At 34.2% G+C, this 72,089-nt stretch overlaps 4 protein-coding genes across 11 annotated transcripts; 2 read left to right on the top strand and 2 right to left on the bottom strand.

The window, feature by feature from the left end:
• Positions 1-5,190: 5,190 nt before the first annotated feature.
• LOC128190790 (uncharacterized) lies at positions 5,191-12,594 on the bottom strand. Of its 3 annotated transcripts, none has more exons than XR_008244390.1 (4): positions 8,567-8,696; positions 7,585-7,764; positions 7,295-7,333; positions 5,191-5,354 (listed from the first exon to the last, which is right to left on the bottom strand). XR_008244390.1 is itself a non-coding variant. In XM_052862984.1 (4 exons), exons 1-4 carry the CDS (start codon positions 12,577-12,579, stop codon positions 5,346-5,348), a joined length of 276 nt encoding a protein of 91 aa, XP_052718944.1. In that variant the 5' UTR covers positions 12,580-12,594; the 3' UTR covers positions 5,191-5,345. The 3 variants fall into 3 exon arrangements, 2 of the variants coding, with proteins under 2 accessions (XP_052718944.1, XP_052718943.1); XM_052862984.1 differs by lacking the exon at positions 8,567-8,696 and adding an exon at positions 12,532-12,594; XM_052862983.1 differs by lacking the exons at positions 5,191-5,354; positions 8,567-8,696 and adding exons at positions 7,020-7,159; positions 12,532-12,594 and having other exon boundaries at positions 7,215-7,333.
• Positions 12,595-22,584: 9,990 nt separating this feature from the next.
• On the bottom strand, positions 22,585-27,019 carry LOC128190685 (39S ribosomal protein L16, mitochondrial-like). The gene is made up of 4 exons (XM_052862817.1): positions 26,905-27,019; positions 24,798-24,857; positions 23,471-23,637; positions 22,585-23,184 (listed from the first exon to the last, which is right to left on the bottom strand). Exons 1-4 carry the CDS (start codon positions 26,987-26,989, stop codon positions 22,732-22,734), a joined length of 765 nt encoding a protein of 254 aa, XP_052718777.1. The 5' UTR covers positions 26,990-27,019; the 3' UTR covers positions 22,585-22,731.
• A 39-nt stretch (positions 27,020-27,058) lies between these two features.
• On the top strand, positions 27,059-54,503 carry LOC128188072 (GATOR complex protein DEPDC5-like). Of its 4 annotated transcripts, XM_052858868.1 has the most exons (39): positions 27,059-27,140; positions 27,364-27,451; positions 27,957-28,006; positions 28,189-28,274; positions 28,659-28,792; positions 29,122-29,191; positions 30,854-30,997; positions 31,275-31,344; positions 31,544-31,616; positions 31,912-32,099; positions 32,421-32,555; positions 32,792-32,853; positions 33,706-33,779; positions 33,892-33,970; positions 34,061-34,091; positions 34,270-34,390; positions 35,034-35,254; positions 35,611-35,829; positions 36,281-36,381; positions 36,554-36,648; positions 36,834-37,087; positions 41,782-41,883; positions 43,203-43,347; positions 44,593-44,812; positions 45,089-45,174; positions 45,310-45,484; positions 45,584-45,666; positions 46,881-46,892; positions 47,688-47,805; positions 47,924-47,982; positions 48,471-48,542; positions 48,919-49,051; positions 49,274-49,385; positions 49,646-49,858; positions 50,426-50,455; positions 52,009-52,172; positions 53,253-53,421; positions 53,747-53,807; positions 53,947-54,503. In XM_052858868.1, exons 1-39 carry the CDS (start codon positions 27,080-27,082, stop codon positions 54,371-54,373), a joined length of 4,737 nt encoding a protein of 1,578 aa, XP_052714828.1. In that variant the 5' UTR covers positions 27,059-27,079; the 3' UTR covers positions 54,374-54,503. The 4 variants fall into 4 exon arrangements, with proteins under 4 accessions (XP_052714828.1, XP_052714831.1, XP_052714829.1 ...); XM_052858871.1 differs by lacking the exon at positions 41,782-41,883; XM_052858869.1 differs by lacking the exon at positions 46,881-46,892.
• An 801-nt stretch (positions 54,504-55,304) lies between these two features.
• Positions 55,305-68,496, top strand: LOC128189096 (microprocessor complex subunit DGCR8-like). 3 transcript variants are annotated; one of them, XM_052860556.1, is made up of 18 exons: positions 55,305-55,416; positions 56,345-56,388; positions 56,952-57,945; positions 58,258-58,400; positions 58,609-58,738; positions 58,977-59,099; positions 59,225-59,294; positions 59,461-59,521; positions 59,706-59,775; positions 60,064-60,165; positions 60,662-60,760; positions 60,869-60,948; positions 65,203-65,303; positions 65,406-65,505; positions 65,596-65,652; positions 66,012-66,095; positions 66,209-66,319; positions 67,256-68,496. In XM_052860556.1, the coding sequence occupies exons 3-18, from the start codon at positions 57,012-57,014 to the stop codon at positions 67,331-67,333; spliced, it is 2,343 nt and encodes a 780-aa protein (XP_052716516.1). In that variant the 5' UTR covers positions 55,305-55,416; positions 56,345-56,388; positions 56,952-57,011; the 3' UTR covers positions 67,334-68,496. The 3 variants fall into 3 exon arrangements, with proteins under 3 accessions (XP_052716516.1, XP_052716517.1, XP_052716518.1); XM_052860557.1 differs by having other exon boundaries at positions 55,315-55,416; positions 57,000-57,945; XM_052860558.1 differs by having other exon boundaries at positions 55,315-55,416; positions 56,897-57,945.
• Positions 68,497-72,089: the final 3,593 nt, after the last annotated feature.

The raw sequence follows: 72,089 nt of genomic DNA, 5'->3' as shown, positions 1-72,089 counted from the left end.
GACAATTATCTCGGGTGTTACTAAAACGCGAAACGGAAAACGGAAAGGAAAGCAGAACGGAACGGGAACAAAAAATATATAAGCAAGTGAATCATTGAAATAGAACAGAGTATAAACTAGACAGAAACAATGTACTTTATAAGGTTGCTCAAACGAATTTTTCATGAATATTTGGGTGTTTTAGTTTAAGAACATTAATATGAATTTCTCTAAACTATGACAATGCATTTAGCTTGCTAAAGGAAGGCTATTACATTGTCATGAAATGTTAACAATAAATTAACCATAATACCTTCTCAATTTCTTTTACATATTACTGACTAGCAGCGTAGCACATGTACATGTACGTGTAGGTATCTTTAAGCGTTTGTCACCGACTAGGGAACTTACACTTTTATCGACATTTAAAACTCTATGCTTAATAGAATAACGGGTACGTCTAATAATTTCAAGTAGAATAGCGTATAAAAACGATAGAGTTTCGTTGAGAAAATCAAAATCACGAAACACGATTGTAATCCCTAGACCGTCATGTATACTAGTACACAGTTTTATGATGCTGTCCTATAATGTCTTTCTTTTAATATCAGCGTGCGTTGCCTAAATTCTGCATCTTCTACCGTATATAATAACATCGTACTAGAATATATCAGCAATATACTTATATTCACCTTTGCCCAACACGCCGATAAAACAGAGGGATGTTAAGGTTGTCTGGTTGATTTTCCGCTTACATCGTGCCTAGTGGTCAATGCAATCACACAAATTCGGAATAAATCAATCATTATATCTATTTTTTTTAAATATTGTAAAAATCACAATTAATATTTTGCTATGAATTGTTAAATCCATTGATCAAGTTGAATAACATTAGATCAAATTTTCCATTTTCCGTTACGTTCCGCTTTCCCTTCCGTTTTCCGTTCCGCGTTTTAGCAACACCCCAATTATATCTGGTTTAAGAACAAATCATCTTGAAATTTGCAAAACCCGAATTATTAAAAGACTGAAAAATAATTTAAAAAAGTACGATAGATGATGAAACAATATCGAGTAAACGGAATGGTCGTGATCTTATATATATAAGTGTACAGTAATGAATGTCCTCTTCTGTGCATAGATAGGAAACAGAAAAGGAGTCTTAGCCAGATACTACGTTTTTCTAAAACACGAGTTGTTGTTAATTAATGAGGTTTTAATAGAAATGATTCTTTCTGATACAAAGTAGTTTATTAGCAATATATCAATTTTAAAAATCTACGTATTTGTTCCAAATCGAACACTGGATATTTAGGTGACAAATTGCACAAAAGACATTAAAATCCTTGTCCTCGATTTTTGACGCCAATTTTGTGACCGGTTTTCTGACAACGTTCATAAATCGTTTTTGCCTTTGGCATCGTTTACAGAAACTATTAAACGATAATTATTTGTGTTTTTTTTTTCTTGTTCTTCATAGAACGTGCAACGATGTTGGGCTCGAAAGGTACGAAGATTTTATCGTTCGCGTCATCTTTTAACGACTATCTATATGATTATTGATCCTTCATGGTACCTTTCTTGCGGATAAAATCGCAGGAAGCCCCTTCATTAAAATTCACTCCATTATAATTATTCGATTATCTAGAGCGCTGCCGTGTGCAGACTGGTATGCACATCTTGTATACGACCAGCCTTGTAAAATATTAACAACGATTTTTTTTTGAGGGGGGGGGGGGGTATTTAAAACAATGTGTATAGGAATGGCTATTTTTTCTCAGTTACAACTCTGTACAATGGAATGTTGCGAATAATGACTCTAAACCATCTATATGCAATAAACTATGTTCAAAAATTCTGGAAGAAAAAAAAACCCGTACGTTTAAGGAGTAACAACTCTAGCTTCCTTCTTTTATTATTGCATCATTTCATTAAAGTTTCAGAATTCAAAGAATATCTTAAATTGGTGGGTTGATATATTAAAAGATATTTTCTGCATTCGTGAAATAATAAGTTCAAAAGAGGACACGATCTCATTCCGAGCAACGAGATCTAGAATTAAGCACCAAAACAGCATTTTATGGTTTGGGTCGTGAATAACCAAGGGCTTGCTTTTCCCTCTAACTTTTTCTACAACAGACATTATTCTACATAGAAAATGATTTCTGAGGGATCTATCCCCTCCCAACTCTTAGGGGACAGTTTTAAGATTATGGGGAAAATTACCAAATAAAGCTTTCAGATTACACACGGTTCTATTCTCGCTCACCAGTAAGGTACATGTATTATGTTCTGCTATTCTAATTGTGAGTTACTGTGATTACATTAATATAACAGCAACTAAGTTTCTGCGATAATGAAATTAATTGTCAATATGACGATTACGTAATTTAGTAAACAATATTTTTTATTATTATACAAAAAAGTTCTTTGCTGACGACAATTCAAATTTTCTTTAAAGACCGAAATACTAGCAGCAAGAACCGTTTGAACATGCAAGATGATTTTTTTTAAAATTTCATTTCAAAAATCGTGTTAAAACTCGTTGCTGCCAAAAAGAGATATAAAACTATCGAAATTCGTCTAAAACGTACATACCAAAGACATGAGGAAAAAAACTGGAGTTACTCCGCTTATCCAATCCGAAATCATTCTTCCGTGTATATAAAAGGTGTAAAAAAGAAAAATAATACAACGCTCTCGACATTAGACTTTTATGAACACTTCAAAAATATTGCGATCAATAAAACTGATTATGAAGACCCCTTACCCGAACTATCCGAACCTCCAATTTTTCCAGAACTTGACTCTTGGTCACAACTGACGAAATAAACAGAGCAATTGCTGATTCAAAATTTGATAAGTCTGCAGGTTTTGATAATGTACTTAATGAATCTTTCAAAAAGTTTTCAAATGTATTTTCACCTCTTTTAACAAAACTATTCAGTGCCATTTTGAAGACCTGTTGTTACCCAACTTTGGTCACAAGGCATAATTGTCCCTATTCATAAAAAAGGTGATGTAAATAATCCAGATAATTATATTTTAAAATTATTCACATCTATCTTGAATAAACGTCTGTTGTTGTGGATTGAGGAAAATAATGTAGTAAGTGACACACAGTTTGGGTTTAAACCTGGATCAGGGACAAGAGATGTTACCTTTGTTTTACACTCATTAATGTACAAAGAAAACTCCGTATTCTAAAACCTTACTACTATAAGAAACCTACAAGCTACACCAGTATATCAGAATACTATGGTGTTCCGATGGGTATGGTGTTGCGATGGGGCCACTTCGACCTTCGCACTTTCGCCTATAGGGCGAAGATGCGAGAGTGCGAAGTTGCGATGGCGAAAGTGCGAAGGTGCGACGGCGAAGGAGCGAAAGTGCGAAGATGCGACGGCGAAAGTGCGAAGGCAAAGAAACGATATTACAATCGTTCCTTCGCAACTTCGCACTCTCGCCTTCGCAACTTCGCACTCTCGCCTTCGCAACTTCGCAAAGGGGTCTAAAGGCAAAAGTGTGAAGGTCGAAGTGGCCCCATTGGAACATCATGCAGAACAGAACTAATATGTGTATCAAATAAAGAGAGCTTAGTCTCAACATTTAGACTATTGTCTTTAACCTTTTTCCACAGCAAGAACAAACATTTTTTGCTTGTGTTGTAATTTAGATTCGAGTAGACAAATTTGCCATTATACTTGAAATTAACACCAAGATATGTAGATACGTCAACAATATCGAGCTTTATCATAAAACATTTTTCAGAGCTATTTATTTTACCACCATTTCGAAAGACAACCCTTTTCGTTTTGCTAAAATTTACCTCTAGCTTCCATCTATCTGTATACGCTTTTAGTGAATCTAACATTTTTGAAGCCCTTCTACACCTCCTGAAAATATCACCTTTTTATAGGTAACAAAACAACAATATAAACGTTTCTTGTCATTCAAAGTTTTGCTTATTAAAGGGGCATGGTCACGATTTTGGTCAAAAATTATTTTTTCGATTTTAAAGTTTACAATGCTTCAGTAAGGCTTTTTAATAGGCAACCAAAATTTGAGTGTCATTTGATGAGTCGTACAATTCTTCGCTATGTAAACAAAGCGTTTGTTAACATTTTGAATTCCAGTTTTAGACCTAAAATGGTGTTAAATCGTTAGGAACTGTTTATTTATGCTGAAAATGAATAACATGTTCGACAAACCAGCTTAAAAAGATTTTTTACTGGTATATTAAACCAATGTAAACAAAAACAGGGCACGAGCCTTGTTTACACGACGAAGAATTGTAAGCCCTGTATCTTGCTTAAAACTCAACGACTGGCACCCAAATTTCATTTGATCATTAAAAATGCATTCCTAAGCATTGCAAATAATAAAAACAGAAAAATAAAATTTGACCAAAATCGTGACCATGCCCCTTTAATGAGTACTTTTATCCACCAAGGACAGGTCGGCTCTATTCGGGCCCCTCTTCGACCACCTAGTTTACGCGAGTAAAGCATTCATGCACACATAAGGTTTAAGATTTTTACTGTATTTATGCTAAATCGATATGATAATGCTTTATATATGTAATGTAAATGCATATGAAAATAAATATATTGTTTACATGTATATATAACTTGAATAATTTGTGTATTCTCAATTTTGAGATGCATGTTCATGCATATTTAAACATTTTAGATATGAAAACATTGACAGTAGAAATTCTTTATTCTTCATTGACCAAATGAGCCATGTGGCTCATAGGCATATATATAATACACACAAATTAGCTGGGGAATGGCGGAGGATTCTACATAGTATATATATCAAATGGGTTAGCAGTGTACAACATTATTAATGAATATATAATATATACGTAAATATACGCAAGACAGATGCCATCATAAGGGATTAACATATTAAATTCTTTCTCAGATTTGAAGCTTTCAATAAATATTGACAAAGTTTCTGAATAGATATGAAGTTATCATAACTAAATAACTGTTGATTGTTTAGTTATAAACGTATCCCCATGAAGAGTTTAGTTTATTATTATAATATTATTATTATTATTATAATATATTATTATATTGTATAGTTGATTACGGCTGAATATTCGTATTTGGTTCTTTCTTGATTCATGTTTCTTTCTTAATTCACAACCAAAGTAGGGACATTTCAATAACGTAAATAAAATCTAATTAATAATAAGAAAAGCTATTTTCCTTTTATTTATTTTGCCTTTCATTTATTTTTAAACGCAGAGAAACTATCAAAACTCATTACACGCTATAAAGCATTATATTGATTATCGTGCAAAGATGAAAAGGTCACATTGATTTTAAGGAGGTTCAACTCTGCTGTAGTCGGTTTCACTCGATCTGCAAATAACAAAGATTCTCATTTATTGGTTAATAATTTCGGAGAAAATCAATTTTTAAATAACAGTGACAATATATCAGATCGTGAAGAAATGTGCAGGAATAACTTACATTAAAAAAAACTTTATAATAAATTTTTAGAGTTAAATTCGGATAAGACGAATTCCCATTCACTTTTTAATTTACTTCGATTTGTCCGTAATTCTTAATATATCTATGATTTCATATATACGTTTAACAAATTCATAATGATAAGTAAAGCAAGAAACATATCGGAGTTACTGAATAATTGAAAAAAAAAAACACCTTGCTTTTGAGAACTACCCGTTAGAACTTCAAAATGTAATTATAGAACTTATGATATCATAAACACAAATGTTATCTCACCTTTAAAATTCTTAACTTTGAACAGTTCGTAATGAAGGTGTAAATTTTGTTATTTTTCAAATTGAATTTCTCAAAATCAGTTCGCTATGTTCGTTCGTTATATTAGGATTTGTCATAAACGTAGAATAGTTGTAAAGAATTTTAGCCGGCCCGAGACCCTAAAATCGGGATAAATTCATTAATTAACTATGTCTCTCTTCGTTATAAACGAGTTTATTATCAAAACCGATTTGGTTTGACTTTTCCTATAGCGTCACGATCATTTCTGTCAGCTACGTCATGCATAAATTATACACGCCGCCGTTGTGAAAACTTTGATTGGTTGAGTTAGGCGGAGTTATCAGTACATGCTTATGCAATGCCAGAGCTGAAGGATTTCTCATAACAGTTCATTTCCCCCCAATATTATTCATTCAAAATCGACTATCCCCTATGTTAAATTCTGTGCAAAACTAAGAAAACTTTCTCTCTCTCTCTCTCTCTCTCTCTCTCTCTCTCTCTCTCTCTCTCTCTCTCTCTCTCTCTCTCTCTCTCTCTCTCTCTCTCTGTAAACGGGCGTTAAACCATAGCCTCAACTCAAGCTACGGTCCAGAGTACGGCGTTATAAAAAATATAATATTTAGAAGTTGCATGTGCTAAGCGTTCAATTCATGTAAATACCGTAAATGTGTAATATGCACATGTATTACCTACTAACTTGCCAGTCGAAGTGATAGATATGAATTCCTCGATTTCTACACCTTTCGATCGGCAATCGACAGTCAATAAAAGAATTGAACGATGGTGTGAAAGAACGAGACGGAAGTGGAGAGTGCAAGGGGGTTTGTACATGTGCGTCTTCATTAGACAAGTGTCCGATTCGTTTCTCTTCTGTTGCCCTATCACTTTCGGTGTAATATATATATACTAAAATATCCACAAACCATTTAGGCTACTGCAGATTTCTTTATTTTACCTGTCTCTGAACCGCCGATCACCAGCTCCATACATGAACAATGGTTTGTTTACATACATAAAAAATACAGTTCTTGATCCGCCTTCCGAGTACGGAAGAAGGTTGTTTAATAGGAGAAAGTTTGGGGCAAGTAAAATACAATTATTAACAGTAGTAAACTAAATGAAGAATTATTTTTTTTTTTCAAAAATAGCTTTATTTTTATATGCGGCAAATTGCCGTAAAGTTTTTTTGTACATGTAAGTATTGTATGCACTGTAGCTTTATATTTTCTAACCCAAAATTTATACATAGAGCTACAGCTATATATGTTATGTACTGTATGTATTGTTTTATCACACGTGTACACTTTCGAAAAATAGCCCAATTTCGACAGTCACGAGTACCCATGTGAATTTTTCATTCTCAGATATGTTGTTCTGTCCGTGCATAATTTAGTCTTAGTTAACCAGCAGCCAATCAGCGGTAAGCTGAATCCACCAATAAAAAAATTGTGGTTAAGGTGCGGGTATTGTTTATGTATGACGTAGCTGAAAGAGTTGAACGCGACGCGATCGGTAAAGTCAAACCAAATCGGTTTTAGTAATAAATGTAGTACCTCCAAAGAATCCGAGCCAGAACTATCCTCGTCACTGATCTAAAATTGAAAAAAAAAAATTATTATTGTTACTCAAAGTCAATAGTTTTGTACTTATCACTTTTTGAGTGGTTAAATTTTCAAAATCAGTAGTGAAATTTATTACATAAGTCATATCAAAGTTATAGAATTTGTCTTATGTTTTTTAAAACACTTTTCATTGAAATGTAGACTCTCAACATCAAAATTTATTTTAACGTCAAATCTTACGCAAAATCGCTCGTTGTATAGTACAATTCTTATCTGCTTACCTCGCGTTTCTCTCTGGTCAGTTTGTCTCCACACATCGAGAGCCCGTTGCACAGTGCCCGGCGAATCCTGCTCATTCCGTCACAGCTCACCAGACCCGTCCCACAGAAGGAGTCGGCCACCACCCTAGTCAGCGAAGTCATACACAGAACGAGGAGAATGACGACGACAGTGTTCCTCATCTGTGGAGGATATCAGTATCACTTCTTGAAGCAAATCTCCAGAAAGAATAAATACGTACTGTATACAGGGTTATTTTCGCATTGTGTAATTTTCGCCAGTTTACATTTGCAAACAGTTCCGCCCCGTCTTGAATTCGCCCAGAGACAGTTGTGTTTTAAGAGAAATGATATGAGAAATTGGAGGTCGCCCAGTCTGACAACGAAAACGGGGGAAAATACATCCCTGTTTACAGTAAATACCCCTCCCCCTCCAAAAAAAAATACAATAAATGAAATAAAAAAATATATCAGAGCTGCTCATGTTACGTGAAAAAAGCTTAATGAAAAAAATAATTTTCTAATGTGGGTAAAAATAGATTCGCTCAAAGATATCTACTCAAATATGATCCTTTGATATGAAACAGAAATTGAAGGAATTAAAAGGTATTTATCTTTAAAATGTGAACAGTTAAGTAAAGTTGTTGGCGGAACATAGTAATTTTGTTGTCATAATTATTATAGTACATTTAATAAGGAGATTAGTTTATAATTCGATGAACCATGTACATGCATATACAATGTACATGTACTTACATGCATTTACATGTAAGAGGATACAATTTTCTTTATGGGACTTTACTAGTTATCAAACTACCCCGGTGATAAAAATCGGACTTCTCCAATATGAATTAACTTGTAAATGTATTCTAGTATCCTACGGGTTTATATATCAGACAAGTGAGGATATAAACATGCTTCAAAATGAGAAAACAAAGTGTTTTGTTTTATGAACATTCTCGTATATTTAAAACAATCTACATACCTTACTGGTACACAGTGAAATGCGAACTTGATAAAGAAACAGATCAGAAATCGCGGAGTTTTTAGTTTAAGTAGACAAAATGACAATAGTCCCCGACCGTGCTTACCCCAGCTGTTACATTCAGGGTCCTTATGTTGTTCTAAATCAATCGAAAATAGATATAGGATATGTAGTATCAGTGTGAACCTAATCAGAAAGGGTGACACATCTTTTGTTATTTCACAACATTCATTTTTTTTATCTATTGTAGTGAAATCTTAAAGGGGCGTTTTGGGGGTAAACATTGGAATGGGGAAAATTTTATTTTCTTATGACTGTTCTGAAATTAATGTCCTCCCTGTTTGCTTCCAACGTATGAATTTCCTTCCATTTAGTAAGAGTTGCCTTTTTCCATCTCTTTTAATTACCCACTACATTAAGTTCTCTTATATTTGGTCTTTTATTTTACACAAGGTTTGCTAGCTCTGACTGTACAGAAGTACTCTACTAGTATATTGTTAATTGCATCGTGTGTGATACCCCCCCCCCCCCCCCCTCTGGTTGACGCACCCAGCTGTTGCCATTGATCGTCCACCACAAGACTTGGCCGATTCTATTCAATTCACGCCTATAATAACCCCTGTACCTATTTTATTTTTTACCTGTGCTATATTCAAATACGTCGCCTTTTTTTCAGGTAGTTACTGTAATTGAGGTAGCAATAAATTTGTTCTGTCTTGTCACAATGAGGGATGGGTGGTCGTAGTTAGTTTTAGACTAGAAAAATAATATCATTGATACGAAGCCCTTTGTAAGAATATAGAAAAATATTCAAATTTTACAGCTAACGTACAATTTGGATTTCTTTCTTTACTACATGTCCAAAATAGGTTAAGGCCAAAAATATCATATCAAAAATGTTGAGGCCGATATGATGGGTAGTTTGTTGATCATCAAAAGGGCCATCATGCCACTTTAAGTTTGCTTAATGTTCTCCCATACCACATTATGTGGTTGAAACTTACAGACCATTGGTAAGAAAAAATAAGATGTATAGAATCATGCAATTTAGTCTGGAATTAGTTTAAAGCTGCTTGGTCCGATTTTACATAAAATTTTATGCACGCTTTGAAACGATGGCTATGCTTAGAATATGTATAATAATAGACTTTCTAAGATAATGATTTATATGGAAAAAATTTTGATAATGTAATTACAAAAAAATCGGACCAAGCAGCTTTAATGGAGAACATACTATTACTCAAGTTCAAGTTCATTTATTCGCTCAAAACCATTTCAAACATATGATACATGAGGACAAAAATAACATTAAAATATACATATAAATTGGTCAGAGGTAAACATATATTAATATAAAGGTTATAGAGTTAGGAAAAGTTATACAAAGTGAGACTCATGGAGGACAGACTACCTCGTATATCTTTGTTATAAAAATGCACAATTTTCTCAGCAATTTCATGTTAAATGTTGTCATAAGATACGAAAATTTTAACACATTAGGTCTAGCTGAAATTTTTTTGTCTATAAACTTGTTCCGGACTTGTGATATTGCATCACATTCTAAAATATAATGAAATTCATCGGCTATACGTTTTGTATTACAGAGAGGACAAAATCTTTCATTTAATGGGATACCCTCCCATCTTCCCAGTTCAACTGGTAGATGGTGATTTGAAGTACGAAATTTACCAAGAATTTTTCTGAATTTCAGGGGTAAAATATCTAAATATTTTTCATATCCAAAATTTGTTTTAAATATTTTATATATTACTCCTTTTGATGAATTATTTATATCAGCATGCCACTTTTGAATAAATTGATCTTGTAATCTCTGTTTAACTGCCGTTGAAACTCATTTTTGGTTAACAATATTTAAAAACTGACTTTGCCAAACATTTGATAAACCACATGAGTTAAAAACATGACGAATACAATCAATCCAAGGGTTAGTACTGGTTGTATTTTCAGTCTGATTCAACAAGTACCGGTATAATATATTTGTAATGCTAGAATTAGTCCTAGAAATTAATTTACACCAGTATGATACCATTCTAGTAAATACAATTACAGATAAAGGAAAACGACCTGTTTCTCCGTAAACCATATAGTTTGGAGTACTACTTTTTAAACATAAAATGTGCTTTAAAAACTTTAGGTGAACACGTTCAATACAATCAAGTTTTTCAAAACCCCATACTTCGCAACCATACAGCAATACAGGTACAACCATTTTATCAAAGAGTTCTAACTGACATGTAACTGGTAGATTAAATTGTCTAATTTTTACTAATGCACTATTTAAAACAAGAGGCCAATTGGCCTTAACGGTCACCTGAGTAGCATATAACCCATACACAAACTTGTCGCGGAGTCTCATATATGCATTTAATTAGTTTTCATTCTGGAGTAAAAAAAATTATAAATCTGTAATGACGACCACCTCCCTGCCTGAAATCTTTCAAAAAGAACTATGAAACCTATAATTTTGGTGAAAAACTTAAAGATATGGTCTACAAAATCATGAATTCAGTTTTCCTTTCAAGTGTGTGGGAGTAAAGAAGATAATTTTTAAACATTATATGCATTAACACATATACATCCATTTTGGCCATGTCCTAGAGTCAAAACCCATAATCCAGCGGACATGAAATTTGAAATTTTAGTACAGGACTTACTGGTAAACATAATTATGAAGTCAGTTTTTTTATACAGATGTGTGAGAACAGAGAAGAAGATTTTAAAACATTATATGCATTAACACTATATTGCCCCCCCCCCCATGTCCCGAACCCCTGACCCAGGGGCCATGAATTTCACAATTTTAATAGAAGAGTTAGTGGACATCATTACCATGTATTCAGTTTTTTGCCCACATGTGTGGGAGTAAAGAAGAAGATTTTCTAAGATTTAATACATTTTAACTATATGGCCATATTGGCCCCTCCCTAGAGCCTGAACCCCTGACACAGGGGTCATGAATTTCACAGTTTTGGTAGAGGGCTTCATGGACATTATAATCATGCATTTAGTTTTTAACAAATATACATGAAAGTAGAGAAGAAGAGTTTCTAAGATTCAATACATATTTACGATATGGCCATATTGGCCCCATCCCAGAGCTAGAACCCTGACCCAGGGGCCATGAATTTCACAATTTTGATAGAATATTTCATGGACATCATAACCATGCAACCAGTTTTTCCCTCACATGTGTGGGAGTAGAGAAGAAGATTTTTGAAAATTTTGCTTTTTTTTGCATATTTAGCCCCACCTGTGGTGCCCCGGGGGTGGATTTCACAATTTAGATTCCTCTTACCATAGAGATGCCTCACATCAAAAATGGTAACAATTGGACTTGTAGTTTTTAAGAAGAAGTTAAAAATGAAAAATTGTTAACGCACGACGACGGACGAAAACGGATAGCAATAGGTCACCTGAGTTTACTCAGGTGACCTCAAAAAGAAATCTACATACATACAACATTAATATTTAAAGATACAGCAATATTACAAATTTGTTCACATTTGGTCTATGAAAATACAAATATAGTTTTTTTTCTTATTCTTTAACAATGCAATCAATAACTTACATCATTTCTTTTGTTTCTAAAGTACTGGTATGAAATATAAACGGAATTTGAAAAATTAATGATGATCATTTGCTTTTATTTTGTGCTAGTTTCACAGAACAAATACAACGTGTAAGTTACTTCTTGCTATCACCTTATCTGGGCAATTCATCCCGCCGGAACTAGTTCACGTCTTCGAAAAAAAAAATTACCATTTTGTCTTGCGAAGAACATGAGTGGTTAAGTTCATGAATGATAATATGTTTATAAACAAACACGAGATATCATTATTGTCATTGTTACTTTCTTTAATTTGCTACCGTGGGAGTGCGTTATAACATACTAGTGTTTTGAATTGTCTGAATCATTGTCCAAGAGAAATTAGCAGCTGTCTCACCGGAAGTGTAGCCGCTACAGTAAGCTGTGTCCAAATGCAGTCGATCATTCAATGAAAATACCAAAATCTCAAAAACGGGATGGTTGTCAATTCCTATTTTCGAAAGACCGGTGAACCCCTTCAGTTGGAAGCAAGGATGCTCGTCTGGTCGCACGATACGGTCTACAGTGTTGAGGTTTGTAATGCACAGTACGTGCGGGGATTTCCCGACCCCTTCCCCGACTGTATTGATTTCACACTCGACTTCTTCCCTCATGATTCTGAGAGGCTTTGAAGAATCCAATGCGCTGGTCATGTCGGCGGAGCATTTTTTTGCAATTCTCCAAAACAACGTTTGTGAATCTAAATTTTCCTGTAGAGGAACTTTGACGAGGAAATACAAATGCATGGCTGCAGTGCCTGGGAAAATGGGAAAGTCCTTCATAGGTTCTGTCATATAACGACGCATATCCACCATAACATCAACTGGAATATTGAGGATTTTAACAGTAGGTTGGAGTGATTTTTTCAGTCGTTTGGCGAATGCTATAGACGCAGCGGCCATGATGGCTCCAGAGACCAAAATATGTTGTTGCTTGCAGTTTGAGAGAAATTGAAATGATTTCGTTCTGTCCATATTCAATCGCAACGCCTCGGTCCGTTCTGGCTTCGATCTAAGAAACCCGATTTCAGAGAAGAAGCATCGCTCGTAGGCGGTTAAAGCATCCATAGATTGTTTAATATCACTGCGTGTTGGTACAAATATGGACCTTTCTCTCCATGATACAGGTTTTAAAAAGTGTTCAATTGGAGGCAGGATTTCTCTTTGTTCGAGATCTTTTGAACTATTGAATTCCTCATTCAGTTGAATGTTTTGTAAAATCTCTAAAAAATCTCTCAACAGGCATACTAAGTACATTCCATCTATTAAACTATGATGAAAAGACAATGCAAATGAAAAATTGTGCAAAAAACGATCTTTGTTACGTATCTGGCAACCGGAGCAAACATCGCCATTTTCTTGAATTATACTCCTTGTTTTTTGTATGATGATTCTCCACAAGGGGCCATCAGCTAAAAACTTCTTTTTGAGTGCTTCTTTCAGGAGATCTTCTGTCGACAAATACGACACACTGCAGTCAACACTACGGGAATTCCTCTCGACGAAATGAAAGCGATGTTCCGTGTCTTCGTCGATGAACATGCGCAACATTGGATGCTGCATTTGAAGACGTTCCATTGCTTCACGAACTTGGGACAGAGTAACACATTGAACACAGTCAAGATGGACCACCTGGACACACATATCGATGCCTTTCTTGTAATACGTGTGATACATGGTCTCCAATCTACCCAGGGTACGAACTGGAGCACGTTTAGCTCTACCCCCGCTCATTTCTCTGCCGTCTATCATTTCATTTGTGACAACCAACTTCTTGACATTCATTTAAATAAAGCTCCCAGGCATTATAGCATTATCATGACGGTCCCTATCTACCCCCGCGTTACATAAGATTAAAACATATACCAAAGCAAGTAAACAATGTGTTAACGCTGTGGGTTAAATATTGTTGTTTATTGGTTACGGTACTAAACCATCGATGTACATCACAGTTTATCTATCCATTCCCTTGATCTGCTAGCTTACTCAGTTGTATTTACGGGAGTGGTCTCAATGTATCTTTGTTTAGTGGAAAAGAAAATCGTATCACAGTGACGTTGCCTTTCTTTTTTTTTAATTGCGAATTATAACTTTCCAACAAATCTCCTAATCTTATGTTGAAAAAAAAAAACCAAACAAACATTCCCCTCCATAAAAAAATACCCCTCCCCCACCAAAAAACAAAACAAAAAAACCCCCAAAACACCTTTGGTTGGACGGGTTATTTCCTTGTTTTTTAATTGTTTAAATTTCCACTCGTGTTGAATAATTCTAGCTGTGTTAATAAAAGTTAATCCATTTTCAGAAAAAAAACTGCTGACACTTGAGCACACCTTGTTTTTGACATCTTTCTAAGAATACGCTCTTATTGTCAAAAATCATCACATCATCATACGTCGTTTTTAAATATTGTTTTCACACACTCTACCAGCAATAGTTTTGAAAGATAAACAGAAAAGATTTAATCGTTTGTCCTAATTTTTATCAAGGAAATGTGTAACAATCTATACAATATGTAAATGCAAAAAAACATTTTATAAGGCAAAGCATATTTAACCCCATTGAAGTGAAAATAGATCTTGACCAAAAATCAAAAACATTTGAAAATAGCATTCTACTCTAATTTATCATTATAATCTACTGTCTCCCCAAATGTTTATGTAAAGGAGAAAATCCGAAAACTGTCCATTCTGTGAGAGAAAGAACTGTTCGAGGCCTGAAGGGCCGAGAACAGTTTTTTCTCTCACAGAATGGACAGTTTGAGGATTTTATCCTACTTAAAACATTTTTTCTATTGTTAACTTAATAAACTGTCTCAGGTGTTGGCATGAATGATTGCTAAGATTACGTAACACTCTTGATTGTCCATTTAAATACAACAACAAAAGGGGTGAAAATAATTGTGTATTGTTGAACTTAATGGACAGTGCCAGGCAAGTTTATATTTAAATGATACTTAAGGTGATTTCTGACTACTCTCTGGGTTAAACTCAATGAGAAAAGATGTCTTCATCAGATTGAGATTTGACGCAATCAAAATTTAGAGATTTAGAAGAAAGTGTAAATACGGATGGCATTTTGAGTGACATTTTAGACACGGTAAATAAAAGCAGTAAACCACCGACACGGTTTGATTTAAGACTGGATTTGTTCACAGATGTATCTGAAGAAGAATTATTAGAGGCTAGTGAGTGAAATAATTCATGGAAAAGAGGGAAAGGGGGAATTCAAGTGATGGCCAGTGTGGAAAAAAAGATGAAAATGTGCGATCCCTTTGATTCCAATCGCACTGCACCTAGTGAAATAAATATTGCCGCTGGAAATATGTCTTTCTCATTCAAATTCTGATATGTTTCAGGAGTCACATTTACAGAACCATTCACTGAAATGGTCAGCATATTTGTTGTGCATGTATGCCTTTCTCCATAGATGATAAATTCATATTGTTGTAAAATAATATTTTAAATACTAATGTTGGTATTTATGTTTATATTTGAATTAAGTAAATTTTCCTAACTGTTGAGGACCATGGTTGGGTATTGGTTTCAACATTTAAAACATGTACATTAAGTTACCTGTAGCTGTACATTAAGTTGGACAATCTATAAAGTGTAATTAAACTCGTCATACTCAAGTGTATGTTTGACAACAAAGTAGCTCTGACGGAATCCCTTAAAACAAATCGTTTTAAAACAAAGGTGTGTTGCAACGGTAAAATATAAATATGTAATTAAATGAGACTAAGGGGACATGATGCATGTCTTCTCAGAACTTATTTCATTTCGTGTAAACAAGTGCGCACCTGTGCTGATCCCAACAAAAAACTGCTGAATTGCACACGGTATAAAATCTGCGTCATTTATAACAAAAATCATTTCCGCCAAATAGGATACAAAATTTAATTGTTTCGTTCTGAGCTTTTTAAAATTCTGTTTTGCCTCTCCTGAATCGAATATAATAATGTCATTTATCAAAGAAAATCATAAAGATAAAAAAAATTCTGATGATTTTTTCGTGTTTGTAGATTAAAATCGTAATTGTTAAACATAAAAAGTGGCCACTTAAAAGCATCGCGATTAAATCGGTTTTTTTAATGGATTCTCCTAGCCCTTTGAAATGGATATTTTATATCCTAAAATATAATATACCTGTAATATACACCCTATAAATATCACTTTAAACTCATTCTACCGTGTGCACCCAGGGCATGTATTTAGGTGAACCTGCGTAATACATTAATTTTGTAGTCACGACTTCTTCACGCATTTTTCGTTGATATTGTGCAACTGATCAAAGAATATAATGACGTTATTTCCCAAATAAGTTTAAACATTTTGCACGAAATAAGTGCATTCGCGGGTCAGGATGTCACCCCCTCCCCCTTTCTTTTATTACAGGAAGGTTTGTAAATAATTAAATTTACATCGTAAAGTAATCACATTTACGCTTTGGAAACCCTTATCACCATAAGGCCATTGCAAGTTTTTTCTTTGTTTAGCGTCCACCCAAAACTCAAAAACCTATCTTTCTATCGGGTAAAAAAAACACAAACCTTAGAAAAAAAACCACAACTTTAAAATTTCAACAAAATAAAATTTGTTATATATTTTGAAGTATTTTTCTTCATTTTGTAACAAAAATAACAAATACCTACTATATGATTTCCATTTTGAATGTTGTTATATTTGATTTCTGATCTGGATCCTGAGCCCGACATAAGAAAGCAATCTAATTTTATGAACAACAATTGTGTGTATTTTTTCAGTTTTACATCTAAAAACCAATCCGTCCGCGGACGCTAAACATAGAAAAACTTGGAATGGCCTAAACCTCCAACGAAAATGAGTTTTCAGACTGAAGCTACTAATGTATCAAATATAAAGATTTCTCAATAAGTATTCACATACTTGATGTAATAAGCAGATGTGCAGCTATCTGACTACGAGGTTTTTGTCAAGATCCCCTAAAAGTTCCACACATATCCCACTTTGTCATGAACCCAGTACAGTTCAGCCCGAAATATTTTGATTTTAGGTTTTTCCGTCACTTTTACATAATTTTCAAACATGAAAACTTTATACTAAACTCTAATGTATGAAGCAGTCCCGTTCTGGGTACTGCTATGAATAAAAATTCAAATTTTTGAAATTATTTACATTTGTCCCCTACCCCTATTTAAATGAAACATTTTTAAAGTTACAGCTATACAGCTGTCTGGTCCATATAAGGGAGCTTGTTTTTTGTTGTTTTACTTTTGTAATACGCCGCTGTCGCATCTCTTAAACAGCGAAAATTAAGAAGATGGAGTTTTGGGGAGTCATAGTCAGAAAATAAAGAAGTTAAGCATCTAGCACCGAGAAAAAACAAATATAAACTACTTTGTGGTAGCCCTGATAACTCGGCGCCTGGTGAGATGTCGTAGTCCTCAATCACAGATTCCCACCAGGGCTACGTTCAAGATGGTAGCAGCTATCCACGGGCACCTGATGCTATACATTTTTATCATATTGAAAAATATTACCATCTACATAATATTGCACAAGGTGTATTATTACTAGTAAAGAATATATAGCGTCAGGTGTCTGTGCAGCTAGCCTAGCTGCTAGGTCGAAGATACTAGTATCAGGTACAATGTATAAAATTACTGAACAGACCGCTATTTAAGCCGCTGGATCTCTGATTTTATGTTGTAAGTACATGTATTCAACTTAAGACTTCACATATCAACATCATTTGTTAATTTCAATCGGAAATACTAGTACATGTATACATATTTTCAATTCATAATAACTTATGGGATGAACAAAATTATATAAAATTCATGTTTGTGGTAACTGATGTAGCCATCTTTACTTTGATCAGGTCTAGGCAACCTCCGTTTTTGGAGGATAGCTCAATTTCAAGATGGCTGCTGATTTTTACCATATATGGAAAGTCACTTTGCATTGTGGGTGAAATTATCCTCCATTTTTGGAAGATAGCATGGGTATATTTCAAAGGCTTCGTGCATATCTTTAATGAGAAAATGCAAGTATCACCGGGGAAAATAAGGTGATTCTATATATCCGGCGACAATAAAACTAAAATGCTTTAGATGGTAAAAAGCACTTTATTTGAACTTTAGGTCGGTATGGGTGATTTCTGGGAATCCAAAAACTACACCCGAACAATCCGAAACCTAATCCCTCTCTGTCGACAATGGTGTATAACACAATATAAATAAGAATTGAAAACAATAGAAATTAGCACTTAAGCACGAGTGACATATGTCATAGAGTAAAACCTCAATATGAGTGAGTCAATTAAATCAAAGGTGGGGTGTAAGAGTTAATAAAGTAATTAAGCAATTATAACTGAAGTGAATTATTGTCTTGTACAAAGGGAAAGGTATATTTATGAATAGATAACAGTTACTCAAATTTCACTCCATGATAATTCCCACGCGCTTCGAAAAATGAGACGTCCTCGTCTAAAAATCATCGGAATGATTTGTAGGGAATGTGCGGTCTGTATCTCAGCGTCGTTTGCTTAGGTCTTGGCCGGAATATGCAAAATGTGTTCTACATTGCGGAGATCCACAACTGCAACACGGCATTCTGGGCTGAACCATATTTAAAACGAACCTTTGTCGTCGGTCCCCACACCAGGAAAATATTCCTAGGATACGAATGCAATAAATCGGTCGCTTAAAAGAACATATTAGCATAATGGCAAAGAAATCCACACACGAAACACACAGAACGAGAACAAGTGTTCGCAGGATGACGTCATCCCGCTCTTGTTACATGCTGGATGGAATCCAGGCGTAGAGTATGTCCGTGCAAGTCCTGGGATGTCCAAAACTCGAAAAGCAGCGACGTTGGTATATGGTCGTAAAAGGCGGTTGAATCTTCTGCTCTTGGGTTGTATTATCGGCGTTTGTTGATGCTCTTGGAAAACTCGCTCGGTTGCTGGTACGCAGGATCTAACTGCTACAAAGTATATGTAGCAGTCCCGGGTAAAATACCCGGATTCTCCACCAAACTATCACCGGGGAAAATAAGGTGATTCTATATATCCGGCGACAATAAAACTAAAATGCTTTAGATGGTAAAAAGCACTTTATTTGAACTTTAGGTCGGTATGGGTGATTTCTGGGAATCCAAAAACTACACCCGAACAATCCGAAACCTAATCCCTCTCTGTCGACAATGGTGTATAACACAATATAAATAAGAATTGAAAACAATAGAAATTAGCACTTAAGCACGAGTGACATATGTCATAGAGTAAAACCTCAATATGAGTGAGTCAATTAAATCAAAGGTGGGGTGTAAGAGTTAATAAAGTAATTAAGCAATTATAACTGAAGTGAATTATTGTCTTGTACAAAGGGAAAGGTATATTTATGAATAGATAACAGTTACTCAAATTTCACTCCATGATAATAACTATCACCGTGCAAAATTCACTGTTTAATTATAACTTTATTTTGGACTTTTCTTTTAAAATTCAACATCTGTTTCGTAATATTTTCTCACATTTTATTTCTTACAAAGTTACTTATTTATTTAGTGATTGACATTTTTCGGACTCTTAATGTGATTTCAAAGAGACAGAGTGTCATGTCTCAAGGACTGTTAATCTCTTAAAACAACATTGTGCAATTATCAGTTTTTCATTTCTTGGACATCAAAGACTCATTGAGTTTATTTAATTATTTTATATCTGTAAACCTTTCACTCAGCTTACTTATGTCATCACTTGTCAATTTATACTTATTGTTCAGATTCTTATAAATAGTTATGTACAATTGTCAATCGGCAGTCTGGAATACGGTGGCCAGCCTCGGCCACGTCCGACTCACCCAGAGTCTTGAGTCTGGAGGTCATTACTGGCCATATCCGACTTGTTTGTAAAATGTCTGTCTGTTAAAATGTTTTAATGTTGCCATCGTTGAATCTCGGCCAATAAATACGGAATCCTTCATCACTTGGTTTATTTCTCTGGAACTGTATACTGGTGGACCTTCGGGAATACGGCAAACCTACCCTTCGTTTTTACCTTACGGCCAACAGCGCGCCTACACCTTATACCTTATACCCTTTACGCCAACATTCCCTCACCCGGTTCGTACTGCACACGACCGATACAGTTGCAGAAGAATTCTCTAGCACCGTAAAATCTACGCGGTCACACAAGCACCAGACCATATGGGAATTAAAGTTAAGGAAATAAACTAATGATTGTATGCGGCGATTTGAAATTCTATGTATAGTATTTTCACAATATGCTTTGAAAGTGTGTACTTCCTGTGTTCAGTTTTACAAATGACATAGACTATTTACATCTGTTTCATTTAATAAAAATCACAAACTAGTGATGTTTATTCCTCATTAAAACATTAATGAGTTCATTCACATTTAGAGACACATAATAGATATCTTGATCTGCTATATTGTATATGTACAAAGTAAATGTTTGCATATATACCTTAGGAACTTTGTAGCTCTTATTCTAATTAATTCACAGGTTATTAAGTGTCATTTAAATTTAATCCCTTCACACAAAAAGACATTTTTGAATTTTATTAATCAAAATGATTCCATTTATAGATATTAATTATCCTGAATATTGAAAAAAATGTGAGAGTCTTCACATTAAATATTTTTCTTTAAAATCAGCCCTGCAATTATTTAAACTTAAATATTTATTAAATATTATCAATAAATATACTTACTAATAGCTAAATAAGGTGATATTTTTATTGTCTAATAATTATATTTTATTCATAGTTAACTCCCTTTGTAAAAACAGAATTAATTGCCCTTCATCAGTTCATGTTAATCTGAAAAGATCCACCAGGGGGCGCAAACATCTATCCTCCAATTTTGGAGGATAAAATCTATCCTCCAAAAACGGAGGTTGCCTAGACCTGTTGATGCTTAGCATAAAAAAAGTTAGGCTACGGATATCTACGTAGCGGCTGGGCTAGCTTACCGTTCAACAGCCTAGCTGCTACGCAACCTTTTGCAGCAGCTACGATCTTGAACGCATCCCAGGCATTGCGGTATGATACAAAGATGTTCCAGGCAAACTGCCGTAATGTAGTCGAACACGTTCGTCAATGACTTTGCACAAAGGCATGCAGTACGATTCCGGCGGGTATCTAAGATGGTCCATAGCTCAACGACAAAATTACACAGAACAATTTCATGAATATTATTAGGAATGACCCATAGATGTTTAGGTGGTTCCGTGCGCAGAGGATGTTGAATTGAGCAAAGTCAAGGTCGGCAATCATTCGGTCGCTCCTAGAGATGTACTAGATAACGGAGGACTCCAATGATGTTTTCCACCCTTTCTTATCCAAACTGTTTAGGTACGGAAAAGTCATTGAGAAATGGAACATCGAACCGGTACCCCATCCATCATTTTAAAAAATGAGGTGTGGCAAAGTTAATCTCTCTCCCATGTTTTTGTAACGTTTTTGTGTTCGATACAAGAATCGGCTGTTCAGCCTGGGCAAATAAAAAAGTGAAGGTTTTGAAATATGTGCAATTATTATCCCTGCTCTTTGAACTGTTGAATGAGTTCCGGGGCTGCAGCATACTAACCAGGCAACAAGCCAATCTCTCTCTCTCTCTCTCTCTCTCTCTCTATATATATATAAACACACAATCGCGAAAGCCTATTTCAGGCATGTAAGAGTATATATGTTAACCTTTCAAACCTGTTTCTGTTCTGGCTTTTCCGTGTTGATTTATCAGCCGTCAAACACAGGCGCTCCGAACATCCCGATTTTCTCATATTATATACCCTTTAAGAATCAGGTGACAAAATGAGAATCGAATGGGATGGCGTACATGAAACCAGAATCAGCACAATACTACCACTAAAATGTTTTTGATTATAACTCCGCTACATTTAATTTGGAAAAAAACCCCAATCCCACTTGAGATAAAGTCATTTTTGTCTGAATTCTTAGAAAAGGCTTTGTTTTTTTTTTTAATGAAGAATAATCATTTTAAATTTTCTGTTCTAAGAAAAGCCTTATTTATAACAATAAGATGCAACATTAATTAAGTCAAAATGAAGTAATGCACAGGAACTGAGGACAATAAAATAATAATGAAATAAAAGATTCTGTTGACTTACAACATCTGAAAAGTCGCTGTTTGACATTAAACATGATTCAGGTGTATATTTAAACCAGCCACATTTCTTGGAAATTTAAAATAGAAAACTACTCTCAGTTGCTTATAATTGTACACAATTAATTCTAGAGTAGCATTAAATTTTACTTAAATCAATCTGATTAAAATAAGATCTTTGATCCGCTCTGACAAATGTGTAGCGACATCGAATTTGTCAGAGCGGATCAAAGATCTTATTTTAATCAGATTGTACTTAAATATAACTAAAACTGAAAGTTTTGGTACATTTGATCAATGTTTAATTTACCATAGAAAGGTATAGTACAAACTGAATAAACTACAACACTGCAATGTTTCATGAGAAAATAAATAAAAGACCTGGAATTGATACTGGTAAAACAGATTTATTAGTTTGTAATCTATTCAATATTTACCAGACCATTTTAAATCATATGGACTGAGGTCTTTTTTAATTCCAAGAAAATTGTTTCTTGCACAATATCTGAATGAAAATGGGTTTAGATTATTTGTTGCAATCCAGTTCTTTTGCTCCGCTTCTTTCTGTAGAATTTCAGCACTGATAATTCGTGCATCAAAAGGACACTGAGCAGCCACATGGCGTAACATTTTGTAAACTTGTTTATATTCAATTTCTCCACCCACTTCCAGAAGAATCCTTCCAGCTTTCACAGGAGTAACATAATGGGAAATGGAGCTTTTCCCTTTTCCCATACGTTTTCCAGTTCCCTTTTTTGTTACAGGTTTCCATGGCGGTTCTATACGCCATTCAGCAAACATTACATTTGTTAATTTACTATTGATGTACAGTCTCCAGGCATCCATGTGTTTATGACTCAGGTATCCTCCATCTAGAGCCTACAATAAAAAAGATCATCTTTAAACGACAAATACTTCTAAATCTTAGCAGAGCTTGATTAAGAGCTAAGACTCAAAATTGTGCATTTATAAGAAAAATCCTTCAACCCTATTGAAAAAATCATATGCAATCTTATCTACAAACTGCAGCAATTTACAAATTTAGCACATGTGCAAAGGAAGAATTATCAAAATAAATAAAGATTAGAGCAAAATGAACAAAAATGCCACATCAATCAATCAACAAGCAGGCATTGCCATGTTACACAATATGAAACTGTATGACCTGTACTCCGTATTGTCCGTAGTTCAGCTTGTTGTGGATCGGCTCCGGTCCCCGGCAGTATTTGGCCTCACTCCTCTGCTGTACAGCCAGGTTACTCGCTGTGTGTAACACGGGTGGAGGAACCTTATCCATCATTCTCAACTTTTTCTTCTCAGGAATTTCAATATCTGTTAGAATAATGATCGGGAATTCCAAATCTATATCATATTGACTCGAACTAAAATTCTATTTAACAGTGAGTTAGACCACAAACTGACTTCGCTGTAGTGCGACTTAAATGAAATCAAACTATCTTTAATCTGACTGAAATGAAACCATGGTTCAACTAATGGAGAGACTCTGGTCAAGGTAGTTAAAAGAATGCATAGGAAAACAAAACCTCCAAATTTTGCTTTTATGAACCAGCATAACATGCTTTCTGGTAAATTTGAGCACACATACTTAAGATTTAACATGTTAACATTATTTTAACAAGACACAGACCAATGTGCGTTCAAACATGGACATGTGCACCATAAGTTTGCCTTTCTAAGGTGGTTCAACTCTAGTTAATGTTCCAACTAGCCCAATACGACGTGATTTTGAATGACAGCAGTTATCAATGGAATTGAAGGTAAATTACTTGACCAATTTTATAGAAATAAACAGGTAGTGAAAGTAATTGATGCACAGGATCATGCACAAGACAAATAAAGGGTCATAACTCTAAATGTTAAGAACTTCCTACGCATCGTTTGACCTCAGAATGTTATGTGAAATGAGGCACTACAAAAAAGGGACATAAAAATGCTTGGCGGATCTAGATATTAAATATAATCCTATATCAAAATGATATTGTTGATGACACCTGTGAATTCACATTATTTTCTCTTACAAGCTTTTTAGATTGTGCTTGTGTCTGTCTAAATTGAATTAATTCATGGTCTTTTCACCTTCTTGCTGAAAAATATGCTGAAATGTTTATAATTGATGCTCATGCACTGTTGAACGAAAAGCTGAGCTAGCAATATTTATTTATGGAACATCTAAAATTATGAATTTTGATGATAAATTTAGAATTTTTAGATTTTACATAGCATAATTTTTACAAAGTTCATACTTTTAACCTTGCAAGAAAATTCAGTTATGGTTTTGAAAAATTTTCAATTCATGGTATTTGCGCAAAATGAGCTGTAGTGTCTCTTTTAACATTTCTCTTAATTTGTTCATTTAATTTATAATTAATATTTGTATTTATCTTTAAACAGTTTAAACATAACACCAAGAGCATCCTTTTTTATTTGTTGCTGGATTTCTCCTATTTAATTATTTCACCAACATTACTTACCGTCATAATTTGGTGCTACCTTTATCTTCATATATGCTGCACTTTGAACATAACTATGTGCTGAAAAAAAAGAAGAATGATCCCACTGATAAACAATAAATAAACCATGCATATATGTTGTTTAAATACATATGCTATCAAATAATTATTCCATCTCTATGGTATAAAGATCAAAAATCTTTTATCAAATTTAACCATCTTCTTAATGTTTTTTTTTTTATGAGAATTAGCTTTCTGTATAAACGTTTCTTCTTATAAATGAAAGAAAAATGATGAAGCTCACATAACCCATGCTCCCCAATTACTTGACAATGGTACACATAATGGATGGCAAGGTATGCATAAAATATGGGGTCCACAAAAAAAAAGAATCGATAAAGGGCATAACTTGCGAAAAACTTCCTGCAAGTATGCACATCCTTCTATTCTTTTGTCTTTAACAATTAAAATCATTCTAAGTTTAGATGGGCCTAAATTTCTAGAAAAATAAAGAAATCAATATTTCCTGGTAATATGCACATCTAGACCTTGTGTCCTAAATACATACAAAGTTTCAAAAAATTACACACACCAATTTAAAAGGAGTTGTGCTTACTTAAAACAGGACTGAAAGACTGACTGACGAACCAGTCAAAAACCTTAATATTGATTATAGCCCTCAAATTTCATTGCGAAGGGTATAATAAAACAGGTAGTGAAAAATTATTGACTCATCCTGGGGACAATGAGCTGTTACAGTTTTTTAACCACCAAACTCAAAATCCAATAAATACATATCATCAAAAGATGACGAAGTATATATTTGTTCCCTATCATATCGTGGGTTCTATGGTATCACGTTAATTCTGTTTACGTCTCTGCGTACTGGCACTGTACCAATTATCGGCTATAATTTTACGTTTTCTTTTCGTGTTTCCTTATTTCTTGATAAATTTGAATAAAACTTGACATATTTTAAATGGTGAACTCCTAGTTTATCAATCTGTTAGATTATATTATCATTTAGAACCCAAACATATTGTTTTTGTGCTATTTAGCACGCTCCGAATTTGCCGAGTTTTTACGATTTACTTGACCAGTTATCGGCTTCGTGATAATAACACAATAAAATCCCTTTACATGTTGATTTTATATTCTGCGAAGTTTAAATTGAATTATGTCCCTTGCAGGGTCAGCCTATAGGTCGTAGGGGTTATTATACATAAACGAAACTCATAAAATTATCCGTTTATCATCATACGTTAATAAATAAAAACGTATGCTGTTCAATACATAATTGTGCAATCAGGCGTTCAACTGCACCATGAATCTCTCAGAATTTAATGAATTTCTTTTGTTTAGAAATTTTATATGTATTGATATTATATGTGAAATCAAAGAAGAGATATAATAATGTATCACAAAGAGGTCATATTCTATTTTTAACTTATTACGTCACTTTCCCCATAGCTGAAAGTGCAAAGATGTAAATCAGTGGTAAACAATGATCGTTAAAGCTCATGTTTAAAACATATTCAAGAACGTTTTCAAGCAAACTTACTTTTCTTTATTCGAAACAGACGACTGAATTAAAAAATCTCGGATAGTCGCATGCTATAAACCCAAACCCTCAGTTTAGCCGATAACTGTTCTTAGCCGATAACTGGTACAGTACCAGTATAGTAGCACACATTGAAATTGACATTTGACGTCAGGATATTTCTTGACATAGTATTAAAAAAGAGGCACACTGAACATCTCTGAGGTATATAATAGAGGAATCTCAAAATAACATTAGTTTTGGGAAATATTTCCGTATTGAAAGGTTTTTCGACAAATTAATTTAACTATAAAAACTGACTCTGAACAGTTTAAACTACAACATATGCAACCATTAAATGATAATCTTAATACTGAGTCAATAATTCCAAACATTACTTTTAAATATATTGAATTAAAATATTATTTTGTGTGCGATATGTACATAGGGCATTATGAAGAAATAAGTTTTGTTATTGTTTCGAATTTCCTCGGGATGCATTTATCATAATCCTGCATCCTATATTAACGCAAATATAAATTAGGTATTAAACGGAAATGATGATTAAATGACACTGTTTCTACATACGCTTCGACAATGATTTTATCACCCAAGCAGCGTTTGTGTTATAGAAGTTTAAGAACACCTTCGTCGACATCGTGACCGACATCATCGGCCGAAAACTTAAATCTCAATCTTGAAAACGCTTTTGTTTAAATATAGAGCAAGCAGAAAACAAACGTCCAATCAACATCGATGGAGAATGGAAAAAACATTGAACTTGAGAGTCCACAAAAGAAGTTTTAATGAAAATAGCAATTTAAGTGAGATATTACGGTGACAGTGAATTTGTTGCATACCTTTTATGTTAAAGATGCATTGTGTATGCGTGTGGAACACTATCTATGCCACAATTATTGTTTTACCAAATGTTTAATAAGCACTGTAATCCACATCCACTGTTCCAATTAATGGATTATTAGATTCAGGGGTTAAATTTTAGCTGGTTTTTGATTGCAGTAATTGTTTTTATTGTTCATTCTCTAGATGAAGAAATATTAATCAATCAAAAAGATGTACCAGATGTGATAATCGGCGATGTCGTGGAAATTTATCACATTGAAGATGAGGAAAGGTGAGATTGAAATTTCTGAAGATTTCCTAAAGACAGATATCAAAACTAGTACTTTTGTCCCTCGTCCAAAATTGAAATAAAAGAAACAGGTTTCTTGTTAGTGCATAATGTTATGTATAGGAGTTACTGTCACCCATTGATAATACGGTACACAACATGTACATGTACAAGTGTACCATATATTTGATGTACTTAAAGCATCTGGCCAGAGACATAAATAACATATAACATGTTATTTATGTCTCTGATCTGACAAAATGGTAAAACCTTTACAGACATATGAACTTTTGTGCAAAAATTTTAGAATTTTGTTCTATCATAAAAGAAATATGAGCATGCATTGTATAGTCTATCAGAAGGAAGAGAAAAAAAAATCATTTTTGTGTTTCATTCTGATATATTTAAATAGTTTTGAGAGAGATTGTCGGGCAATCTGTACTATGGATATTTAATTTGTATTTTAAACTTAGTTTTTTTTTGTCTAATGAATCAAAATATATTTCAGCCGCCTACTTTTGCAAGTGACATCATTATCTGATGAATTTCAGCAAAAAGGTAATCACATTTTTTATAAAGATTTTGTATGATTTATCTGTATATGTTTTTTTCTAAAAATGGTTGATTGTCATTAATTCATTTCGAAAGGATTATTAAGTTGTGAGAACATGTATCCAATTTTTCTGCATGCATTATACAACAATAAATTTTCAAACCACTAATTTCATCTATTTGATCAGGGACAGTTAGTATTGAGCAAAGTATTGCTAATACTTTCCAGCTGAGAGCATACAAAGATGTCATTGTCAAGAAAGTGGACCCAAAGGTAATACATTACAGTTATGTACATGTGTTGTACACTTAAATACTGTGGTTTCATCAATATTCGTTGAATACCAATTTTCGTGGATTTCGTTATTAAGTTGATCGACGAAATTAATTAAGTGTTCATTGAAGTGCAATTTCTATTAACATTTTGTATTGATAGGGTCATTGGCCACGAATTTATGTCTTCTTGAAACTGTGATTTTCACTTAATCCACGAAAATTGATACCCTTGAAAATTAATGAGACCACAGTATTGCATTTGTTTGACTTTTGAAATGTACCTGTAGTTTGACCTCTTACAGTAGAATACACTTTTGACCTTGACTCGTAACCTGACCTAGTTATTATATTATGTGTCTGACCTATCTGTTATATATTGTAGGGTGTTGCACTGGATCTGGTGGAGATGCTATTTAAGGATCAGTACTTTAGCAGAAGCGATTTCTGGAGGCTGAGAAGTGGCATCATCGGCACCTGTGTGTACCTCAATAAAAAGATTGAACATGCAGAAATGAGGTCAGTGTAGATTTACCCCCAACTGACTCAATATGTCAATCAATAGCTTGGAAGATAGGAATATCAATACAAGTTCATTTTCAATTTTTCTTTTTTGAAAAATCATTCCAATTATCTGTAAATTTAAATTAAATAGCCCATATTAATGTATATACCTGCAAAGATGATTTATGTACAGTCATGTAATTGTTAAGATTTTGAATAGTATATCATTCATAATGTATCGATCATTCATCTCTTTTTTTTTTAACTTTAAAATACAAACACAGTAAGTAGAACCAGAGTGCCAATGTGCATACATGTACAGGTACTATATTTTTCTCTAAAAGGCAACAAGTGATGGAGATGTGGTCTAAAGGAGAGAGAGTCATGTGTGGAACCATCACAGAGGAAACACGGGTATGCCCATAACTTTACAGATCCTTATTGTCTTTCTAGGGTACGCCCATTACTTTACAGATCATTATTGTCTTTCTGCGGTACGCACATTACTTTACAGATCATTATTGTCTTTCTGGGGTATGCTTATAATTTACAGATCATTATTGTCTTTCTGGGGTACGCCCATTACTTTACAGATCATTCTTGTCTTTCTGGGGTATGCCCATTACTTTACAGATCATTGTTGTCTTTCTGGGGTACGCCCATTACTTTACAGATCATTATTGTCTTTCTAGGGTAGGCCCATTACTTTACAGATCATTATTGTCTTTCTGGGGTACGCCCATTACTTTACAGATCATTATTGTCTTTCTGGGGTAGGCCCATTACTTTACAGATCATTATTGTCTTTCTGGGGTATGCCCATTACTTTACAGATCATTATTGTCCTTCTGGGGTACGCTTATTACTTTACAGATCATTATTGTCTTTCTGGGGTATGCCATTTACTTTACAGATCATTATTGTCTTTCTGGGGTATGCCCATTACTTTACAGATCATTATTGTCTTTCTGGGGTACGTCCATTACTTTACAGATCATTATTGTCTTTCTGGGGTAGGCCCATTACTTTACAGATCATTATTGTCTTTCTGGGGTACGCCCATTACTTTACAGATCATTATTGTCTTTCTGGGGTAGGCCCATTACTTTACAGATCATTGTCTTTCTGGGGTACGCCCATTACTTTACAGATCATTATTGTCTTTCTGGGGTACGCCCATTACTTTACAGATCATTGTTGTCTTTCTGGGGTACGCCCATTACTTTACAGATCATTATTATCTTTCTGGGGTACGCCCATTACTTTACAGATCATTATTGTCTTTCTGGGGTACGCCCATTACTTTACAGATCATTATTGTCTTTCTGGGGTAGGCCCATTACTTTACAGATCAATATTGTCTTTCTGGGGTACACCCATTACTTTACAGATCATTATTGTCTTTCTGGGGTACGCCCATTACTTTACAGATCATTGTTGCCTTTCTGGGGTACGCCCATTACTTTACAGATCATTGTTGTCCATCTGGGGTACGCTTATTACTTTACAGATCATTATTGTCTTTCTGGGGTATGCTTATAATTTACAGATCATTATTGTTTTTCTGGGGTACGCTTATTACTTTACAGATCATTATTGTCTTTCTGGGGTACGTCCATTACTTTACAGATCAATATTGTCTTTCTGGGGTACGCTTATTACTTTACAGATCAATATTGTCTTTCTGGGGTACACCCATTACATTACAGATCATTATTGTCTTTCTGGGGTAGGCCCATTACTTTACAGATCATTATTGTCTTTCTGGGGTACGCTTATTACTTTACAGATCAATATTGTCTTTCTGGGGTATGCCTATTACTTTACAGATCATTATTGTCTTTCTGGGGTACGCCCATTACTTTACAGATCATTGTTGTCTTTCTGGGGTACGCTTATTACTTCACATATCATTGTTGTCTATCCACGGTTGTTGTTTAATCTACCAATCAAAAGGAGTTGATAGTTATGTAACTTTTATCTTACAAGAAAATATACACTGTACAAGTAGATCCTGAATTTGTTTGCCAAATACTAAGAGTTGATAGTCTCTATGACTTTTTTGGTACAATGTAGATTGTGTACAGATCCTCGACGGCTGTTGTCCAGATCTTTATCCAGATGAGTAGCGAGATGTGGGACTTCGACATCCTGGGAGAGGACCTTTACTTTGAGAAAGCTCTCAATGGTTTTCTGACTGATCTCTTTGCAAAATGGAAGGTACAGAAAGAAGACTGAAGTTGTTTTAGATGTGTTGTAGATCATATTTATTTTGTCATGTGCATGTATATTGCTATGTACACTGTATCTATCAGGAACACATCAGTTTTATCCCAGACTGACCTGTATTTGTAAACTTTAACTTTAATGTGTGATGTTGCTACTGTGGGAAGTTTCAAGACTAGTAAAAAAGTTTTCGTAAACAAAAAGTTATTTTTGGTACGAAATATTCATCAGATTTATAAAAAAACTTTGACGGAAGTTTTTTTTTTCTCAGGAACAGAACTGTCAGCACGATGTCACAATCGTCTTGTTTTCAAGAACCTTTTATAAAGCTCAGTCACTAGGTAAATTTTGTGTAAGGATTCTGTTTAAGGATGTCATTAAATGTTCTAAAACATATTCTACACAAAATGCAAAATAATATTAATTGATTCTGTATACCAGACATTTATAAGCAGTGCAAGCACTACCGTATTGACCTAATGGGTCCAATATCTTTTCTGGCCATGTCATTTTACTATTTGCTTCTATTTGTCATTGCAGATGAATTTCCAGAATACATGAGAGATTGTATTGTGTGTGATTATAAAGGACGGTACTATCAGGACTTTTACAGGTAAACATTGAAGTAGACATGCTTTAGATGAATAAAGTACAGATTTTTCACATCTTTTCACACTTTCACTTTCACACCTTTTCTTTTTTTGCTATATTTTTATTTTATAAGACTTATCTGTTACTGATTTTGTAACCAGTTACCATCATTCCGACTGATTAATTGGTTAACCAATCAGAGAATGTCATCCCTAATATATTTCTTTTAATTCCTCTTAAGAAAACATGATGTTTTAGTCTTTCTATTTTGGGAAATAATTCCCTGAGTTATGATGAGATATTTTACGTGTATGTAGAATTGTGGTTCAGAACGAGCGATACGATGACTGGACATCCACCATGATACTGCTCCGTAAGCTGTGTAACTCGTACAAGGATAAGATCTTGAACTACCACAAACAGAAGGGCCACAAAGCCCCCGCCGCCTACAACTCAACCGCCGCCCAGGGCAACTTCCTGGAGACCCTCAATATGTCCCTCAACTGTAAGTGTTCATCAGATCTATGAACAAAGGGTTCATAGAGGTTCCCTTGTCTGTCTGACAAGACTTATATACATGTAGTATGGACTATGGATTTTATTAACAAGCATTCTTATTCTTTACGTGATGAAATGATAGAATAGCAGTTGTGTGTGCTTGAAGTTTCTGAGTAAATACATGCATATATAAGAAAATATCAGTTTGAGAGTTGATATTATTACTGTGTTACCCAAAGTTATATTTGCCTTCTGTCCATTAGATACATGTAGGTAAAGGTAACAAAAGATAAATATATTTAATTAACTCCTCTCCATTACTCTGCAGTGTTTGAGGGCTACTACATAGACAGGAACTTTGATCGGACGGGGAAGGTTGCCGTGGTTATTACACCAGGAGCTGGTGTGTTTGAGGTGGACAGGGAACTAGCCAACATCACTAAACAAAGAACCATTGACTGCGGTAAGAGAGCACCATTGTCTTGAAAAGTTAGATATTTTAATAATTGTCATTTATGTATATACTTGTTTTATAAAAGTATTTGTAATCAAACATTTGTCCCCACAGTAGTGCATAAGCAAATTAAGAGGTCTAAAAGTGATATTTATTCAATAAAGAAATTTTATGCAGCTAGGACATGTATTTGTTTCCTTTATTTCAAGGCAATGTTTAATACATATATTTCTGTCTCGTTGCAGGGATAGGGAGCGACTTGGTCTGTATGGGGGAACAACCTCTTCATGCTGCCCCATTATTCAAGGTACACTGTATATTTAATTTTCATGAGCAGCTTTGCATTGCTGTTGTGTAGGTTTTTATTCTTTGACCTCTCTATAGATAAATACATGTACATGTATCAGTAGATTGTATTTTGTATAGATGAATATTTACAGGTATACTCTATGTATATAAATTGTATATCATCTTTATTTTATGTAGATACTGTGCAATCATTAGAATTCATGGTGGCTTAATTTTCGTGGTATTTGTGGATAGCCCTCTTCTACGAATTTACATCATCAATGAAAACAAATTTTTAAAGAGTTAGTTATCACTGAAACTGACAACCAATGCATTCAAGAAATTATATCCCCACGAATAAGCAATAAAACCCACAATCCATGAAAATTAGTCCCCACAAATTTTAATTATTCCACAGTATACATGTAGATATTCTCTAAAGTAATTTATTTCCATGTATTCTCTCTATATCTTCTTTTAATAAAGGTATTTTCTATTGAACTATTATAAATACATGTACATGTATACATGTACTTTATAAACATCCAGTATTTGGATTGTTCTATAAAACCATATTCAGCGTGTTTAGTTGGTTATGAATATTCTTTTTTTTAAATACTGTACACCAACATTTATTTGCGACTTCTTTATTTCGCGATTTACTTCCGATAGAATGGTTCGTGACAACTTATGTTCGCAACTAGGCCTTCTCCAGACCAGTCTTGTTATAACACCAGTACGACAACGAATGATTCACGGAAGAAATATTCACAACGATGATGTCCTCGCGAACCTCGCGAAAAATTCTCGCATGCGGATAAAAGTTGGCTTACAGTATTCATTCACTGGTTTTCTCTCACTCTTCTTTCAGTTCCACAACAAGCTTGCCAAAACATCTCTAGAGGTTGGAGATGATTACAACATCCCTCACTGGATGAATCACAGGTAAGCCCAGAATGGATGTAAACATTTATCAGGTTATTGTTTGTCTGAAGCACAGGGTGTTCTGGCTAATCAATTTCTAAATATTTGACTGGATTTTTGTTGATCATTTCAGCTTTTACATATCAAAAAGTCAAATAAAGGCACGTCTGCAAGGCTCATTCATCCCAAGAATTAAACCACCACCAGAATTTGTAAGTGCTTGCTAGATGTTGCTGATTTCCAGAAAATGAATCAAATATGAATTTTGTTGAATAAGAAAAGAGCATGATCTTTATTTATAGAATGAAACCCAAAGAAGACCCAGTGAGAGAAGTTAGTACGCCAGCTATTTAAAATTCAAAGACTTTTTATATATCAAATACATATGTAATTTGAGCATTGTTTACATGTTTTCCTGGTTTATGGTAACATTCTCTGAGTTATATATTAAGTGTTAATTTGATACTATTTCACTAACCAGTAATTATAAAACTATTTATATAATCTTCAGAGTTGTTGGCCCATTCTCCAAATAAACAGATTCAGGATGAAAACAATATTCCATTTGTTGATTATGATGAATACGATGCTCAGATCTGGAAACTCCCCACACCCAACTCTACCAGGTTTGGGTATGTACACAAGTTCCATTCCTACTAATTTTTCTAGCAAATCATAGGACAATGATGCTGGAAATGTAAACAATTTTGTTCGTGTGTGTGAAAATTTTACAGGAATTTTTGTAGCATATTTGTTACTGCAAACCAGCCTACACTTGTCTTTGTTTGTTAAGGATTTTAAACATAGTCTTGATACTGTAAAAATTCATTACCACAAGCAACAGTAGACATATTATATTTGGCATGTACGATATTTGGCGGAAAATAGTTTTTGAACAAGTTGGTGTAGATTTAAATTTGCTTATTCCCGAATGTGATTTTTCTTATATATATATGCATTGCATCTAGAGATGTACTTGATTTAGCGGAAGTTGCATTCCACCAAAAACGCTAAATAGAATACACAGCCAAATGTAATTTGTAATACAAATGTAATACAGTATTTTATCAGCACTTAGTCCATAAAGAAGTTGTCGCAAATGATAGTTTGTTAATCCATACCAGTAGTTTCAAGTTTTTATCCTAGAGATTCTACACTACCATAAATTTTCGTAGAGTAATTCTTCATTATTTAAATTGTAGTAATAAAAAGTGTAATTTAATTCTTAACCTACTCTTCATTGATATATACTCTATATGTATTCAATCTGTGCAGGTCTTTGAAGTTTTCCTACCAAACCAGAAGACAACCACAGACCATGGCAGAGGCCAAGCAGATTAAAAAGCCAAGAAAGCGGAACGTGTCCGATGACTACCCGAGCATGGCGGTGGAGAAAGGGGAGAGGAGGGGGTCCCCGGCCATCAACATCCCCACCCTGTCACGCTCCAGCAGCTCTGAGGACATCTCCTCCTCTGTTGGGTGTTATCCAATCATAAGTATGTATAATCGACATAAGTAATATATATCAATACACTTGGATGTAAAATGCCCAAGACTATATAAATACCACTTCATGTACTGTAACTTGTAGCACAATAAGCAAATGTACGGGCAGTTAAGATTTCAGCATTGTCTTTATGATAATACTATTATTCTATCTCTGAATACATGTATTTCTTTCATTCCTTAACAATTCCTTAAGACCTAAGTACATATGCACAAAAACCTTTGTAAATATTTGTCCATGTATTTGCTTTTTTCATGAAGAAAATCATGAATATTTTTATATTCATAGAAAAATCTCAGTGACAATACAATTTGAAAAAAAATGCAAATATTTTTGTAATCGCAGAAAAACCCTCCAGCAAGGAATCGAATGAATCTGCCGAGACGGATGATTCTTTCTTTATGCGTAGAATTGTTGGTAGCGCAGAGTCTCCTGTTGGCTACTCCCGGAAACACATTCACCAGGCCAAGTCACGCCGTGCTCTCATCAACCCATTCGCTCCCTCCAGGATGCAGTTCAAAATGACCTCAAACAGACGGAGATGGGTGCATGCCTTCCCCACAGGTCATTGAGTTGTCCATATCTAATTATCCATTATCTAACAGAAGATTTTAATTTCTCTACATTTGACTGACACAATTATTTTGTCTTTATGATTGAAACTTCATTTTTGGGAGATCATTGCAGTGTTTAAATGACAAACAGTACTTACATGTGTATGAATATATGGAGGTACTGAGGGTGATATCCATTCTTCTTTGTCAGTTCTTTCTAGTAATTTTTGGCCATGATAATACATGTATTACCTATATTACCAATAAAATGAACATTCTTTACAATGATTTTGAAAAAAAGAATATCTTTTTCTAATATGCATGCAAATATACAGTTTTTTCATGCATGCAAAGTATTATTAATTTATGTATCAAAAGTTTTTGTATCAAAAGTGCATTGTATTTGTACATTACATTCTCATATCACCATTGTTTATACTTTCTGTTTTTGTACATTTCAGATCCTCAAGGTGCAGCAGTACAAACCCACCATTTTCACATCTATAATAAGAGAGAATCTTCAGCCACATTAGAGAAGAAGCTCAGCAGAGACTCATTGAAGGTACACAGATAAACTGTCACTAGTCCTGTGAAATTGCCCCTGACCAATATTATCTCTCTAACTGGGTGTGTTCATGGTACCAGTAGAAGTTGTAGTAGGATTGCTTGTGATGAATTGTTGACACATGTAGTCCTGTAATAATACCCTGTTTAAAATCTGGCCTTCATTTCAGATGTCTCAGTTGTCCATGGATATGAAGACACAATCCTCTTTCAGCAATTTTGACAGCACTGAGAAGTTCAGTGAGAAGTTCTCTGAACCCTCCAGGTAGGAACAATGTCATTTCACTATTTCTTTATAATTACAGTATTGGTACATGATGTATCAAGTGTAAAAGTAAGTGACTGTCAGCATGAATACAATAGTTATTGTATCATCAATAGTAACTTATTTTGCGACGCCATCGATATATCATAATTGTGCAACATTTTCTGTTGTATCCATATCTTTAGTCTAAATCGCATCCCGAGCGGTCTCGTGTCGGAGGATAAGTTTTATGTGGGGTCAGTGGATAGCTCCCCTACCAGTAGTGTCCAGAATCTGGAGCGACTGTTCCAGGGTTCCTCCCTCACCTCTACATTACAGCACAACAGTGCTTCTGACCAGGGTTCCCTTGGAGGACGAGGCATGAAAAAGGCCCGGGAGAACAGGTCTTACCTGTGGGGGCCGACAGGTGAACAGGAGTGGAGCCCGGACATGACCACAGGTAGTCACGTATACCTATATATGCCTACTACACTGTTTCTTGACTGTCTAACAATGTACATGTACCCTTTACATATTTTACCTGTTACATATCTAGGCAGTATGTTGTAGTGTAATACTGGTACTTACAATGGGGAGTATCTTACTTTTGAGATTAAGTAATTCTCTTGAATTAATTCAATGTAAGGAAAGGAATATACATGTAGCATGCATGTAATTTAGAATACTGTCATCTTTAGAACATTTTCTTGATGTAATTGGTATTTTGGTTGACACTGTAATCAATTTCTTTCAACTATACAGTCCACAATTCTTCATTGCTTCACATGGAGAACTAAATTCCATGTAAATAAGAGTTTTCATATGTGATTTGGAAAGAGAATAACAAGTATAGAAGGTGTAGTTCTTGTGTGTTGGAGAATGATGCATATTTCTTGAGATAGGGTGTAGTCTTACAAATCCTTTTATTAGGTCTGTCTGTGTCGTGAATGTGTGATGAGGGATATATATATCAGGTATACATATGTAAAAAAGTAGAATATACGTAATTAATATAAAAACACACTGACTGCCTTGAATCATTTGAGTTGATTATAGTGGTTTGTTTCATTCCTCTTGCAAAATGTACCATAATGTAGAATTGGTTGTTAGATATGAATTTGAATTTCACAAGAGTAGGTACAGGTCTCCTTGTAGTCACAATACTGCTGTGTAAAGGTGTAAAAGGACAATATGCAATTCTTACATATCCATTGTTTAAACTTAAGGGTTTGATTCCTTTTTGACATAGTGTTTATTGCATGTGGGTTAGACATTGATTTTGTGGTGACATAGGTGTGATTTATAAGAAAATTTTTGCTTAAATAATATCTAAGCATGATTTAAGCAGTTTTTAAGCATATTTCATTACATACATGTACATGTTCATTCATTTATTCCCTGCCTTGTTTCATTTTGTTTCTAGCTGTCAGGTTTTTCATAGTTGTCATCCTTCCTCTTCCTTCCATATGACATACATGTATTTAATATTACTTATAAAAATCACATTTTTAGGAAGTATATTGTACATATATGTAATTTCTAGGACATCTTGTGGATCTGTGACATTTGTATATGGATAGTTTTAAAATAACTCAATTTTATTTGCTAATCAAGGGTTTTTAACTCACCTGAGCTGAAAGGTCAAGTGAGCTTTTCTGATCACTTTTTGTCCTGCATCTTTCTGTCCGTCCGTCTGTAAACTTTTTACATTTTTGTCTTCTTCTCCAGAGCCACTCGATCAATTTCAACCAAACTTATCACAAAACATCCTTGGGTGAAGGAGATTCAAGTTTGTTAAAATAAAGTTCTACCTCCTCTTTTAAGGAGAGATAATTAGGAGTTCTTAAAAATTTGTCAGTGAAATATACGTTAAAAAATATTCTCCAGAACCATTTGGTGGCCGCAAAAGCTAAAACTTGTGTGAAAACATCCTCAGGTGGTATAGATTGAAGTTTATTCAAATCATAATTCCCAGGGGTAGAATTGGGTTGCAGTGATGGTCAAAATTTTACAAAGGAATATATAGAGAAAAATCTTGTGTGGAAGCATCCTCATAAAGTGAAGATTCAAGTTTGTCCATATCGAAATCTTCACAGGTGAGGTGGAGGGTGTCAAATTCTTACATACAAATATATAGAGAAAAAAATTTAAAATCTTGAGAACCATTTGCCTAGAAAAGCTGTAACTTTAATAAAAGCAATCTCATATGGTGTAGATTCAAGTTTGTCAAAATCATTATTTTCAGGGGTGGGGTCCGGCCTCATTAGGGCGTCCAAGATTACGCAGGAAAAATGTGTAAATTACTTTCAAAAAGGAGACATGGTGACGCACAAACCCATGATATACTAAATATTGAATGTTTTCACCATTTCCTTATGTTTTTTATATCATATGGAAAGATAAAACTTTTAAAAAATAACGATGTTCAAAAGTAAATAAATCCGATTAAAAAGAGAAAATATTGAGTTTCCCTTCCGCTTTATAGTGGAAATGTAAATTTTTATGTGTTGAAATTGTTTATAAACTTGTTCGTTTAACTTTACAAAAGTCTTACTTATTCTGCGAATGGTTGAGTTATTTGGTCGTTATTTAACCATATTATAAATACAACCGGTACTGCTACGTTACATTTTTGTAATGGCATTTTGTTGTGGCATATATCATGAGCGAACGGCCTCTCTGTGAAACCTGACTTCAAGAACTGTATATCTATTAAAGTGCACAATCTATAAATGCATGTTTCTTACTACACATATCAAATAACATCAAGTTCAAATTCTTTCTCAGTGTGAAATCCCAATGTAACTATTTTTAAATGGGCATGTTTACATGTGTGATTCTGGATAAGTTTCAACAAATTGTAAACTGGTAGGTGATGACTTATAATGCGTGAAACCGTCGGTATGATGAAATTTTATACATTTCTACCTGTTTCCGTTGTTATATTAAAAAAGTCAAACATCTTTTTGTGAGTCACCAAGTCACTTTAAATGTTATTATGTACATTTATGGTAGTACTTATATACAAGTATCTTGACATATTGTAGTTTCTTGAATATTACGGGTAAGACTGTGGCACCTGGACAATTCTTGGGCCCCACAAGGGGTTCAAAGTTTGATGAAGGTTAATATTTTAATATTATCTTGAGAACTGCAATGCTCAATATGTGATATGGCTATGATATTACTATGATATAATCCTGTTACAATAGGAGCTTAATATTCAACATGAAAACACCCAGAGAAATATTTGATAATCTTTCAATACAGAATCTATTCTACGACATTGTCCAGATATTTTGTATATGATTTCATAAAGCTGATTTTATTATGGCTATTGTTGCTCAGGTGAGCTATGTGGCGCATGGGCCTTTTTAAAATTTTTACCTTTTTTGCCAACATTTTATTATCAAATAATCTCTGCTAGTGAAGATGTACTTAAAAGGGAGGGACACTTGTGTAATTCTTATAAAAATAAATTTTAAAAAGCAGTGAAGGATTCAGAGAGATGATAAGATTTTTTTAATGTGTATCTTGCATCTCTATATATTAACAATGTATTGATCACTTCTTGCGATAATAATCATATAGTTTGTTAAAGTTATAAAAGTAAACCTATGTAAGTAGATGAATTGTGTGCACATATATCCAACAAGAATTATGTATCAAGTTCAGCTTTATCATTGTATATGATGATTAGAATCTAGATTGTGTTTGATCAACATATATATACATGTATGTACTTCATATTCGGCAAACTGAAATATCTCTTTACATGTACATGAAATCCAGTAATTATTATGTGTGTTCTTAGTGGGTTTCACGTGACTTGCATGTACAAGGGTTTATCTAAAAGTTTGTGAGCTATTGCTATAAAATTGATATAGACATAACTATAAAATTTGACATACATCAGATAGACAAAATATACACTTACTCTTGCACATATGTAAGAGAGACACTTTTTGCTTCTCCTGGGGTTTGAATCTGGGTCCTCTGGCATGTCAGTCCAGCGCTCTACTGATTGAGCTAAAGGATTAACCCTTTAGCTTGGTTGGTAGAATGCTGGACTGGCATGCCAGAGGACCCGGGTTCAAACCCCAGGAGAAGCAAAAAGTGTCGTTTTTGACAATATGAATCAATCTACCCGCCTAACATAAAACAAAGATCAACGTACTGCGGGAGACATATAATTATATAAGTAAAATAAACAACCAAATGTTGTTATATTCTTTTATTAATTTATAAACAATATTCAAAACATCGTAAAAATTGAATTAGGCGAATTGTAGAAAGCTGAAATAAATAGTTATATTTGATATTTAATTATTGCAATAAAAACAAATTTAAAAATAACTCACTACCACACAAACAATGTCCATTAAATTGAAATTTTATTAAAGATTTTATTAATGAGAAAAAATCGTCTTGCCTTGACGCCGCATCCCAGATAACCTCAAAACCATCAAAAATATTCTGTTTGTATTACAGCTGAACTCTACTCATCAAAGGCATTGTCTGTATTTCTCTTTCGCCACCACTATCCCTACAACCTCTATATAAGCTGAAGACCTCTGTACAGTTTAAAGTATATTCGCTGTAGAGGTCTCACCTGACGCACATTTAACATCGCCATGTTATTCAGTCGCAATAAAAGTATAAAATTTTCCTCACTTTTTTCAAGCCATGAAAAAAAGGAACATCAAATATAGAGGTCAATACGTACATCATTTACACACAGAAAATGCATCTTTTGTTCTATGGCGTTTGTTCACAAAACTTTTGATAACCCCTCGTAAATCTCTCCTGGTTTGAAATTATGAACTTTATTTCGAACACAAGTCATTTATTGTGTGCACTTGATACAAAAAAATGGTAGAAGAAAAAATGAACAACAACTATATGCTTGGTACCTGTATCTTTATTTTTGAATGTCAAATACAATGTATTACTTTCATGTGTTGCTCATGTATATATGTATTGCAAACATATATTCCAATGCAAGCATGTAATATACAGGTTTCCAAGCCCCCCGACATCTGGCTTTGTCCAGCAGTGTGGAGGTATTTGAAGAACCCAGATTCTTCTGATCCTCACTAACATTATGCTGATGAACAATATCAAAAAAAATTTTGTGTGCTATGTAAATTTCAGGCCAGGACTGGTTTCCTGCTCATGGTTGCCAAACTGACTCGTGTCTCGTCAAGCCAATACTTACTGCAGATATACACTCACAAAATTTCTGTGCTGGAATAAGTATGACTCTTCTTCATGTCCTCTATACAGCAGACGGCACTGTAGTGTTTGTACTTCATTTTATTAATGATGTCGCATATCGTTGCATGCCAAAAAAAAGAAGCATATATCGTCACTATTTTGACAATTTTATCTATTAATATATAATGAGATTTAAATTGGCTTTAAGTGAATTTCTAATTTTATTTTTTGTCATTGTTATTTCAAGCATTTGAAGTGCATATATCGCTATGAGAGTTTAGTTTAGTAACAGTTTTGATTTCATCTTTGCTTGGTGTGGCTGAGTGAAACATTATCAGCTTGTTATCGATAATGATTTATTTGGAGTAAAGGCAAACTAGTAACAGTGATATATGAATTGAATGAATGTATAAAATAAGTGTAAAAATTGCAATGAATAACAACAAGAAAATAACAACCAATCTCAGCTTTTAACTGTGTTGCTTCTTAGAGTAGGAAAACAGGTGTAAATGAACTAATACATGTATGTCTTCGGCTATGATGGTAGATGTACTGTAAGATACAGAGAGGATTTTCTGTGAAGCTGTCAAAAATGTTACACACGCATTGATGATATGTATGACCTCCTAAATGACCCCTCTGGTTTCTAATTAACTGTTATATAGGTATGCATGATGTGTTTACTTGTTCACTCTTCTTCTTTACTAATAGAATGTCAGTGGTGTATTTTTCTTCCTGTCCCTTCTCCTATTTGCGTAATGAATTTTTTCTTTTGATTCAACATTCAAATTGCCAGATTTTAAAAAAAATGTTGAAAACTAGTGTGTGATAAAAGCAGTGATATATATATAAGATATTTAATTAAATCTGAAATGTGTTTGGAAGAAAAATGTCTCCATAGACATGCATGTAATAACACATGTCTATTCAGTCAGTTAAAGTTGGATTCAAATTTAAGGTTATAAAAAATTATCAATAAATGAATTTTATGTAAATCACATGTAATTTTACATGTTAAATACATGTATTATACATTTACATGGATAGAAGATCTGTTATTTGAAAAGTTTGGATCTCATCTAACTGACTGAATAAAAGAGTTTGTGCATGCCATTAACTACCTATTTCTTCTGTCTCTTTGCAGTGGCTGCCTATTTTCTTTGCTTTCTCTTTGTTTGAAATATCTTGAAATAACATACAAATCTATTTTGTCACAGATTTGCAAGGCTTTTAAGCATTTATCTGATTTTTTTTTTTAAGTTATCAGACAATAAGACTGCTTCTGTTTCATTCTTTGTGAACTGTTAATTCCTGTCCTGGTCAGCTCAGGGAAGCTAACTTTGTCAAGTTTTCCGCAGGCGTAGACTGGAAGTCACTGACTATGCCTGCCTCTCTCCCAATCACCACGGATTACTTCCCGGACAAACGCAGTCTGGAGAATGACTACACTGTGTCACAGTACACGCTGATTCCAGAGGACGTCAATAGTGAATACTACTCAAGGTAATCAAACCACTCCAGGTATTCAAACTACTCAAGGTATTCAAACCACTCATGGTAATCAAACTACTCCAGGTATTGAAACCACTCCTGGTATTCAAACTACTCCAGGTATTCAAACCACTCCAGGTATTCAAACCACTCCAGGTAATCAAATTAATCCATGTATTTAAACCACTCCAGGTAATCAAACCACTCCAGGTACTCAAACTACTCCAGGTATTTAAACCACTCCAGGTACTCAAACTACTCCATGTATTTAAACCACTCCAGGTAATCAAACCACTCCAGGTACTCAAACTACTCCAGGTATTTAAACCACTCCAGGTACTCAAACTACTCCAGGTATTTAAACCACTCCAGGTAATCAAACCACTCCAGGTACCCAAACTACTCCAGGTATTCAAACCACTCCAGGTAATCAAACTACTCAAGGTATTTAAACCACTCCAGGTAATCAAACTACTCCAGTTAATCAAACCACTCCTGGTATTCAAACCACTCCAGGTATTAGCTAAACAACTCCAAGTCATCAAACCACTCCATGTAATCAAACTACTTCAGGTAATCAATCCACCCCAGGTAATCAAACTACCCAGGTATTCAAACCAATCTCTAGGTAATCAAACTACTCCAGGTATTCAAACCACTCTAGGTATTCAAACTACTCCAGTTAATCAAACTACTTCAGGTATTTAAACCACTCTAGGTAATCAAACTACTACAGGTTTTTTGGGAAAAGTTTAAAAAAAAGAACAAAATCAAGAGTTTTGGGTGATTTAGAATCAGGATCAGGAAATGGGGCTTTGCCTTTTGGACTTATCAAAATTTTGATAATAATGTCTAAATCATTACACTTCGTCAGGTGATTAGAAGTGTATGCAAAATTTTGTGTAATCTGCAACTGGGCAAAAAAATGTTCTTCTGAATATTGAGCCAAATGTACCAGTTCATCTGTTGATAAGGGGTTTACAAATTCAAATTAAAGTACATTAATTGATAATAAAACTGGTCACTTTATTAAAGGATCCTCTGAAATAAATTTACGAAGCAGTAACACATAAATATAATGCAGTTAACTTCAGTTAAACATAAAAGATGAATAAGAGGCAGATAGATTTTACATTATTGTTTAAATCATTGCATTTTGAAGCAATGCATTGAATTTGAGATGCATAATCCAATTATGACAATTAACTTCCCCACTTTTCTGAAATAAAGATGGTCTTTGTACCAATCTTTCCATAGTCCCCCTGTGACAGAAGATGATAAGTTCTACAGAAGGCAGCCGCTATCAGTGACAGAACTGTTCCGAGAGTTGATCTCTCAGAGGCTAGCCCAGGGTTTCCAGATCATCACCAAGAAGAAGCCCCCCAAGCAGCCCCTGGACACCATGTCTGTGGGGGCGAGTCCTCAGTTTCAGCACACCTCCAGTCTGATTCGGGCCAGACCCAGATCTGGGCCACAGGTCAGTGGTTAAGGACAACAACAGGGAAAGTAAAAAATGTAGACTGACACACTATATAATGTGAATCAATGGTAATCAGTAATAATCATGAATGGATTATTATATTATGTTAATCAGCAATAATCTGTGATAATCATTGGATTATTACATTATGCCTGAATGCATTACTGACAGAGGAAGTAAAGAATGAAGCATTTAGACTTGAATACATTTACTGTACGTAGCATGATATGCCTGCAGTCTTTTAATCAGCTATTGTTTGTTTTTGTTTCACAGGAGGAGATTTACCTGAGTATAGGACTGATATTCCATAAGCTGACCCTCAGTGGACAAACCATTCAGGTCACTCAATACAGACCAAGGTACACAATTGTTAAAACTCTTGTACAGAATGTCTTGCAACTTTCTGTTTTTTTATCTGTAAAGTTTATGTACATGAGATTTCATAAATGTTGTAAAGCGATAAGTGATTGGTCCATTATTTTGTTGTTTCGTAGACATGAACAGCGACAGTTGAAGTATCTGTACCACTACCGATTCCAGGTCCCAGACTCGCCCAGTTACGACGTCTCTACCAGCCAGTTCAAAAACGAAAAGCTGGAGAATTATAATTGGAACTATCTGGATCAGTACATCTGCACTCGGGGCGAGGGCGATTATGGACTTTTGGATGTAGGATCTTAATCAAAATAATATATATTTAACTTACATATTCACAATTGGAGTGTTAATATCCTTTGTGAATGTGAAATTACCAATACATTTTTTTAGCCCCTGAAGTACTGGAGATCCCGATTTTTCCTGCTGCCATGCAACAATCCAGCAACCAGGAAAATTATTGAGGGAAATGATAGGCAAGTTTATATGTACATTAAATACATCTACATGTACATGTATGCATAGGAATCAAATTTGGCTCAATTAAGCAATATATTTTAAAGGTAATAAAATGTTGTCGTCATGTTACATTCAAGCTAGTACAATGTACTGAAATCTGTCAAAAATTGTTTCCATTTACCTGGTCAACTATCTTGGTGTGAAGGTAGTGAGCATTGCTTAAGGTGGAATAACACACCTGGAAAAAGTCACTCAAAATATGAAAGATATATGATAAATAAACTGTACATATGTCAAATACACAAAAATTTTCAGTTTTGGGAAGAAAAAATGAATATGTAAAAAAGATCAATTCAGCAAGTAACAACAAAATCCCAGGCGTGATTTGAACTTGGGATGTACGGATCACAAGCCAAACACTTTATCCACTCAGCTATGGAGTAGGTTACCAGTTGCCACTGATAAAATCCTTTTGATAAAATAAAATGATGTTTCTATCAGATGTCAGCCATTTTGTGATGATGTGTTATTCCACCTTAAAAATACATAACATCATACATTTGTGTTGTTTTTTCTGCAATGAATGCTATGAATGAAACACTTACCAAAGAATTTTTCAAGCATTTTGCATTTAGATCTCCTCGTATTAAAATTATTCAGTAAAGTGAGTTTATGTTTGTCAAAATATGATATGATAACAATGAGCAAGTTGCATAGTTAGAAGAGGCAAGAAAAGTGTCATCTTCCTTTGTTTTCAATGTTGCTAAAATTACACAAAGTGTGTGTATGGATCAATTTAAAAATTGTTCATGTACATTAAGAGTAAAATTTAAAAACGTAAAATAAGCATTAGTCCTATTTTAACAGTTATAACTTGATTCATCATATTAGGTGTTTTAATTTGCAATGAACAATTAACAAGTAAAAACAGTGTAATAAATTTGTTATTTTTATTATCTCAATTAATAATGAAGTCTGTTGCAAATTGCATTTAAAATTGTCATTCATCAAACTGATGTTAATAAGTCATCTCTGAATGCAATATTTGTGTCAGGTGGATTTGAAGTTTGTTGAAATTTTTAATAACTTTGGATCTTAGAAAACAAATTAATATGTAGAATAATGTTAATTAAAGAGTTGTATTAGTAAAATTTGATTTATGTGTAGAACGGTATACTGTGTTTTGTTTCGATTTGATTTTGATCTTAATGTTTCTATTCATGTTCAATAGCATATGGCCTAGGTCAGTGTTTTATAATAAAACTTTGCTTCTGGCTTCTCCACAGAAGTGTATCAACTCTTTTTGCACAACTGTATATGCCATGCACATGTACATTACATCCCAAATTATAGATTATATTTAGCTATATGCACACACCTAGGTACATGTACATACATACACATATATATGATACAATATTGCTAGAAAAGAAAAAGTATTTTGAGAAAGCTAAGAATTATTTGAGACTGTGTGCATATTAGCTTGCTCATGAAAAAAAATTGGCTGTGGTCATTGACATTTCTCAAGATATTTTGAAACAATTATGAATTGAATAAAGCTTTTCTAGCTTACATTGAACTATCACCTTTTAAACCTATCTTCATTGCACTTCTATATTGCTAATAATGAAATATGATTGTTGAAGATTAAAGCAAGTTGTTGTTTCAAAAAATATGTAATCTTTATGTAATTTTTATCATGCCACACAATTTAAGAGATAGCAAGTAAGGATACATGTATTAATATTCTTAAACCACAATATCTGATGTAAAAATTTTGTTTGATGCAGTTTGGTTTCACAGGATTTTTAAATAAATGGAATTTTTAAGGAAAAAAAATTGTGTATTTTTGTTTAAGATTATAAGTTTATCTATGGGATAATTTTTAAAAACTGGTCAAAAATTTTTTGTAGCACTCTATCTACATTACTCAACTTCCTGGCTTAGTAATTATGTGATTCGAATACCAGTAAATAAAATTCACCAATGAGATTGGTAGGCTGTATTTTCACACTATGGCATACATTCTCTGTTGTAGGTGTGATATATACCAGACGAGGAGCAAACAGGAACTTCAGCAATTAATCAGTGGATTTGTCCGCTTCCTGGAAACTCTGAACAAAATGCGCAGGACAGCGCAGACCCGGAGACAAAAGGTGAAACAAATAACAAACATGTATCTGCAGATATTAATATCCAAAACAGTCAACAAAAAAATTGTGAACAAAATAAAACTTGTCTATGACTGATACTGTGAATGATTTTTTTATACAGCACTCTGGAGACAATGTTTCTAGTACACCAACATCAGATCAGCAGACGTCACAAGCCAGGTAAGTAGTGGAGGCTGAGTATACACCTGGTGAGGTGTACAGGAGCTATTACAGAGGGGTAATAAAAACAATGGGGGAATGAATACATGTACTAAATGGAGGTTGGAATTTTCAAAGCTGATTAATGTTTAATTGGTCATCTTTGTTCTTCTCTTTGAATGAAATCTAGTGTCTCTCATCACAATTAATGTCCATGACTTGAGCAGATGTAACAGATCGGTTGAAATGGCAAAGCTTGCCTAACCTGTAATTTGTGTGATAAGTTTCTATAGTTCATCCTTAGAATCAGAAGATGAAACAGTTACGGCCATCTTTTTTCAATAAGCTTTATGAATGTTGTACTTCAGCAATGATTGTATGATACATGTACTGACTTTTATTGACTAAATCATTTTGCTATACAAATGTGTAAAAAAAATGATATATATTATATTATAAGAAGTAATAGCAAAGACTTTCCTCAACTTTATGTTATCAACTTTTTACAGTCAGAAAGAGGCTGTTCTATTATCAGTGACCATGGCATCCTCTAAACTGATTGAGGCAATGAAAGATCCACAGTAAGTGATGCTGACCCTCAGTAGGTATAGAACGTATATAACAGAATGTACACTATATGTCAGTCATGTTCTCTTATTATTACCGGATTACTTCTGATACATATACATACAATGGCTTTCTAAGCACTGTGTTTAAAAAGGTATTTAGTGACTTATTGTACTATCATAATTGCACTTAATTACATTAATGTATACTTTACAAAGTGTGATGTTAAGATACCTAAGACATCCAGCACAGAGGTTCATGTGTATAAACCTATGGGACTGATCCCCAATGTGTATATGCACCTATGTGATTGACCCCTGGTCCTGTATATATACCTCTGTGATTTACCCTCTGTCCTGTGTCTTATTTCTTGTTTTCTGTGTTTAACAGGACAGGACTGTCCATGCTGCCTAGACAAACTGGACTCCCAGAAAGCTGCTTCATCGCCGAAGAAGCTGTTGACTGGTGTATACAAAATATTCAGGAGGTCAAGGACGTTACCAGTGGCATAGGGCTCATGCAGGTCAGGGTCAATTTCTATTATATATACAAAGACTTACAGAAAAATAATCAAACTTTCAACAGACCATGTACTTGTACATAAGGCAAATTTAAAGAAGCAAATTTTCATAACACTTATGTAGACAAAGAAATTATTTGACTGAGGTGACTGGTTCAGGTTCAAGCTTTGAAGCTTTTTGTTTTCTCTTATTAACTTTTTTCTAGTCATTTTAAAACATTTCAGAGACTACAAGATGAGCACTACATTTGCCACTCCTCAGGAAACCCTCAGCACAAGTTCATACATGGCTTCTACCTTTACAACATTGTGTCTCCAAAAGATAAACCTAAATCAGGTACTCTTTAATTTAACTTTTATATATTAATTTCTTTAATTTTTTTCTCTCTTCCATGGGGTTTAAGATATAATAACAAGATCTTATTTCAAAAGCAACTGAGTATGATTTCAAATTGGCCTTTTAAACATAGTTGTATTAAAATGTATCAAATGGTATGCAAATGTACTTTAATCATGTGTTAGTTTGTTCTTATAATGTCAGATAATGTGCATGTTGGTGGTTTAGATATATTTATGTTATTTGTTTGTTTTTTAAAGATATGTATGGTCCCAGCTACAATTACTTGTTCCAAAACGAGTGGTGCGAGGTGTCTATACTGCCAGTAGTGAGGGAGAGAGCGGAGGTGCCGTTGTTTACGATGGATGAGTCACCCTGCCAGGTGTCTGAGCTCTGGGTCAACCAATTAACCAACGACTGGCGGGTCCTCTCGGGGATTGACACGGGGGCCCAGGGCTGGGGCCAGCAATCAGGTAGGACTAGTGGGAGTGTGAGACTTATCATGTTGTCATGTCTTGTTATGTGGACTTGGCGCAAAGACCATCAACTGAGAATACACCCAAAGTGAAATCTGGAATTGATTTAGCATCTGAAGTTTTGTTCATCAATTGAACTTTTTTTCTGAAAGAGAGGGGGTTCTATGCCTACCCAAAATATTTTACAAAGGGTAACTGTTTGAAAATTATCACTAATTTAAAGTAAATCGAAGAAATTTTTTTTCCACAGTTTATGGTGTTGAAGCCGTGTCTATATGTAAAAATATAAACTAAAAGTAGGGTAAATTTGTGCTATATTTGATATATTTTGCATGGCTGCCACAGGGAAAGGATTTCCTGTTCACATCCTAAATATTCTACATATACTTTGATTCTGAACAAAACTTCCATGTATCTGTATCTCTAAAGAATCAAAAAGCCAATTTGTTGTACCAGCTAGTTTTCATTGTATATACTCTGTTCATGTATTCAATCTTAAACTGCTCAAACTGTTGAAGTTTTTAACAAAAAGGCAAGCTGTGTTACAACTGAGTAACTTTCCAGGTTCTCGGGTTAATCTGTGTGCAATGAAAGGTAGGTAGGCCAAGACACATATTTCTTTTTACAGTATGTTCAAACTTAGCCTATCTGACCAACTCTTCTGCAAAATTCTTTTTTTAAGCAACATATCCAAGCTTTTGTAGGGTGCACTTATCTGTATTTTTCTTGTTTACAGTTTGGAAAAAATAATTAAATCAGTTTATTTTAAAATTTTAGTCCTTCTCAGCACCTGATTTTAATTTTATTTCAAATCTTTTAATATCTGCATATCTGAACTGAAAATTCAGTTATCATTTGAGTATGCAATGAAACTTTCAATTAAAGTGATATGGTGACTCCAAAAAAGGTCTGGTACTAGTAATTCACTTCCTGATCAGAGAAACCAATGATTAGATTAATGGAAAATGTTCATTGTACATGTATATGGGATCAAGTTTTGAGACCCATCTCTTCACAGCTTAGGGCCCTTATAGCTCATCAGTTTACAAAAAGAATTGCATTCGACATACATGTAGAAAATATGCAAGTCACGTGGGATTGAAAGTGACTTGCAATATCTGTAGTATTTTAGACCAGTCTTTTGTCATGTTTGTGCATGCAGGTTTTTGAAGAACATGTAGTAGGAAAAAACATCATTTTCGTCCTGGAAAGGCAAAAAATTCTATGCAAGAAATGAACTACGTTTGAATAGGAGAAAAATGGTATTTCGAAAGTCATTGCATGGTACCAGGTATACCAGTATATGTCACCGTGATACTTTAATTGATACTCTTGAATTTTTATATTTGAAATATGTAATCCTCTATATTCATATAATTATATACATGTACATTACACTGTAATGCATTCCAGTGTGTAATATATGTGCATTCATGAACATGTAATACTAATTTCTGTACAAATTAATAAAACTGTATTTAATATATTGTGATTTTTCAAAATGATAAAAAAAAAAAATCAGGAATATGTCTTGATTGGTCAGATAGCTATTTAAGTGGGTGTTTCTGGTGATGTGGTAATGGTGCATTTGCATGTAATTAAACCCAATGTATTCAGGATGCTACATTACACATGCTTAGGGAATTCTTTGACTATAGTAATTTACACAAGATGGAAAGAATCGGTTCCCCAATTTGTTGCTTGAAAGGTGAACTCATGCCATTTAATATTAAACATAATTATTAATAATTAACTTAATCTTATGGACCATCTAGACTTTGAATTAAAAACATTTTTTTGCATGGACCTGGAAAAAAAAGTGCCCAAAGATGTAAATGCTGAATTTATGTAGTTCATTTTTATATCCCCCAGGAGATGCAATGTAGTACTGAGGAAAAATTCACTTTTGTTTTCTTATATGGGGTAAATAGAATGTCAATTTTATGCAAATATTAGATTGTATAAAATGCATTTTCTCCTTGTTATGTCAAATTATATAAATTTTCTGTGTTTCATAAAATATATTAAAATTCATAATAATGAGTACTGAAATGTACTTGTAGTTGATATGTGAAGAATATTCAAGACATATTGATAACTATACTAATATTTTTCCTGTCTTGAAATATATAAACTGACTGTTTCAGCCACACTGACTCACAAGTATGTTCAAGTTGATGTGGATGGAAACAACAAGAGTGATCGTCCTGAGTGGGCGTCAGCCCGTTATCATGCCTACTACAGCCCCAATGCTGCTTTTGAACTACAGTTACAATGGATGGTAGCCACAGGGCCCATTCTCCAAGACCTGGTAAATATTTCAACAGATCTATTGCTCTTGACATTTTAAAACCTATTTTTTTAGGGGTTTCGAGTTACTTGCAGATGGTGAAATATTTTATTTCCAATGTTGTACAGTGGAGCCTCAGTTATCCGGACGCTTTCGTTCCCAAGTTAAATCGTCTGGATAGGTGAAGCGTCCGGATATCTGAAATGTGTCTATTGTTGTTATGATTGATAATGTATTTGTATGCAATGGCTCCCAGTGTTGATACTAGTTTTTTTGCCTTTCATACCATATAGCAACACATGCTAGCGTGAACGTTTTTTAGGAGATAAAGAACTCTGCTTTATTTTATTATTTTGTCATGAAATATTAACCGGACAATAATGATAACCGAATCTAGCTGAATTCTTTCTGTCCAAGTGTGATATGTGTGTGATACACTGTTGTTCGCAATTTTCCAATTTTTGAAAGAGATTTGGGAAGTCAGTGTATTTATACAAGCTACTCATGAGGGTCTAGCACGTAAAAAAGGTGTAAAACTTAATTGACAGGGGTAATCTTTTGTACTGAGTAGGGTATCATCAAATTTTACCGTCCGGTTAAATGAAGCAAGATTAGTAGTAAATTAGTGTTTTGTGGTAAAAACAGACCGTCCAGTTCCGGAACGCGAAATTCCCGATAAATGAGACAAAATAATGTATAAAAAATCTGTTCCCAAATAAAATCGTCCGTAAACTGAAGCGTCAGGTTATCTGGCGTTCGGATATCTGAGGCCCCACTGTATCATTTATATATATTATAATGCAGTCACACTTCGTTATCTCGAACTAGATGGGACTCTTTATAAACTTTGAGATATCCGAGTATCTGAGATATCGAGAGTAAAATACTTAAGATTTCTGAAATAAGTAGTTGGGACTTACAAATCACTTCGACATCTCCATTGTTTTCAAGATATCAGTGTTCGAGATATTGAAGTTCAGCTGTATCAATCATACTGAGCAGAATGTGCAATATATATGAAAGATCTGCTCTTAAACATAAATGCAACACTCAACTTATATCTGTATAATGTTTATTTTACACATATTCGTGTTTAAATAGGTGACCACATGGGGACGGAAGGCCCAGGCCTGTGGCTTCCACTTGTTGCCTGTACCTGGTGACCCCTTTGCACTCCCCTCTGCACCAGACTCTGACCCTTTGAGAGGTCCTATTTTCGTCCCATTGGACATTGCTAGTCTTTCACAAGGAGGAAAGCCAGTTTTTCATGGTACATGTACTTAGTAATTTCATATTTATTATTTAAGACCTGCATATGAATGTATTATATTAAATGGGTTTTTAACTTGAAGAAAAAATTTGATAAATCATGCAATTCTCTATCATGTTAACATTAATGTGAAATTTGGGGGTTCATTTCATTTAGTAGGTCTTGACTGAAGTAAACTTTTATCTTTGCATGAAAATACTTGCAATTTAAGTGGACTTGGCAACTTTTATTATGCACATATATGTATTAACCTTTGTCAGTTTTCCTATCTTGTTTAAAATCATTAAACTTGAAAACAACCATTTAAGCTTGCTCTTTTTTGTAGATTTGGATCAAGTTGCAAAATCCAAAAAATTACTTCATTTTCAAGATGAAATTATCAAGAGGTATACATCTTCAATACTAATTAACTTTTCAGTACCAAAGATATATAATTAGAATAAAGTATAAAAGTTCCTTACTTTTTAAGATTTGATTGAAATTTTTCTGTAGATATGTCAGTCAATTGTCAGTTATTCACTTTAGGTATGGCTTTATGCCCATCAATGTGTGTGTGTCAGAGACACATCGTCACTACATGTCAGATGAACAGCAGCAGTATGTGCATTGTACCGGAGGAATGTTTATCCTGATGGAAAGCAGTCAAGTCACTTCATCGCCAAAAGTCATCAAAATTTCTAGTCGTGTCAGCAAGAAGTCTGCAGGGGAACTCCGCAAGGATTATATTGCCAGACAAAATAGCAACACCTCGAACACCGAGGTAGTAACACAGAACAAAGTGGGCTTCCTGTGGTCTTGGAATTTCATGTCGTCCAAGCGATGGCGGTCCCCAAACACAGGCGACGAGATCTTCCAGGACAGGATGTTGGCAGACTTCCGTCAATTCTGTGCAAACGAGAACAACAGACTGAAAGAGTTTTGGAATGATTTCAATTTAATGTTTGCTTTGTAGTGACTGTAGTGCAGTTTCTGGGAGTTGGTGCAATTTATAAAGGTGCAAATTTAAACATTTTGCTATTCATTGCAAGTTTATTAAAATGTAGTGATATTATACATGAAATAAACAATTTATCAGAACTTTCTGCATATGAATACACTTTTTTCTCAAAGAAAAATTGGTTTCCTTGAATTGGCTTGAATGTGTATTCTTCAAGAATCAGAAACACTTATTTCAAGTCAGTGATGAAAGGGTGCGACTTGCATAACTATTAATAGTTAGTTAATAACAATTGTATATCTGCTTGATTTTAAAAACTTTTTAAATCTTAAAAATTGAGTGATGTTAATATAAAAGGGTTACATATTTTCCCCATTTTTGCTGGTTTTAAAATTTAACAGCACTCTATTATATCAACATTTACAGAGATAAACATCTTCTTTGATCCATACAAAATATATCATGATAGCTTAATTCTACAAGGGCCCAGAATCTCAAAATTTGGTGCATGATATATTTATAGAAATAAAGACTCTATGGATTAAATTATACTTGATTAAAGACTAACAGAACAACTATATATACTTGGTAACAAGTATTTAGAAATATTTTATGCTCCTGCTGCACATGGTATTATATGTAATATTGAAAGAGGCAACTTCTTCTTTGAAGGGTCACGAAAAATAGTAGTTTTTGTGGAAAATACGTTTAACTAAGTTTAGAGTTGATTTAACCTTGACCTTTGACCCTGTGACCTTAAACCAAATGGAGTCTTCCATCTTACAGTTGTTTCCCCCGACCAACGAACGAAAGGAAGGATGTAAAAGATTATGTCCCTATTATAAAAGGAGCTACTGACTGAGAAACTACAGATGTTGATAAAATGTAAAGTAAGCATGCCCAACAAATGCACCACGACTCGTAATTTGCAGCGCGTTTTGAGTACGACTTACTCATTATGAATCCTTGACGTCACTTCCTTAATTTCCAGAACGAGATGCGAATGAAAATATTATAATATGTGAAATTCTCGGGAGAAATCAACCCAAATTTCTCATGTATGTTCATTTTAGCTTATTTACTTAATTTTTGGTCATTGCCTGGCCAGGTAGATATGAAATATGACGATGTATTTGATGTTTAAAACAGGGCTGGTAGGGTGTTGCAAAACTCACATGGCGTTACAGAAGGTCGCTGAAAAAATGTCTCTGCTAAAATGATTTATAAGAAATAGAATAAAATACCGGAAAAATTACCTTCAGACATCACATATCCTTTCTTTTGAGATGCACACACACGACTAACGCGTGCTCTTTAGCCTGGAAAATAAAAATGCGCATTATTTGGGTTTGACACAGCCCACTTTATAGTGATTTTTTTTTAACTCTCATTCGTTGCTCAAATGCCAATATGGTACATCTATTTTAATATTTCAAACAGGATTCAAAAGTTATTTGTTTTTATTTTGTCTACTCTGGGAAAAAAATGCATCGTGTTAACTATCGAAAAGGTGGGTCATGACCAACCTACATGTAGATTAATTAATTCATATGCACAAGTTTCTCCAAGGTTGCAAGGGAGTTCGTCAAGTTCTAACAATTGTTCACCATATCTTAACTTTAGTGCATATCAATATATGTTTCAATTTCAATTGAGCTATTTATCTTTATGCCAAGTTTTGTATGAGCAGGGATGTAATGATGTATATACTACGTGGTATATAAATTATTCTATTTGTTTGCAAATTGTGACTTAAACTTATCCAATGTTTAATGTAGATTGAAGGAAGTGTATTCTAATTAACTTTTTACGAACAAAAAAATTGTGAACTTTTGATATAAACCTCTGTCATTTGCTAAGAATGACACTCCTATATAGTATACTGGTATATTCCCACCTAGATTATGAATTGTACGCGTTTCTTAGTATGCACGTTTTTTTTTAGACTAAGTTGAACTTACATTTTGATATGCTGGTTCTTTTCAGGTTAGCAGTTACCGGTATAAGACTGTTGAAGTTGTTTGGTGCAGGTAATGGGCTGAAATACGATTAACACCTGTTTTGTTTTTAACAAAGAAAAAGATGTGCATACAGCATACGTCTGTTTAGTTTAGAAAACTGCACTTAGTGATACATTATAATCACTTGCTATGTACATTGTACATAAACTCATTATTACATACACATTCAGTATCAGGCCTTTATGAAAGTTATGATTAAACAGTAACTATTGTCAATGTTCAGAAAACTTGCTGTAATCAGCTTGTCAAGAATATATAATCCCAGGACAAGGAAAAATGGAATTTAATCATGTGTAGTGAAATTGCTATACTTGTTGGTACTGATTTTATTTGAAATTCAGTTCATTAGTTCATTTAATCATAGCATGTCATCTTTCATTCATCTTAAATATCATGCCTTGCAGATTTGTACTGGCAAAGTTAGGGAGAGTGATTAAATCTCTAGCTGTATCAGTACAATCGAGCAGTGCATCTTCCTCAACTTCTGATGGCTTTCATATTTCTTTTTAATTGGAAGAAAAGCACAGTTGATTGAATCGGCCAAGCTGCAATCATTTGTTTCTCTTACTCAGCTTGTTGATGGCCTTCGTAGATAACGTCTCTATTGTCAAATTTCCCAGTGAAAGCTAAGGATGGAGGAATTTTGCGAAAAAGAACCACCTACATCAACTCGAACGTCCAATCCACATTGTGATAGGTTGGACTTTGAAAATGATGATGGTGGGAGTAATGCTGCAGATCAGTCTTTTGAGCTCAGTGATGCTCAAGACTCGGACTCGGAAGGAGATCTGGAGGAAGGCGAGATTCAGTCAGAGGCAGATACAAACGAGGAGGACTCAAAATTTCTCTGTGGGGTCAAAGGTAGTTCAGATAGTGATATCAATAAGAAACCTCATATACCAAACTTTAACATAGTCAAATATAAACAGTCTGATGAAAATGACAGTCCCGCAAGTAGTAGCATGTTGGACTCGAGTACAGACCAGTTTAAAACTGAGTCCTCTGATATGGCCCCTGATAATTATATCAAGAGTGATATGGAGTCGAGCGATGGGGAAATCTATTCAGCGAGTGAGGATAACCAGATTTCAGAAGACAGGGAACAGTCAGTTGATTTGTATGACATTGTGTTTGATTTCAAGTCAGAGAAAGATCAGAGTACTGCTGATTCCTTAGATGATACTCTTACAGAGGATGTTAGTGAGAGTGTGGGTAAAAAAAGAAAACACACAGACATAGAAAACGATCATAGCAAAAGTCAAAACAATGAAGGGGGCCCTGTTGCCAAAAAATCAAAAGGAGACCAGGCAACAGTGGGGGGTAGCAGCTCAGATGGTGGAAATCTCCAGGAGAATGGCTTGACACATGAGTTTGATGTTATTGATGAAACCAATGAGGAGGGAGGTGACAATTATGAACAGGATGTTGGGGATTATGATAGTGATGAAGATGACTTGGATGACAATGAAATTTATGCATGGTTAGAGGAGGGTGTCAATAAAAAGTCAGTCAAGCTTGATGATGAAGACGAGGGACCATCTCAAAGGGAGAAACTTGTACTACAAGGTACAGTACCCATTGATCTTAATATGTTGTCAGGGTTGTCTCTAAAAATTGAAGTAGAAGGAGGAAATGAAAAAGTAGAAGGGGGTCTGGGGGTCTTGCTTATAGCTACATTGTGCTTGAAATGCAAAAAAGCCGGGTAATTAAGGCATTATAGGCGTGGAAATTCCCCGCCTCCCAGGTCTTAGAGACAACCCTGTGTTGTACATTTATGTTTAATCAGAGTTGTAACTTTTGCTTCTATCCCATGATCATACCTAACAACTGTATTAAGAAAACATTATTCTGTGTGCATTGTGAGTTATGTTTTTACAGAAAAGGGAAGTGACCCCTTTGACATGCTGCCCGAAGGCTGGGTGTTGGTCACACATAACAGTGGTATGCCGGTGTATCTTCACAAGCAATCCAGGGTTGTCACATTTTCCAAACCATACTTTATAGGTCCAGGCAGTGTTAGGGTAAGTCTTAGAATGTCACTGTATTGGCACATCATGTTTTTTTTTTGTTTACATAACTTTACAATTTCTTTGAGTATTACATCAGTTTGTAGAAATATGTAGTAGAATACTGGTACTCATTTAAGAAAAAACAACAAGTACGTGGTATGCATCACTTGAAGGATATTGTATGGGAGAATACATTGTATTACTCTATTGATTTCTTCAGAAACACAACATTCCTGTGAGTGCCATTCCATGTCTGTACTACAGAAGGGAGAAAGACAGAGAAGCCAAGGAGAAAGCAGAGAAAGAAGCTGCTGGCGCTAATTCCACTGGTCATAATGGAGATAACACCAGTAAGAACAAATAATCAGCTGTCGGGCTTAATGTTGATTTTATTTTTTATCTGTAGCAATATCATATGTTATTCATTTCGAAATCAATGAAATTTTTATATTCACTGAAGTGAATTTTAACCAGTTTTAAAGATTAAAGAACACAGTGGAAATAAAATGAATTTAAAAAAGCCTTTTCATTTTTATTCTTTATATAAATCATTTATAATTTGACCTGATTAATAATGTATTACAATAGATGCAGAAAGTACAACAGAAAATCAATCTAATAAAAAGTCGAGTGATCCCTCCCAGCCTACATTAGCCAGTCTACCTGTAAAGATAGAGTATGCTGAGGAAAGAGAGAAAGAAAACTCGCTAGGTACAGTTTAAATATTCGGAAACTCCACAAAAATTTCTATTTTCTATATACATACCGTATGAGATGTGAAAAAAATTATATATAAAGTTAATGATAACACCTGGTTGAATGAATTTTTTTCCCAGAACCTGAAGAGTTGAGAAAATACTGTGAATCTCTGTTTGAGTTTAGGAAAATTACAGTCAACAAATTCAAGTAAGTCAGCCTTGTACTGTGATTACAAGCAACAAATAACAAATATTACTCAGTAAAAAAGATTTTACAAGATTTCTTAAAAGAGTTTGTTGTCAGAATTTTTTTCTCATCCTATTTTTGATAGTTTTAGAATTAAAGGTTACATGCAGATCTTAAAATTTTGTAGAACCTGGAAAGATAGAAGAAGACACCTGAACAATGTTAAAAAACAGTCCCGACCTGCTCTGGTTTGTATTGTTCTGGAGGTTGTCAAACTTGAGTCGGAGTAAAAATTTTATTGTTTCGACAGGTTTTTTTTTTGTCAGCATTATTTATATGTGTTATTACATAGTGAGTTAAATGTCTTTGTTTTGATTCAGTTTTAGTGAGTTATGCTTTATTGTTTTGATTCAATTGTGGTATATATTTCAGCCGTCCAACACCAAACTCATTACCTGTAAAGTCCCCACTGACAAGGGAGATCATAAACCAAGAAAGAAAGGTAAAACTTATTCTGCCGGTACAGACCATCATAGTAGTCAACATACAACAATCATATGTAATATCTAATGAATTTTTACTTTGATTGTTAAAATCTTAGTACCGGTACATTGTGAGAGTGTGAAGGGTTTATCGTGTACATGTAATAAATTATTCATCTTTTGGCTTTCTGATATTCATGATTATTATATTCAGTTACTGGGTTTGTTTTCTCACTATACAACTTTATATTGACAAATAGTTTGCTGTATGAAGCAGTGTCGTACATGGTTATGTTTTTGTTTTGTAGAATTTGTTCTGAACCCCACAGGGAAATCCTATGTGTGTATCCTGCATGAATATGCACAACACACACTACGAGTACAGCCCCGCTATGTTTTCAAAGAACTTGGTAAGATCAAGCATGCAAATTCACTGAATTCATGTATGTATATTTGTTGTACAAACTACAGATATATTTAGCAGTAAAACTGCATGATTTTTATGCCAATCCTTGTACATGTACATGGCTAGGCACTCCAGTGTTCATTATGTTCATTTTCTGTTGGACATTTTTATCAAACTTGATACTTTCTGACAATGACCTCCCCTGTGATCTTTAATATTCCTTATATTACAAATACCTGAGTATCTTAGAAACTATTGCTGTATAATAGCTACAGTATATTTTCGAAGATGATATCCGAGAATTCAACTGTGCCATAATTTTTGGCCTTAACCTGCAATACATTGAGCATCATTATATATTTTACAATTGGTTTAGATTGTAAAATTAAAACCCAGATTTAGTGTCAAAAAATGTAACATTGGGTAGGGAACAAATTAAATAAAATTCATTTGTATTCCATTGCTACAAATATTTTAAGTGGATTTTTTTCCATTCACAGAAAATGCTCAAAATCCTTACAGTGCTACTATTATCATCAATGAAATAGAATATGGCACTGGCTTTGCAGGAAGTAAGCGAGCTGCCAAAATGGAGGCAGGTAAGAATATGAACACAGAAAAAACTCTTTTACATTAAAAATAAAATGAAAATTGAATTTTTCAGCATAAATCTTATTTGGAACGAAATTGAACCTTTTCCTTTGCAGCCAAAGCAACACTGAGCATACTTATTCCAGAAATGTCCAAGTTGATTGAGAAACAAGTTGAAGAGGAAGAGGATCTCTCGGTAACTTTTTCCCCGTTAACTATTTTATCTATTTGATATGCATAATTTTCAAACATTTGCCATGTTTTGGCTCTAAACAGTTTACATACTGGCAGATCATTAGTCACATCCTTGAAAGAATGATTTCACATTTTGATTTGGATTGTTTTTCATGTTCATGAATGACTTTGTAATATAGACCGAAAGGCCTCTACACTTGTCACAAAAAGCAGATTGATGCTTCCAAGTTGTTGATTTCTGCAATGTGAAATCATCTAAATTGACAGATTTGTTTGTCATTTGAACATTTCAAAGCAACTTGGCCTCATCATTTATCATCGGAGTTTACACGCTGTAAAATGATGGTTTGTTTCATTCATGGATATTGCATGTTATACCCTAAGCAGTAGTTTTCTCTATCATATAAGAGATATTTCTATTCCAAAAATGACGTACAAAGTCTACACAAATTTTACATAAAAGGATAATACAGATTCACCTGATGTCATAGTGGGTATGATTGTATTAGACTGATGTTTGCTAGAAATAGTTTGTTAACTGGGTTTTCCAACGGAAAAATCCGGTTATTAAAATGGTGAAAATGGTGGGCGGCTGCCAAAAGGGTACCCTTATTGTACGGATAACTCCTCCTACAGTTTTCAAGATAGGAAGTTGTTCTTTTGCAGATCAATTGTACATATATCATAGGTGTGCATATTGCTAGGATTTTGATTTCTGATAATTTATGAAAAATATACCAGCTTTTGAACTTAGTCATTTTTTGGCAAAATATTGCATATAGGGTACCCTCATTGTACGGATAACTCCTCCTACAGTTTTTAGCTCACCTGAGCTGAAAGCTCAAGTGAGCTATTCCGATCACTTTTTGTCCGTCGTCCGTCTGTCCGTCCGTCCGTCCGTCTGTCCGTCCGTCTGTCTGTCCGTCTGTAAACTTTTTACATTTTGAACTTCTTCTCTAAAACCGCTTATCCAATTTCAACCAAATTTGGCACAAAGCATCCTTATGGGAGGGCGAATATAAATTGCAGAAATAAAAGTCCGATCTGTATTCAAAGCGGAGAAAACCTTAAAACTGTAGAAAAAGGGGGGTGCATTTTTAAAAATCTTCTTCTCAAGAACTACTGATTCCAATTCAACGTAGTTTAGCATAAATTATCCTTATGGGAAGGAAAATATAAATTGCAAAAATTAAGGTCTAATTCTGTTTCAAATCTGAGTTATTACGAAAATAATAATAAAGGAAAGTTTAATAGCCTCGGATTCGGCATCCGGTAAAATGGGTAGACAAGACTTGGCCTGGGCAAAACAAAAGATAAGCAGTTATCAATCTGCCAATCTCATTGAAATTTCAGGATATTTGATGGACCAGTATATTTGTATTTGCTGTAAATATTGCTGCAAAATAATGCGTATTTGGAATTGACGATTGCCGATCTGCCCCGGCTTTTATTTTGCCACGGCCCGGTTTTGCTTACCCATTTTACCAAGACTCGTATTCCATACTTCTAAAACGAGGTTCTTTGTTTAAAGCAGCCATGACATTATACGAAAAAGGGTCGATCTGACTATGATGAATTTGCTTGTTGTGCAACAGTTCGCGTATGAAGGGAAATTTTTGAAACATGAAAAATATATTGGTGCCGATTTTGTGAAGTAAATTGAGGCTAAATATTTCAATGCGTTGACAGTTTTCACACATGACGTTGATGTTAGCTTGTTCTGATTTTCGTTTCGTTTTCATTATTTATGCTTTGTAACCTGGAAACTGTCGTCTGTATTTCGTGATTTTTACGTATCAAATCAAACAGAGACTTCGGTAAATCAAACAGTTACGTTAACTGTTTACCTGCGCAAATTAAGCAAAATCTGATGTAGGAGTACTGAAATACAATTCATTCTATCGGTAATTCGGCATTATTTTTTGCGTAATGGTAGATTAATGCAATAGGTTTTTGTTGAGATGCTCGGCATTTTCTCTAGTTTATTCAGTTTAAATAGAGTTTGATATCGCTTACGGAAATATGTAGGTATATACATGTATATATATGATTCATTTCGAAAAAATAAATTGTGTTCTTTATTTGTTATGCATGTAGTACATGTTTCTTGTGTTTAATTGTTAACAATTTCTATTTACTAACCATTTTTGAGTGTTTGCTTCGAATTATAAGCAAGATACAGAGATTTGCTAACAATTCTATGTTTGTACACAGATCTTAAAAGCTAAAGATTAAATCAAAGTACTGATAGTACTGAAAAGCGCTAACCCAGCTTCTGTATGTATATAACAGATATATGTATATAGCATTTCAGCTTCTGTATACGCACTATATTTCCTCATCACTGCATGACAGTCCCTGCAATGATGTATGTAAGCCCCGTACATTAATTTCACAATAACCCGTAAATTAGATTCACAATAGCCCGTGCAGTTATGTGCATAAACCCCTGAAACTGGTTCCCTAACCAGTTTAATTGGTGTATACTTTTGCTTAGAGGGGGCGGTTATTCGATGCACCGGAAGTTGAAGTTGGCCAGGAAAGCTGACACTTGTGTGGATGCATCCTTATGTAGTGAAGATTCAAATTTGTGAAAATCATGACCCCCGGGGGTAGGTTTGGGCCACAATGGGAGATCGACGTTTTACATAGGAATATGCACAGTTAATCTTTAAAAATCTTCTTCTCAGAAACTAATCAGCCAGGAAAGCTGACACATGTGTGGATGCATCCTCAGGTAGTGTAAATTCAAAGTTGTAAAAATCATGACCCTCGGGGGTAGGGTTGGGCCACAATGGGGGATCGAAGTTTAACATAGGAATATATACAGTAAATCTTTAAAAATCTTCTTCTCAGTAACTAATTCGAAGGCAAAGCTAGAACTTGTGTGGAAGCATCCTCAGGTAGTGAAGATTCAAAGTTGTGAAAATCATGACCCCTGGGGGTAGGTTGGGGCCACAATGGGGGATTGAAGTTAAACATATGATTATATACAGTAAATCTTTAAAAATCTTCTTCTCAGAAACTAATTAGCCAGGAAAGCTAAAACTTGTGTGGAAGCATCCTCAGTTAGTGTAGATTCAAATTTGTGAAAAGCATGACCCCTGGGGGTAGGTTTGGGCCACAATGGGAGGTCGATGTTTTACATAGGAATAAACAGAGTCATCTTTAAAAATCTTCTTCTCAGAAACTAATCAGCCAGGAAAGCTGGAACTTGTGTGAAAGCATCCTCAGGTAGTGTAGATTCAAAGGTGTGAAAATAATGATCCCCAGGGGTAGGGTGGGGCCACAATGGGGGGGGGGGTCAAAGTTTAACAAAGGAATTTATAGGGTAAATCTTTAAAAATCTTCTCAGAAACTAATCATCCAGATGATTCTTTATAATTGTTAAGACTTTGGCCCCAGGACAATTCTTTGGCCTCACGAGAAGATTGAGAGTTTACTGTACGTTTATATCCCATATATAAACTATTGTTAGGGATCTTTTTGAGAACTGCAATACTCAACACATGATATGACTATAAAATCATCCTGTTAGAAAAGGGACTAATGATTATAAACATAAGAATATCCAGGGGAAAATGGATTTTATTTATACAGGATTTACATGAATTATTGTATATTGTCCAGATAGTTTGTATTATGACTCCATTGAGCTGATTTTATCATACCTATTGTTCCTCAGGTGAGCGATGTGGCCCATGGGCCTCTTGTCAAGATAGGACATTGTTCTTTTGCAGATCAGTTGTACATATATCAGAGGTGTGCATATTTTGGCAAAATGTTGCATATAGGGTACTGCATTTCACTGGAGACAGGTTGACATGGATTATGGATACAGTTCACATAAAAGAAAACCCGGTTTGCTGTCACATTGACAGCTTTTCACTTGTTTTGGCAAATGGAAAATAAACTGGCATATATATTTTCCTCGAATCTTTTGTACAAAAATTGATGAAAAATGTGGACTGAATTAGCATTTGGGGATGAAATCAAACAAGTTTCTTTTTGTTTACATTTTTAACTGTACGTGACGAACGCACATTGTATTTTTGTGTAACCTAACACAAATTATTTCTATATACTACAAATATTACTATCTTATAAAAAAGATTGATTATGCTGGTGTAAATAGGCAAAAGTCTATAATTATCCAGGATAATTAGTTTGTATGGAAAATTAGTCGATAAAGTCAGACGAATCAGCTTAAAGTCAGTAAAGGACAAGGACATTATGTTGTTGTTTTTATTTTCAGTTTTTCGATGATATTAAGATTGAGGACCCAAGAGTTTATGAGTTGTGCAATAAATCTGGTCAACCTAGTCCATTTCAGATATTATTAGAGTGTCTCAAAAGGTGAGTTCTGATTCTGTTTTTCTGTTACTCATTTTTAACGTGATATGGTTTGTTTGTTTTTTCATGCAAATAATTGACTTCCCTTTCTGTTCATTTTCACAGGAATTATGGCTTGGGGGACACTCAGTGTAAAATAGATGTTAAAACCTTAAAACATCAAAAGAGTGAATACACGCTTTCTGTTGGAAAACATTCTGTTACTGTAAGTCTTTTTTAAATATCTTACTCAATGGTTGATAGAAAGATATTGGGGTTCATCCTTTCCTAAAAACATGTTTTAACTGCATTGCAGGTGGTGTGTAAAAACAAGCGGGAGGGCAAACAGAGTGCTGCTCAGGCCATGCTGAAGGTAACAGTGCTTGTCTGTATCAGTGTTATACACTCTGTTTAAAGTCAGGGAGCATGGCGACGTCCTTCACTCAAATAACCTTCTGTGATGCTCCTTTTTGTCTCAAAAATAAAAAGAATTCCTAAATTCATGTATTTGTTGGAGGTCATGGTTAGGTTGTGAGGCTTAAAAGTTTAAATTTGATACTCTTATTTTGTTGATGCTCATGTGTTCATTCACATGACCATCATATTTGAAGAGCTAGTGGAAGGTTTAACTTTAACCAGGCTATTACTGGTAGTTATTGTATGATCCTAAATTTTGAATATGTTAATATTACTTATTTTCATATGCTGTGCATTGTCTTTTTTTCGGAACAGCAACTTCATCCACATATCTACAGTCTCGGTGCTTTGTTACGGTTGTATGGAAGATCTTCCTGGAAGAGTGTCAAAGAGAAAAAGGTTTATTATTCGTTAAATCAAGTTTTATAAGCACAATTTTCAATAAATACCTGTTTATAGTTGCATGGGTTGTAAAATGTAATATAAATGTAACAATCTTCTATTGTTTGTAGAAAGAAGAGCATGCAATTACTGGATTGCAGTCCCAAGTTCGATCAAAGAGGCCAAATGAACCACTGCTACAGAAGTTAAAGGAGGAAATGATGAAAATTCAAATGCAAAGGGTAAAGTTATGTTGCAAATGTAGGACTCCAAAGTGCAATGGTGCTCCAAAACCTGATGGTCACGCCAAAGTCCGATGGTCTGCACCAAAGTCCCATGGTTACAATTAGACTCACATATAAAAAGCACAAATCTTGTTTCTTTTGTTCATACGGTCCGTCTCTATGTGTCACAATAAATTTTGGTAAGCCCTTTTAAATAAAATTCTTTTAAATTGAATTGAAAATAAAGAGGGAAAACTCAGCTTATGGTCATAACTATATTAATCAAACAGACACTTCCCAAAGTTCTCGACATGTTTCTTAGATTTAATTGTCTTCGAATAATTCCAAGCAAATTTTAAAAGTGCAACAGGTATTTGGACTCATTCTTGTTTTTTCGTTTCTGCAGTCCTCTACCATAAACACATTCCAGTCAAAATCATGACGAATGTTCCACCTGTAGTACACGGTATTTTACACCTCACTTCAAGCTGTTCCAGACTGGACCATTAGTCCGAACAGCCTGACGCTGCCATTTTGTTGTTTTTAAATTCTTAGTATGATGTTAATGACGGCGTCATGACATGCATCACAAACATCTTTATTCTGTCACCATCCGACATTGGTGTCCCTTTCGGCAACATACCATTTGACTTTGGTGCAGATTATCAGACTTTAATGAGACCATCAGACTTTCATGTGATCATCGGACTTTGAAGTCTTACATATATATACATAAAATATACATATAGAGTAGGGTAACAAATTATAGTATAAAATTCTGCTGTATTGTAGAACTCATAGGAGGGTAAAAGGTGGAAGGTACAAGGGGAAAGGGTGGGGGGAGTTAAAAGGAGACTCGGTTGAGCAGTTTGACTTTTTATCAATCCAAGTGTAGAGTGATCTGTCACTTTCATTTTTTAACAAGAGCTAATCATTGCTATGGTTTATCTACAGGAGTCAGTGAAAACTAAGGGAAAGTTCCGTGTGGACACGAAGGCTCTGTCTGGTCCAGTGACGTGTATAGACCTGTAGAATCTCCCTCAGTTCTCAGCTGTTGGACAAACAAACCTGCAGAGCAGGTCGTAACTACCATGTACTCAGTGTTCTTGTATTGAAACATGTGGACCTGGACCATGATCATATTTGGAATTCATCTTTATTTTAAAATTTGAGAAATGTATTTGTGCTGGTGCATGTAATTTATTCAAACTTTGCATTCGGTATATATTGATTTATTTGATTTAACAGTTTATGAATTATATTGAAACATTTGAAGTTATTAAGTATATACACTATATTAATGAACTATAAATGCAAATAATTTCATCAATTTGCAAGCTTGATTTTCAAAAAGAGTGATTATTTTGGGGGTCTATATACAAATAGCAATGTGTGTCTATAGGTGTCTGTATCTTGTGAAGTTATTCTCTAATGTTGTTTTGGAATCATTTACTGGTATGCTAAGATGAGAGTGTTTATATATCTTTTAGAATCCAATGATTTGCTGCTGTTGAACAAAATTTTTTGAAATGGATAAAAAAAATCTTGTTATAATTTCAACCAATTTCATACGTAATTAAATGTTAAAATTTTAATGGTTTGATTGATCATGTACTTGTATGGTGTTTGAATGTATACAACAGTTTTGTGAACACACATATTTATTGTCCTCTTTGTGTGCATCATTCTACTGGTAAATGTTTTTATGCACTGGGTTTTATAGCAAAAGGCGACATTCTGTAGTATGGAGAACAATGTGTACAATTGTCTTAAATTTAAGAATCTTATGTTTGTGTGGAGCAATGGTTCTGCTTGAATGATGACTGCAAGGAACAGTTACACGAGTGTAGGATTTTGAAGAATATTTGTGTTTAATAGGTAGGAATACATGTACATGCAAATCTTAACAGTGTGTATGTGTGTTATGTATGTGGAGGCAGGTGAAACACATAGTTGACCATCAGAATTTGTTAATCCACGACTTTAACCAGGCATTCCATGTAGAACCTACAGCATACACTGTCCAATAAGTCAAGAATTTCCATGTAGAACCTACAGCATACACTGTCCAATAAGTCAAGAATTTCCACTGTATAGTATTGATACTGCCATATACTGGCTGATTTCTGTGTGTATTGTTTGTCTGCTCAAAAGTCTGATCCAATGATTTGAAATAAAATGATATTTATCTATTTGATTTTATTTATTTGCAGTTTTTTTTAGCTCACCTGAACCGAAGGTTCAAGTGAACTTTTCTGATCACCCGTTGTCCGTCGTCCGTCCGTCTGTCCGTCCGTCTGTAAACTTTTCACATTTTTGACTTCTTCTCTAGAACCACCGAGCCAAATTTAACCAAATTTGGTACAAAGCATCCTTATGGAAAGGGGATTCTAAATCATTAAAATAAAGGGCACAACCCTTTTTAAAAGGGAGATAATTGCGAAACTGCGAAAATTGGGTGGTTGGGTGGGTGTCTTAAAAAAATCTTCTTCTAAAGAACCACTTTACCAGATATGCCAATATTTACACCAAAACTTGTATATATAGTGAAGATTCTAAATTGTAAAAATCGCGATCCCCGGGTCAATACTGGGGTCCCAAGAGGGGTTCAAAGATGATTAAAAAAGACAAATTTAACATAGAAATATATGGGGGAAATGTTTTTGAAAACGTATTCTCAAGGACTACAGTGCTAAAATTAGTGAGAATACTATATAAGTACCCTAGGATAGTGTAGATTCTAAATTATGAAAACTGCCGGACTAATACTACGTACGGCTCCAAAATATGTTCAAAGTTAAACATAGACTTATATAATGGGAAAATGTTTTTAAGCTGTTCTTTTTAAGAATTACAATGCTACAGTTTGTGAGATTACTATGCAATCATTTAGAGATAGTGCAGATTCTAAATTGTTTAAATCATTTTTTATTAAAAGAAGTATAAAAAAAAGAAGAGAAATTTCCATGATAAGTTTATCATAGTTAAATTATCTGAAAATACATGTTTATCGAATAGTTTTTTTGTCTTTTTGGAATTTCGATCCCGACATCAATTACTCACATATCGGGATCCAAGTGATCGGGATCAAAGATCATAAATTCAAACTAAAAGGTGTGGATCTTAGTTTTTACGAAGTTTTGATTCACAAACACACAGCAAGGAAAGATATAAAAAATGGTTATGGAAAAAAATTGGAATCCTTGATAGACTTTATCAACTATATATAGACTTTTCGTGTTTTTTGAGTTTAGTCTATATGACAGATGATCGATGAGAATGCAAAATCTAACATGCCTAATGTCCTCATCACACCTGCATATTTTTATTTGATGAATCGATAAAGAAGCTTTTAATGATTGAAATACAAAAGAGATGCCAATATCATCTTTTAATTATTTAACGAATATTTTTCAATTTTTTCAGTGAAATGGGATTTTTTTTACTGGAAATGTGTATTTTAGAGCTTAAAATTCAGTCTCATTTGATGTGTAGAATAACAATGAATAAAAACATGCCAAAGATAAAATTGTTTTTCTTTTTATCGTTTAATATATGGCAAAATCTTGAAATATATGAGGTTTACAATATTTATTCAGAGTTCACTTCATAATAAACCCATTCGAAAAAAAAAAATGATACAAGGACTATTGTTCAGGTGAGCGATTTGTGGCCCATGGGCCTCTTGTTTATATTGACCATGTTATGTACATATATATATATATATATATATTTACATTCTTCCATTAATTTCTGTGATCTTTTAATGCCTCTTAATGCAACAAACGAATCACTGCCTATGAATTTACATGTAATTTGCATACATGTAAGTACTTCCCAAACATTGATTTCATGCTGTATGTTTATAATATATTTCAAACGTTGTTACAACTCCATATTCTACAAATATTCAACACTTAAGTTCATTCTTTTGTTAACAGCAAAATTTTAAAAGTTATTTTCATGGATTATATTTTCAAGGATCATCTCATCTATCAATGTGAACCAGATTAAACCGGTTTTAGAACAGCTGTTCTTGCTGTTACTACTAACTCCCTCTGATGTGCAATTTATAGCGATTTATTTAATGAAACTATTGATTTCATCAATAAGGAAATGTGAGGATGTGCATTGAATGATTTATATTTGACGTTGTCATTTTAATAACTTTCGTCAGTTGAGCAGACAAATTATCATAACGCGCTAAAAGGCGTTATTCAGTTTGTCTCTCACCTGACGCCAGTTATTGGCACGACAACGTCAAATATAAAGCATTCAATGCTATAGTATATTTTCATAGATTAAACTAATTTCATTTTGCCATCGCAAATTTGAACTAAGGATTTAAGAAAGTGGATGTAGAAATACATCAGTCCACATTCCAGCTTCCGGTTTTATAACAAACGTTAGTGTTGATGAGTTTATAAATCAAAAGATAAAGTCTATTTTGGGCCCCGCTTTGCGGGCAACCTATACGTATACTAGCCTATACTGATTTTCTTTGCCATTGGTACAATCTGGCTGATACTTCACCCACAGAGTGCCTTTGCCCAAAGGATGCGCTATGCCATTTCTAGACCAAGGTCATATCAGACCTCGCAAAAATAATTCAGAAAGCATTAACTCTCCCCTTATCCCTATCTGGCACATACATCATGCTTCATATAGACAGAGCTTTTTGATAAGGGGTGTGTAGCGATTTTCAAATTTGAAGGTCAATGTAGCAGTACACTCTTTAAAATCTAGTTTTAGACCATACTTTTTTTCCATTGGCTTAATCTTAGTCATATTTTTTAAAAAAAAACCAAAATGCCTGTCAGTAAGGGTTATTGAGCTTATTTAAAGTTTTATGCCAACCTGAAAATTTCTATGTCATAGGTTAATGTCAAAGTGAAATCCTCTGAAATGCTTTCACCTATTTTCATTTATTTGAGCGGGGCCCTTTGAGACGGTCACCATCTCAATGATGTCTAGTTATAAATATGGATTTATTTTGAAAATCGCAATTGTTTCAAAGATATTTTGCTTTGTCAGAATTTTTTTTGAATGTCAGCGTTTACTTCACAGCGGTTTAAGAGGCTGTCATAGTTAGACGGGACCTCCAAAATTCTCCCTCAAATAAATTTTGCACTAAAATTTAATTAGGGAAATCAATAATATTATGGAATTTGTTGTAAATGTTTTAAAGGAAACATTGTAAATGAAAAAAGAAAAGGAAAACACTATCACTTAGAAGTTCTGTTAATTAATCAGTCCAAACAACAAGGACGAATAAGATGACGCGAATGCCTATACATTTTAAAATAGTTTAAAAATACACATTTTTAAAAAATGGAAAAAGTGCTTTATTTAAGGAATGAATGAAGCGGTTTATAAAGCGTAAACTGCCCCAAACCATTTTATATCGATCGTATAAAACTAATAAATATTGAATTCATTCCTTATAATTAAATTTTTTTGTTATCAATTGTTAATAAAAACAGTCATTTGATCTATAAAATGATATCAACTTGTACACAATTCAAACGTAACGTCAGGTGGATTGATACGTTTTTGACGTTAGTCTTACTATGACGTAGGCAACATTCTTTATACGATATAAAATAAATTTTTTAACCAATCAAAAAGCGTGTTACAACCAGAATTAAATTATATCGAAATGAAATAATTCAAAGCAAAAGTTTATTAGCTAAACACAGTCTGAACAAACACGGAGATTCAAAAGTTTTGATGGCATCGAACCTTCAACTTGATTCTTATTAAACATATATTACTATAATATGCGTGC

The sequence above is a fragment of the Crassostrea angulata genome, chromosome 6, assembly GCF_025612915.1.
Source record: "Crassostrea angulata isolate pt1a10 chromosome 6, ASM2561291v2, whole genome shotgun sequence".
Taxonomy (NCBI): domain Eukaryota; kingdom Metazoa; phylum Mollusca; class Bivalvia; order Ostreida; family Ostreidae; genus Magallana; species Magallana angulata.
The sequence above is the reverse complement of the archived record's forward strand: the minus strand, read 5'-3'. Positions and strand labels throughout refer to the sequence as shown.

What these genes read in the sequence shown, in the direction of transcription:
- LOC128190790 (XM_052862983.1), bottom strand. Translation starts at nt 12,579, where the DNA reads ATGATCGACTGCATTTGGACACAGCTTACTGTAGCGGCTACACTTCCG. An exon ending in CTGTAGCGGCTACACTTCCG is followed by an intron (nt 7,765 to 12,531) that starts GTGAGACAGCTG and finishes TATCCTCCACAG; the next exon opens with ATGAGGAACACTGTCGTCGT. An exon ending in TGACCAGAGAGAAACGCGAG is followed by an intron (nt 7,334 to 7,584) that starts GTAAGCAGATAA and finishes TTTCAATTTTAG; the next exon opens with ATCAGTGACGAGGATAGTTC.
- LOC128190685 (XM_052862817.1), bottom strand. Translation starts at nt 26,989, where the DNA reads ATGATGTCGGTCACGATGTCGACGAAGGTGTTCTTAAACTTCTATAAC. An exon ending in GATAAAATCATTGTCGAAGC is followed by an intron (nt 24,858 to 26,904) that starts GTATGTAGAAAC and finishes CTTTTTTTTCAG; the next exon opens with CACATAGTTATGTTCAAAGT. An exon ending in ACGGACAATACGGAGTACAG is followed by an intron (nt 23,185 to 23,470) that starts GTCATACAGTTT and finishes TTTTTATTGTAG; the next exon opens with GCTCTAGATGGAGGATACCT.
- LOC128188072 (XM_052858868.1), top strand. Translation starts at nt 27,080, where the DNA reads ATGGAAAAAACATTGAACTTGAGAGTCCACAAAAGAAGTTTTAATGAA. An exon ending in TCAAGAAAGTGGACCCAAAG is followed by an intron (nt 28,275 to 28,658) that starts GTAATACATTAC and finishes TATATATTGTAG; the next exon opens with GGTGTTGCACTGGATCTGGT. An exon ending in GCGATTATGGACTTTTGGAT is followed by an intron (nt 45,485 to 45,583) that starts GTAGGATCTTAA and finishes ACATTTTTTTAG; the next exon opens with CCCCTGAAGTACTGGAGATC.
- LOC128189096 (XM_052860556.1), top strand. Translation starts at nt 57,012, where the DNA reads ATGGAGGAATTTTGCGAAAAAGAACCACCTACATCAACTCGAACGTCC. An exon ending in TTATTAGAGTGTCTCAAAAG is followed by an intron (nt 65,304 to 65,405) that starts GTGAGTTCTGAT and finishes TCATTTTCACAG; the next exon opens with GAATTATGGCTTGGGGGACA. An exon ending in TTGGAAAACATTCTGTTACT is followed by an intron (nt 65,506 to 65,595) that starts GTAAGTCTTTTT and finishes ACTGCATTGCAG; the next exon opens with GTGGTGTGTAAAAACAAGCG.